The sequence below is a fragment of the Spermophilus citellus genome (assembly GCF_964194105.1).
Source record: "Spermophilus citellus genome assembly, chromosome: 4".
Taxonomy (NCBI): domain Eukaryota; kingdom Metazoa; phylum Chordata; class Mammalia; order Rodentia; family Sciuridae; genus Spermophilus; species Spermophilus citellus.
Genome location: NC_138185.1, coordinates 230,654,380 through 230,726,468, shown reverse-complemented (window position 1 = coordinate 230,726,468; position 72,089 = coordinate 230,654,380). Strand labels below are relative to the sequence as shown.

The 72,089-nt window shown below is 46.4% G+C and overlaps 1 pseudogene across 1 annotated transcript; it reads right to left on the bottom strand.

Moving 5' to 3' along the window:
- Positions 1-51,373: 51,373 nt before the first annotated feature.
- On the bottom strand, positions 51,374-67,242 carry LOC308647401 (annotated as a pseudogene). Its single transcript has 3 exons — positions 67,183-67,242; positions 65,641-65,749; positions 51,374-52,289 (listed from the first exon to the last, which is right to left on the bottom strand). The product of its transcript is annotated as an uncharacterized misc_RNA (transcript).
- Positions 67,243-72,089: the final 4,847 nt, after the last annotated feature.

The following is a 72,089-nucleotide window of genomic DNA, read 5'->3' as shown; positions in this document are numbered from 1 at the left end:
ACCCCTGTGGCAAATGCCTGAGGACATCAACACATGAAGAGTAGGTTTCCTTTGCTCCTGACTTCCAGTACTCTAGTCCATGAAGACAGGAGTCCACTGCATTCACACCTTTCCTGGGTGTGCAAATGCAGAGAGGCCACTGTGGGGCAGCCACTCACCTAGTTTGAAGGACTCCAAAGGGAGCAAGAGATGGAGTCTATCCACCCACTTGCAGCACATGTTCAATGTGATTGACTTAAATTTCACAAGGCCCCATATCCTAAGAGATCCTCCACTCCCCAACAGCACACAGGGCTGCAGAACAATCTTAGCACATATAATTTTGGGAGGGGAATTATGCACACTAGTCATTCTATCCCTGAACACAAAGCTTTCCCATCCATCTCATAAGGCAAAGCACATTCAAGACTCATCCTGGAGTCACAAATACTCCAGCAGAGCTCAGAAGTCCAGGTGGACCCATGGCCCTGTGCACAGTAGAGCGAACTCTATAGTAGCCATTACCCAGGCCTATGGTTTTAGTTTGTGAAAACCAGCTGCACAACTTGGGGAGGCAGGAGCAGAGGTCTGAGTGCCTGATCAGTAGAAGATTCTACAAGATTGAGGGAACTCTCTACCATGTGCCTTAAAATCAAAGAGGCGTCCCATACACCCAAGTCCTATGGAAGGGGTTAGTACCTCTATTGAAAAAGAAAAAAGACAGAGACATGTTGAAGGGGACTGAAGGCCAGCAGGCCTGACATTAAACCCAGTGCTCCAATTCTGTCCTCAGGGCCACTGTGGGGGACAGGGGTGAGGGCTCTGGGCAGCCCCAGTACATAGTCCAGCTGGACGCAGTCCCCTGGCCTCACACTTAGCCTCACTATGCTGTTCTTCCTCTGAGTAACTTGCTGGTGGCTTTCATCATGGAAAGTGCTGGATTTCGCCCAGTGGTATTCTCTAGGTTAGTTGAGATGCTCTTGTGACATTGGCCTCTGCTGTGCTGAGGAGGGAACCACAGTGGGCTGCTCCTTTAGCTGTCCCTGCACCCCAGGCAGGTGGCCCCTGTCAAGGTGTGGCTCTCTCACTGTGCCCTGCCCTTCAGCTCCAGCCTGCCAGGACTTCTCTGCAGAGTTCCAGCCCCTAGTTCATCATGGATGTTGGACTAGCGTTGGCCTCACTGTGGTCATCTGGGTTTTGGACCAGCCTGTGTCTGGCCTCCTAAGGTGGTTTCCCTTCTGTTCTCCTCTGCATGTGTTGCAGGACCATCCCGAGGTCCCCTGCCCTGGCTCTGCTCCTTCATTCATTGTTAGTCACCATCAGTCCATCCTGCCATGTCTCTGTGCCTGCTGTTTACTTCTCCCAGGTGCAGTCCTGGCAGACCTGGTGGGACCTGGGCCATCCCCCCTGTCCTTTAGTTGGCTGTGGCATCATGGCTGTGGACAGAGAGGCAGAAGGGAAGCCATAAACAGGGTTCGCTCTCTGTGGAAAGGCAGGTGAGGACGTGGACTGGACCTGAGTGGTGCTGGGCAGGCTGTCTGCATGGCCACCCTGACACACTCAGGCAAGGGTGGGGAGCTGGGCCTCAGGACTGTGTCCTCTGCAGTTCTCCGCTGACTGCAGCTGCCCAGCCAGGCCCTGTAGGGTGAGCTTCCTACATGGAAGACAGAACCACCCAGCTCATGCTCAGTCACATACCTGGGGATTGTGGTATGGCAGGTGAACATGCCACCCTAACTGGGATCAATATTATAAAAAAGAGGAGGAAGAAGAACAAATTGCCAGTACCAGCTTTGAGATTCTAGGAGGTGTTTGGTGTCATAGGGAATCACCTTCCCTGGGATTGAGGCATCAGAGAAATCTTGGAAAAATGAGATGTTTTTTTTTTTTTTAACTTGGGGAATTTCTGGGTTAAATCGTGGCTATGAAGCCAGGCCATCTTCACAGGAGAAAGCTCATTTGCAACACATAGTGGCCCTTTTAAGTCTTAAATTGTGATTTTGAGGAAAGGCAGTGAAGGCCTGCTCACAGGCAGCAGCTCTTACTCTCTTACTGCTCCCAGGACTCCCTGGGCCTCCCTGGCAGCAGCTCAGATGGGGAGGACATGGGAATGGAGTTTCCTAACAGCCTCCAGAACAGAGAAGGGAGGATGGGGTGGGAGGGGAGAAGTGCACACCTGGGGGCTATGGTCACAGAACAAGAGACACCACCCCACACTGGCTCCCCCTGAAGCTGGGCACCAGGCCTGGTCACTGCTCCACAGGCTCACACACTCTCACCAGGTCTGAAGTGGGCTCAGGACTTCAGGGGGTTGAGAACGACAGGGATGGTGAGCTTGTCCACCCCACAGGAAGTGACCCTCCGTGACTCCTAGAAGCTGCCCACCTACTCGTGTGTGTCCTTTGAACTTTCCTCTTTCTTTCTCATGACAAGTCCAGGAGGTTTGGACTGGGCAGCAGGTCCTCAAAATAGCTACATGCACTTATGAAATGATGACCTTGCCAGATGCTTCCTCCTCTGTGACACTTGATGAATCACCCTCATCCTGACCTGATTATAGGTAGCTCTGTAGCTCACTTATCATCTCAGAGTGGACGACACCTCCTGGTTCTTAAGAGCTGACCTGGACCTCAGGGAACACTGGAATCTGAGGCCCCCAGCTCCCAGCAGCTGACAGACCCTGTCTAGAGGTGGTCAGAGGTAACTGCCAGGGTCAGCTAGAATTCAGGTCAGCACACCCAGAGGAGGTGCCTTCCACTTCCTAGAACCACGACCCTTTCCTGTCCTCCCTTCTCCACACCAGGTGAGGGCACATGAGGAGAGGGCTTCTCAGCTGCTGTGTGACATTGTAGTGCCATCCCCTCTCCACAGAAAATCTTCATGAAGTTTCTCCAGAGACCTCCCCATGACTGTTCTTAGACCATCAGCAAGAACTCTGCACAGAGCTTTCAGGCTGAGGTGAGGAGCAGAAGCAGGGTGTGATCACAAAGTAACCCAGGGCCTTCACAGAGGCTTTGCATTTCCATGGACACTAGTCAGGTCCTGTGGAGCCAGCAGGCTGGAGGGAAGGGAAGGGGACCCTCCCTGTCCTGGGCACTGATATTGCAGAGTGTCCTTGATTTTGCATACAGGCCTGGGTTCTACTCTTCTGGAAAAATCTGCTTCTGCATGGACTTCTGCAGATGGTGAGCCCCTCAGCCCCTCCCCTACTCACTGGGTATAAAGTCCTGAAGCTTTCTGAACTCGGGGTTCAGAGGGATTGACGGACTGTGGTGAAAGTCCCCCTTCTGAACCTGGCCGCAGCCAATAAACCTGCTTCCTGCTAATGCCTGGGTGACCAGCTTCCTCTGTCCCACAGCAATATCATAGCTGACCACTCAGGAGCCCACCACCCCTGCTGAGGAGGAAAAAGGCTGCCATCTACATGGGGCAGCATCTGAGGACCCCAGACACTTAGGGAGGCTGGCCCTGGACTTACCAACACCTACTCATGGAGAGACTCTGCACTTGTCATGGACACTCATGGGGTGCCACCTTGTCACCTAAAGCCTCTACAATGCCCAACAGCAGCTGCCTTTCAGTCATTCACAAGAACTTTGGATTATGAGTAAAGAATACTCATACAAGTGGGCACCATTGCCAGCTGCTGTGCTGAGTAGGAATTAAAAGGAAATTCTAGTGAGTTCCAAGCATCATCTTGGAGACACAGATATGCACAGATTACCAGGGTTAACAGAGCCACTCTGTCCTCTGCCAGGACTGTTTCCACAGTTCCCAGGACATGACAGGTGAGAACATCACATCCTGGGCCATGTGTTCTGCTCTATTGAAGGGTCTCCCAGAGGATCTTCTATATAGTGAGATTGTGGCTCACAGATTTTACCATAAACCACTGAAGGCAAAGACAAATCCATAGGATGTTAGACTAATGAAGGGCCTTAGAAAATAAACTGCAGCCCCTTGTTGTACAGGTGAGGAAACCAACTTGTAAGGTATTTGCTCAGAGTTACTTGGTGGCCTGCAGGGCTGGGACAAGGGCCCCAGGATGCCAATTTTTAATTTTGGAGATTTTCTGTTGAGGGGTCTGGGTTTCTAGGTATGTGATCATGCCTTTAGCAAATGCACAGAAGATGACTTCTTCTGCTATCTATAATTCCTGGCTTATTTCTCTTGCTGTATTGCTCCTGTTAGAATCTTGAGAACTATACTGCCTGGGAATGGTGAGAGTGGCTATTCTGGCCTTTGTCTTGATTCTAGAGGAATTGCTTCTGTCTTTCTCCATTCCCTGTGGGGTTGGCATTGACATGTGAAGTATTCTGATATTGTGATACTGAAGCCAGAATTAGACAGGCAGACAGGCAAGGGTCACATCCAGAGAATGGAGGAATTGAAATGCTAATTCCTTCAGAGCCTTTCTTCCACCCTTATCAGGATAACCTGCCCTGCTTCACTGGGTTGCTAAGGCAACCTGCCCAGGAATTGTCCCTCCCTACAGGGAGTTGTGAAAGGTGTTAATTAATGCATCCTGGGCCCCCTTCATGCTGGACATCTCCACCATGGCCCCTCTGGCCCATCTGCTAATCACCTTTTGGTCATCCCCCTGAGCTTCTCCTGGGCCTAGTCATGTATGCAGGAAGGAGAGAAATAGGGGAAGAGAGCAGGGGAGCAAAGGAAGCCTAGGACACATAAACATGCAAGAACTCTCACTTCCTGACATAACAGGATACCAGCTGTGTCCCATTCTCTGTCCCTGAAGAAGTCTATGTCACCCTGTTTTAAATAAACCCTGCTTTATATGCTTCCTGGGTGTGCTTCTCTAATGGTTCACCATGTGGGGGTGGGGGGAGAAGTGGTCAATGGTAACTGACAGTTTCACTAATAAGAATTTTCAGGGCTGGGGATGTGGCTCAAGGGGTAGCGTGCTCGCCTGGCATGTGTGCGGCCCGGGTTCGATCCTCAGCACCACATACCAACAAAGATGTTGTGTCCGCCGAGAACTAAAAAATAAATATTAAAAATTCCCTCTCTCTCTCTCTCTCTCCTCTCTCACTCTCTCTTTTTAAAAAAAAAGAATTTTCATAAAAACAATTCATAGTGATAAATGCCTACATAACAAAAGAGAAAGATCCCAAAGAAACATTCTATTATTTTATCTCAGCATCATGCAAAGAAGGAAAAAACAAATTTCCAAACCAGTAGAATAAAAGAAACAGTTAACATCAGAGAAATATTGGATGGAATAAGAAATGAAAATTTCATTGATTCAATGTAACAAAGGATTGGTTCTTCAAAAATATAGACAAGGTTGATCACTCCTCAAACTAACCAAACTAGAAGAATGCAGACTGTAATAAATAAATGTATAGAAGAAAAAAGAGGTATCTTCACAAACATCTCTGAAATACGGACAAAAATCCAGTTGATACAATTCTTTTAGGTGAGGATTACAGACTGGGCTTTGGGGACATTAACATGGTAAGCCCACCCAGAGGCAGTTTCCCATCTCCCAGACTCAAATCATAATGTGTATTGTCCATCATCCCAATTTACCTAGATCCACTAATTATCTATCCTTAAATGTGGCTTCAGAATTAATATAGATATGTGCATCATGTGATTTTGTGCATGTATAAAATGAATAAAGTTAATGGATGATTAGATCAAAAGAGACGAAGTTCTATCTTCCTAAATGCTCCTCAGTCCACCATGCTACCTATGACACTACCCTGGGCTCTCAGAGCTGCTCTACCTGGGCCTCCACCCAGAGCTGCTATATAGCAGGAGGACATGCAAATAGGGCCTCCCTCTGCTCATGAAACCAGTCCACCTGACCCTGCAGCTCTGCACAGGAGCCCAGCCCTGGACTCCCAGCTCAGCCCACTCAGGGATCAGGACTGAACACAGCTGCTCACCATGGAGAGTGTGCTCAGCTGGGTTTTCCTGGTGGCTGTTTTCAAAGGTAATGAATGGAGAACCAGAGATCCTGAGTGTGTGAGTGGACAGGAGTGAGAGGGAGAGTGGATGAGTGACAGTGTCCTAACCAGGCTGCCTCTGTGTTTGCAGGTGTCCAGTGTGAGGTGCAGCTGGTGGAGTCTGGGGGAGGCCTGGTGCTGCCTGGGGGTTCCCTGCGACTCTCCTGTGCAGCCTCTGGATTCACCTTCAGTGACTACTGGATGGACTGGGTCCGCCAGGCTCCAGGGAAGGGGCTGGAGTGGGTTGCTCGTATAAGAAACAAAGCTAACAGTTACACCACGGAATATGCTGCATCTGTAAAAGACCGATTCACCATCTCCAGAGAGGATGCCAAGAACACCCTGTACCTGCAAATGAGCAGTCTGAGAACCGAGGACACAGCCACCTATTACTGTACCAGAGACACAGTGAGGGGACCTCAGTGTGAGCCCAGACACAAACCTCCTGCAGGGTGCCCAGGGCCAGCAGGGGGCGCTCAGCACACAGGAGCTCAGGGTCACCCAGGAGCAGGTGCAGAGGGGTGGGGCTGACTTCCTCCATCTGGGGGCCTCTCTTCTCTATCTACCTGCTTTCTAAGAGAGCTCTCTGGACATATTTTTCCTGCTAATCTCTTATATCTCTGAAAAGAACAATTTGGGTTTTTAATTTGTACTTTCTTTTTTCATTGTTGCACCGTAATTATAAATAATACTGCATTTCAATTGGACACAGCTACACAATCATGGGATATAATCTCTTTACTTCTGTCCCCTGCCATCTTCCTTTTCCTCCCTCCTCTCTACCCCTCCCCCTGACCCTTTTTCCCTTTCTTTTCTCGACAGGTCTTTTCTATAATTTGGTCTCATTAGTGCCTCTTAGAGCACATAAAGGGGACATCCACTGTGCCATCCTCACACAGGATACAGGAATGCTTCATCAGTGTCATTCCACTGCTTGTCCCATTTCTGTCCCCTACCTCACCCTTGATCCCCTTCCTCTCCTCCTGCTCCCTCTTCTGTTTCCAGGGGACTCCTCCCAGAACTTTTCCCCTTTAGTGATCTGCAATTCGCATTTGAGATTAAACACTTGACATTTCTCCCTCTGAATCTGGCTGAATAGACTTGATATTCTCCAGTTCCATCCATTGACCAGGAAATGCCATATTTTCCCTCTTCCCTGTGGCTGAGTGAAACACTGTCCTGTGTATACACCACCTTCCCTTTATCCACTAATATGTTGATGGACACCTGGGAAAGTTATGTAATATGGCTGTTTTCAGGCCCACTGGTGTAAACACTGATGTGGCTGGATAGCTGTGCTGTGCTGATTTGGGGTCTTTTGGATAAACACCGAGGAGGGTAGCTGGGTCACATCGTGGCTCCCTTCCTGGTTTTCATGAAATGTCCATTCTGCTTTCTAGAATGGCAGCAATAATTTGAAGTCCCAGCAATAACACATCCGTACACCTCTTTCCCACATTTTTGCTGACAATTTTTATTATTTGTGTTCTTGATGGTCGCCTTCTGATTGGTCTGAGATGAATTCTCAATGCAGTTTCAATTTGCATTTCCTGATTTCTAGGACTATTGAGAATGTTTTCCTATATTTGTTGGCCACTTAGATTTCCGCTCTTGAGGAATGTCCCTTTAGCTATTTCCCATGTATTTATTGGGTTGTTTGGTCTGGTCATTAAGTGTTTGGGGTTCTCTATATATTCTGGGTATTAGTGCCCTACCTGGGGGGCAGGTGACAATCATATCCCAAGCCTCTCTCCCACACTCTTGCTTGATCCCATTGCTGTGCTGAAGGTTTTAATTTGATACTGTCCCACTTACTAATTCCTGATATTGACCCTTGCACTTTGGTGACCTGGTTGAGGAAGTCAGTGTCTGTGTCAGTACAGAGGAGGGTTGGTGCAATATTTGATTCTAGCCCTTGCAGAGTGTCTACTCTAATTCTTCAATTTCTGATCAACTTTGAGTGGACTTTTGTAGGGTGAAAGATAGTGATCTATTGTATCCTTTTTCATATTGGGTTATTCAATTTTCTCAGCTCTGTTGGTTGAAAACACTGTCATGTCTCCAACAGGATTTTGGAAACTTTGTCAAGTGCCAAATAATTGCACTTATGTTGGCTTGTCTCTGTACCTTCTATTCCGTTGGTCTTCACGTCTGCTTTGGGGTCAGTGCCTGCTGGTTTGGTTGCTGCAGCTCTGTGAAATCATTTCAGGTCAGATATTTTCTTTTTTTGAAATTTGTTTTAATTAGTTACACATGACAGTACAATGATCTTGACATATCATACATTTGAATCAGATGGGATATAATTTCTCATTTTTCTCAGTGTACAGGTTGCAGAATCACCTTGGTCATGCAGTCACGTATACACACACAGCAGTAATAATGTCTATTTCATTCCGTTGTCCTTCCTTTCTCTCCTGTTCCTCCCCATCACTTCTGTCTACCTAATCTAAGGTGCCGAAATTCTTTTTTTTTCTCCTCACATCATTATACATGTATTCTGTAAAACAATGAGGATCTCCTTCCATCTTCCATGCAATTCCCCTTCTCCCTCCTTTTCAGTCCCAGCTCTCTTCCCTATTTAGTGATAATCTTCTTCTCATGCTCTTCTTCCCTACCCCATTTTTGAGTCACCCCTCTTATATTAGAGAAGACATTCGGCATTTGTTTTTTAGGGATTGGCTAACTTCACTTAGCATAATCTGCTCTAATGCCATCCATTTCCGTGAAATGCCAGGATCTTTTTATTTTTTAGTGCTGAGTAATATTCCATCATGTATACATGCCACATTTTTTAATCCATTCATCCATTGAAGGGCATGTAGGTTGGCTCCACAATTTAGCTATTGTGAATTGTGCTGCTATAAACATTGATGTGACTGTGTCCCTGTAGTATGCTGTTTTTAGGTCTTTGGGTATAGTCCAAGAAGAGAAATAACTGGGTCAAATGGTGGTTCCATCTTCAGCTTTCCAAGGAATCTCCATACTGCTTTCCAAATTGGCTGCACCTATTTGCACTCCCACCAGCAATGTATGCCTGTATCTTTTTTCCCGCATCCTCACCAGCACTTGTGTTGTTTGACTTCAAAATGGCTGAGATTCTTTCTGGAATGAGATGATATCTTAGAGTAGCTTTAATTTGCATTTTCTCTGACTGCTAGAGATGGTGAGCATCTTTTCGTGTATTTGATGATTAATTGTATATCCTCTTCTGAGAAGTGTCTATTCAGGTCCTTGGCCCATTTGATAATTGGGTTGCTTATTTTTTTTGTTGTTTAACTTTTTGAGTTCTTTGTATACCCTAGAGATTAGGGCTCTATCTGAAGTGGGAGGGGTAAAAATTTTTTCCCAGAATGCAGGCTCCCTATTCACCTCATATGTTATTTCACTTGCTGAGAAAAAAACTTTTTAGTTTGAATTAGTTCCATTTGTTGATTCTTGGTTTTAACTCTTGTGCTATAGGTGCCTTATTAAGGAATTTGGGGCCTGACCCCATGTGATGGAGATTAGGGCAAACTTTACTTCTATTAGATGCAGAGTCTCTGGTCTGATTCCTAGATCCTTGATCCATTTTGAGTTGACTTTTGTGCATGATGAGAGAAAGGGATTCAATTTCATTTTGTTGCATATGGATTTCCACTTCTCCCAGCACCATTTGTTGAAGATGCTATCCTTTCTTCATTGCATGCTTTTAGCACCTTTGTCTAATATAAGGTAGTTGTAATTTTGTGGATTGGTCTCTGTGTCCTCTGTTCTATACCATTGGTGTACCACTCTGTTTTGGTGCCAGTACCATGCTGTTTTTGTTACCATTGCTCTGTAGTATAGTTTAAGACCTGGTATCGCTATATCACCTGTTTCACTCTTCCGGCTTAGAATTGGTTTAGCTGTTCTGGGTCTCTTATTTTTTCCAGATAAATTTCATAATTGCTCTTTCTATTTTTGCAAGGAATTCCGTTGGGATTTTGATTGAAATCCATTGAATCTGTAAAGTGCTTTTAGTAAAATGGCCATTTTAATAATATTAATTCTGCCAATCCATGAGCAAGGTATATCTTTCCATCTTCTAAGGTCTTCTTCTACATCTCCCTTTAGGGTTCTGTAGTTTTAATTGTATAGATCTTTCACCTCTTTTGTTAAGTTGATTCCCAAGTATTTTTTTTTTGAGAATATTGTGAATGGGGTAGTTTTCCTCATTTCCATTTCAGAGGATTTATCACTGATATACAGGAATGCCTTTGATTTATGGGTGTTAATTTTATATTCTGACACTTTGCTGAATTCATTTACTAGTTCTAGAAGTTTCTTGGTAGAACCTTTTGGGCCTGTATGTATAGGATCATATCATCAGCAAATAGTGCTAGTTTAAGTTCTTCTTTTCCTATATTTATACCTTTAATTTCTTTCATCTGTCTAATTGCCCTGGCTAGTGCTTCCAGAACAATGTAGAACAGAAGTGGTGAGAGAGGGCATCGCTGTCTTGATCCATATTTTAGAGGAAATTCCTTCGATTTTTCTCCATTTAGAATGATGCTGGCCTGAGGCTTAGCATAGATAGCTTTTACAATGTTGAGGTAAGTTCCTGTTATCCTAAGTTTTTCTAGTGATTTGAACATAAAGGGATGATGTAGTTTGTGGAATGCTTTTTCAGCATCTATTGAGATGATCATATGGTTCTTATCTTTAAGTCTATTGATGTGGTGAATAGTATTTATTGATTTCCCTATATTGATCCAGCCTTGCATCCTAGGGATGAATCCCACTTGATCATGGTGCACGATCTTTTTGATATGTTTTTGTATCCAATTTGCCAGAATTTTATTGATAATTTTTACATCTATATTCATTGGGGATATTGGTCTGAAGTTTTTGTTCTTTGAAGTGTCTTTGTCTGGTTTTGGAATCAGGGTGATGTTGGCCTCATAGAATGAATTTGGAAGTACTCCCTCTCTTTATTTCCTGAAATAGATTGAAGAGTATTGGTAGTATTTCTTCTTTAAAGGTCTTGTAAAACTCTGCTGTATATCTGTCTAGTCCTGGGCTTTTCTTGGTTGGTAGAATTTTGATGGCTTCTTCCACTTTCTCACTTGATATTGGTCTGTTTAAGTTGTGTATATCCTCCTGACTCAACCTGGGAAGATCAAATGACTTAAGGAATTTATTGATGCCTTCACTATCTTCTATTATATTAGAATATAAGGTTTCAAAATAATTTCTAATTATCTTTTGTATTTCTGTAGTGTCTGTTGTGAAGTTGCCTTTTTCATCTCATATGCTATTAATTTGGGTTCTCTCTCTCCTTCTATTCATTAGCCTGGCTAAGAGTCTGTCAATCTTATTTATTTTTTCAAGGAAGGAACTTTTAGTTTTGTCAGTTTTTTTAAAGTATTTCTTTTGTTTTGATTTCTTTTATTTCAACTCTGATTTTAATTATTTCTTGACTTCTACTGCTTTTGCTGCTGATTTGTCCTTCTTTTCTAGGGCTTTGAGATGTAGTGTGAGAAGACTAATTTGTTGGCCTTTGCTTCTTTTAAGGAATGAACTCCATGAAATGAATTTTCCTCTTAGTACTGCTTTCAGAGTGTTCCAGAGATTTCGATATGTTATGTCTGAGTTTTCATTTACCTCTAAGAATTTCTTAATTTCCTCTTGGATGTCTTCTGTAACCCATTGTTCATTCAGTAGCATATTGTTCATTCTCCATGTGATGTAGGATGTTTAATTTCTTATTTTATCATTGATTACCAATTCACTCCATTATGATCAGATAAAATACATGGTAGTATCTCTACTCCTGGGCTGCGGATGTGGCTCAAGCATTAGTGTGCTCGCCTGGCATGCATGCGGCCCGGGTTCGATCCTCAGCACCACATACAAACAAAGATGTTGTGTCTGCCAAAAACTTAAAAAAATAATAAATATTTAAAAAATTCTCTCTCTCTCTCTCTCTCTCTCTCTCTCTCTCTCTCTCTCACTTTGTCTCTCTCTATTTAAAAAAAAATACATGGTACTATCTCTACTCCTTTGTATTTGCTAAGAGTTGCCCTGTGACATAATCTATGGTCTATTTTTGAGAAGAATCCATGTGCTTCTGAGAAAAAAAGTGTATCCGATTGATGTTGGTTGGTACATTCTATATATGTCAATTAAGTCTAAGTTATTAATTGTGTTATTGAGTTCTATAGTTTCTTTTTTCAACTTTTGTTTGGAAGATCTGTCCAGTGGTGAGAGAGGTGTGTTAAAATCACCCATGATTTATTGTGTAGTGGTCTATTTGACTCTTGAACTTGAGAAGAGTTTATTTGATGAACATAGCTGCACCATTGTTTGGGGCATATATATTAATGAATGTTATAACTTCTTGGTGTATGGTTCCCTTGAGCAGTATGTAGTGTCCTTCTTTATCCCTTTTGATTAACTTTGGCTTGAAGTCTACTTTATTGGATATGAGTATGCACACCCCCACATGCTTCCGAGGTCCATGTGAGTGGTATGATTTTTTCCCAACCTTTCACCTTCAGTCTGTGTATGTCTTTTTCTATCAGATGAGTCTCCTGTAGGCAGCATATTGTTGGATCTTTTTTTTTTAAAATCCAGTCCACTGGCCTATGCCTTTTGATTGGTAAGTTTAAGCCATTAACATTTAAGGTTACTATTGAGATATGGTTTGTACTTCCAGCATATTTATTTATTTTTGTTATTTAACATAATTTATTTTCCCTCTTTGATTAGTTTTCCTTTACCGTACTACCTCCCACTTTTGGTTTTCATTGTTATTTTTCATTTCCTCATCATGTAATGTTTTGCCAAGGATGTTTTGAAGTGCTTTTTTTCTAGCTTCTAGTTCTATTAAGTTTTCTTTATTGTGGAAGGTTTTTATTTCATCTTCAATCCTAAGGCTTAATTTTGCTGGATACAAGATTCTTGGTTTGAACCCATTACTTTTCAGCATTTGAAATACGTTGTTCCAGGACCTTCTAGCTTTCAGAGTCTGTGTTGAAAAATCAGCCATTAACCTGATTGGTTTAACCCTAAATGCAATTTACTTCCTTTCTCTTGTGGCTTTTCAAATTCTCTCCTTATTCTTTATGTTGGTCATTTTCATTATAATATGTCTTGGTGTACATCTCTTGTGATTTTGCACATTCAACATCCTGTAGGCTTCTAGGATTTGGATTTCTGTTTCATTCTTTAAGTCTGGGGAGTTTTCTAATATTATTTTATTGAACAGATTGCTCATTCCTTTGGTTTGGATCTCTATACCTTCTTGTATCCCAGTAACTCTTAAATTTGGTCTCTTTATGCTATCCCATATTTCTTGGATGTTCTGCTCATGGGTTCTTATCAGTTTTGCTGAGCAGTGTACGTTCTTTTTGATATGATATACTTTATCTTCATTGTCTAATGTTCTATATTCTAAGTGTTCTACTCTGCTGGTAATAATCTCATTTGAGTTTTTAATTTGGTCTATTATTTCCTTCATTTTTAGGATTTCTGTTTTTTTTTAATAACGTCTATATCCTTGTAGAGTTGATTTTTTGCATCTTGGATTTGTTTATGTAATTCATTGTCGAAGTGACCTTTTATTGTCTGAATTTGCTGTCTAATATCTGCCTTGAGACTCCAGATCATCTGAAGCATGTATATCCTGAAATCTTTATCTGACATTCCTTCTGCTGCAGATGTTACCTCTTCTAACGTTGAACTGACCTGCATGGTTTGTGGTCCTTCCTTTCCTTGTCTTTTGATACTGCTCACATTTCTTTATAGCTATGTGTAACTGTTCTGTTAATGCTTTTCCCCTATATTTTTATATTGCTCGTGTATAGTACCAAAATCTCTCTTTTGTGGAGAAAGACAATGTTAACAGTCCTCAATATCAATAATAAATCATCTATGAGCAAGTTTTTATTATTAATAAATTTATAGTTAGACAATTTGTCTACAGAGGTTGGCTTCAATTATTATTTAAAATATAGTCATTAGTTTCATTAAAGGCAAACCATTTCTGGTGGCATATATAGAACTGAAGGTCAGGCATAGAACATTATGTTAAAGGGGGAAAGAAGTGATGGTATGGGGTTAATCTAACCTAGCAACTTTGGAGGAGAACTCTAACCAACAGTCAGGAGTAAATTATGGAAGAATGTATAAATTCAAACTCCTATCTGTATTTAGAAAATTACCCTCTGTATAAATAATAAAGTTAGGGGGTTGAAAATGGGATAGAAAAAAGGAAAGAAGGAAAAGAGGGAAAAAACAAGGAAAGAAAGAAAAAAAGAGAGAAGTATAAAAAATATGAAGAAAAAAAGGAGGGGAGGTGGGGCATTTGCAATTCCTGTATATCATACTATTCTGATCATTCAGTTGTTAAAGTCCTATTTCATGCAAAGTTCTTGATTTCACATATGTTGAGGTTGTGAGGACCAGTGGGGGAAAGATAGAGGAGAATGGATGAGAATAGAACAAAGCAAAAAAAAAAAAAAAAAAAAAAAATCTGAACTCTGTTTTCTTTTCTTGCAGTAGGTGGCGCTGTCTATTCCTAGCTTGAGTCTCTGTGCTCAGGGTAGTGGAGGTAGCCAGTGTGAGAGGACTTGAGCTTCCACCTGGAGCCTCCTTACTCTTAGCCTCTGAGATGGAAACAAGGTGCCTGTACAGTTGCTGTTTCAAGTTGATAGCTACACCCCAAAAATCTTTTTTTTAATTTTTTTTATTGGTTGTTCAAAGCGTTACAAAGCTCATGATATATCATCTTTCATACATTTGACTCAATTGGGTAATGGACTCCCTGTTTTACCCCAAATACAAATTGCAGAATCACATCGGTTACACACTCACATTTTTACATAATGGCATATTAGTGACTGTTGTATTCTGCTACCTTTCCTATCCCATACTTTCCCCCTCCTCTCCCCTCCCATCATCCCTCTCTACCTCATCTGCTGTTGTTCAATTCTCTCCCTTGTTTCCCCTCCCCCCTTTCCCATCACATTCTCTTCTATGTAATTTTGTGTAACATTGAGGGTCTCCTACCATTTCCATATGCTTTCCCTTCTCTCTCCCTTTCTCTACCCCCACTCGTCTTTGTTTAATGTTAATCTTATCCTCATGCTCTTCCTCCCTGTTCAGTTCTTAGTTGCTCTCTTTATATCAAAGAAGACATTTGGCATTTGTTTTTTAAGGATTGACTAGCTTCACTTAGCATAATCTGCTCTATTGCCATCCATTTCCCTTCAAATTCTATGATTTTGTCATTTTTTATTGCTGCATAGTACTCCATCGTGTATAGATGCCACATTTTTTTTATCCATTCATCTATTGAAGGGCATCTAGGTTGGTTCCACAGTCTAGCTATTGTGAATTGTGCTGCTATGATCATTGATGTGGCAGTATCCCTATAGTACGCTCTTTTAAGATCCTCAGGGAATAGTCCGAGGAGGGCGATAGCTGGGTAAAAAGGTGGATCCATTCCCTGCTTTCCCAGGTATCTCTATACTGCTTTCCAAATCGGCCTTACCAATTTGCAGTCCCACCAGCAGTGTACAAGTGCACGCTTTTCCCCACATCATCGCCAACACTTATTGTTGTTTGACTTCATAATGGCTGCCAATCTTACTGGAGTGAGATGGTATCTTAGGGTGGTTTTGATTTGCATTTCTCTGACTGCTAGCGATGGTGAGCATTTTTTTCATGTATTTGTTGATTGATTGTATGTCCTCCTCTGTGAAGTGTCTGTTCAGGTCCTTGGCCCATTTGTTGATTGGGTTATTTGTTATCTTATTGTTTAATTTTTTGAGTTCTTTGTATATTCTGGATATTAGGGCTCAATCTGAAGTGTGAGGGGTAAAAATTTGTTCCCAGGATGTAGGCTCTCTATTTACCTTTCTTATTGTTTCTCTTGCTGAGAAAAAACTTTTTAGTTTAAGTAAGTCCCATTTATTTATTCTTGTTATTAACTCTTGGGCTATGGGTGTCCTATTAAGGAATTTGGAGCCCGACCCCACAGTATGTAGATCGTAGCCAACTTTTTCTTCTATCAGACGCAGTGTCTCTGATTTTATATCTAGCTCCTTGATCCATTTTGAGTTAACTTTTGTGCATGGTGAGAGAAAGGGATTCAGTTTCACTTTGTTGCATACGGATTTCCAATTTTCCCAGCACCATTTGTTGAAGACGCTATCCTTCCTCCATTGCATGCTCTTAGCCCCTTTATCAAATATAAGATAGATGTAACTTTGTGGATTAGTCTCTGTGTCCTCTATTCTGTACCATTGGGCCACCCACCTGTTTTGGTACCAGTACCATGCTGGTTTTGTTACTATTGCTTTGTAGTACAGTTTGAAATCTGGTATCGCTACACCTCCTGATTCACACTTCCTGCTTAGAATTGCTTTTGCTATTCTGGGTCTTTTGTTTTTCCATATAAATTTCATGATTGCTTTATCTATTTCAACAAGAAATGCTGTTGGGATTTTAATTGGCATCACATTATACCTGTAGAGAACTTTGAGTAATATCGCCATTTTGATGATGTTAGTTCTGCCTATCCATGAACAGGGTACATTTTTCCATCTTCTAAGATCTTCTTCTATCTCTCTCTTTAGGGTTCTGTAGTTTTCATTGTATAAATCTTTCACCTCTTTTGTTAGGTTGATTCCCAAGTATTTTATTTTCTTTGAGGATATTGTGAATGGAGTGGTTTTCCTCATTTCCATTTCAGAAGTTTTGTTGCTGATATACAGGAATGCCTTTGATTTATGCGTGTTGATTTTATATCCTGCCACTTTGCTGAATTCATTTATTAACTCTAACAGTTTCTTTGTAGACCCTTTTGGGTCTTTAAATATATTATCATGTCATCCACAAATATCAATAATTTAAGTTTTTCTTTTCCTATTTTTTTATTGTTTGTTCAAAACATTACAAAGCTCTTGACATATCATATTTCATATATTAGATTCAAGTGGGTTATGAACTCCCATTTTTACCCCAAATACAGATTGCAGAATCACATCGGCTACACATCCACATTTTTACATAATGCCATATTAGTAACTGTTGTATTCTGCTACCTTTCCTATCCTCTACTATCCCCCCTCCCCTCCCCTCCCATCTTCTCTCTCTACCCCATCTCTGTAATTCATTTCTCCCCTTGTTTATTTTCCCATTCCCCTCACAACATCTTATATGTAATTTTGTATAACAATGAGGGTCTCCCTCCATTTCCATGCAATTTCCCCTTTGTCTCCCTTTCCCTCCCACCTCATGTCTCTGTTTAATGTTAATCTTTTTCTTCTGCTCTTCCTCCCTTCTCTATTCTTAGTTGTTCTCATTATATCAAAGAAGACATTTGGCATTTGTTTTTTAGGGATTGGCTAGCTTCACTTAGCATAATCTGCTCTAGTGCCATCCATTTCCCTGCAAATTCCACGATTTTATCATTTTTTAGTACTGCATAATACTCCATGGTGTATAAATGCCACATTTTTTTATCCATTCATGTATTGAAAGGCATCTGGGTTGGTTCCACAGTCTAGCAATTGTGAATTGTGCTGCTATGAACCTCGATGTGGCAGTATCCCTGTAGTGTGCTCTTTTAAAGTCTTCAGGGATTTGACCCAGCTATTGCCCTTCTTTTCCTATTTTTATGCCTTTAATTTATTTTGTCTGTCTAATTGCTCTGGCTAGTATTTCAAGAACTAAATTGAATAGAAGTGGTGATAGAGGGCATCCCTGTCTTGTTCCAGATTTTAGAGGGAATGCCTTCAGTTTTTCTCCATTTAGGATGATGCTAGCCTGAGGTTTAGCATATACAGCTTTTACAATGTTGAGGTAAGTTCCTGTTATCCCTAGTTTTTCTAGTGTTTTGAACATAAAGGGATGCTGTACTTTGTCAAATGCTTTTTCTGCATCTATCGAGATGGTCATATGGTTCTTGTCTTTAAGTCTATTTATGTGGTGAATAGTATTTATTGATTTCCGTATATTGAACCAGCCTTGCATCCCAGGGATGAATCCTACTTGATCACGGTGCACAATTTTTTTGATATGGTTTTGTATTCGATTCACCAGGATTTTATTGAGAATTTTTCCATCCAATTCATTAGAGATATTGGTCTGTAGTTTTCTTTCTTTGAAGTGTCTTTGTCTGGTTTCGGGATCAGGGTGATGTTGGCCTCATAGAATGAATTTGGAAGAGCTCCTTCTTTTTCTATTTCTTGAAATAGCTTGAAAAGTATTGTTATTAATTCTTCTTTGAAGGTTTTGTAAAACTCTGCTGTATACCCATCCGGTCCAGGGCTTTTTGGTTGCTACTCTTTTGATGGCTTCTTCAATTTCTTCCTTTGTTATTGGTCTGTTTAAATTGTGAGTGTCTTCCTGACTCAATCTGGGCAGATCGTATGACTTAAGAAATTTATCGATATCTTCACTATCTTCTATTTTATTGGAATATAGGGTTTCAAAATACTTTCTAATTATCTTTTGTATTTCTGTAGTGTCTGTTGTGATATTGCCTTTTTCATCCCGTATGTCAGTAATTTGAGTTCTCTCTCTTCTCTTTGTTAGCATGGCTAAGGGCCTGTCAATCTTATTGATTTTTACAAAGAACCAACTTTTAGTTTTCTCAATTTTTTTCAATGTTTATTTTTTGTTTCAGTTTCATTGATTTCTGCTCTAATTTTAATTATTTCTTGTCTTCTACTACATTTGCTGTTGTTTTGCTCTTCCTTTTCTAGGTTTTTGAGGTGTAGTGTGAGTTCATTTATTTGTTGTTTTTTTCTTTTTTTGAGGAAAGAACACCAAGAAATGAATTTCCCTCTTAAAACTGCTTTCATTGTGTCCCATAGATTCTGGTATGTTGTGTCTGTATTGTCATTTGTCTCTATGAATTTTTTATCTCCTCCTTTATGTCTTCTGTAACCCATTGATCATTCAGTAACATATTGTTCATTTTCCATGTGATGTAGGATTTTTCCTTCCTTCTTTTATCATTGATTTCCAGTTTCATTCCATTATGATCAGATATGGTGCATGGTATATCTCCACGCCTTTATATTTACTAAGAGTTGCCCTATGGCATAATATATGGCCTATCTTTGAGTAGGATCCATGTGCTACTGAGAAGAACGTGTATCCACTTGATGATGGTTGATATACTCTATATATGTCAGTTAAGTCTAGGTTATTGATTGTGCTATTGAATTCAATAGTTTCTTTATTCAGCTTTTGTCTAGAGGATCTGTCTAATGGTGAGAGCGGTGTGTTGAAGTCACCCATAATTATTGTGTTGTAGTCTATTTGACTCTTGAACTTGAGGAGAGTTTGTTTTATGAATGTTGCAGCTCCATTGTTTGGTGCATACAAATTGATAATTGTTATGTCTTGTTGGTGGATGGTTCCTTTTAACAGTATATAGTGTCCTTCTTCATCCCTTTTGATTAACTTAGGTTTGAAGTTGATTTTATTCGATATGAGTATGACCACTCCTGCTTGCTTCCGAAGGCCATGTGAGTGATATGATTTTTTGCAACCTTTTACCTTCAGCCTGTGTATGTCTATTCCTAGAATATGAGTCTCCTGAAGGCAGCATATTGTTGGATTTCTTTTTTTGTTCCAGGTTACTTGCCTATGTCTCTTGATTGGTGAGTTTAGGCCATTAACATTTAAGGTTACAATTGAAATATGATTTGTACTTCCAGTCATGTTTATTTATTTATTTATTTTAGTTTGGTTAGTTTTTACTATTTGGTTATTTTCCTCCCCCTTTACTGAGATAACTCCTGCTGTTAGTTTTGGGCACTATTTTTCAATTCCTCTTCTTGTAGTATTTTGCTCAAAATGCTTTGCAGTGCTGGTTTTCTGGCTGCGAATTCTCTTAGCTTTTGTTTATTGTGAAAGATTTTAATTTAATTGTTAAATCTGAAGCTTAATTTTGCTGGATACAGTATTCTTGGTTGGAACCCATTATTTTACGGCGTTTGGAATACATTGTTCCAGGATCTTCTCACTTTCAAAGTCTGTGATGAAAAATCAGTCGTTAACCTAATTGGTTTACCCCTGAATGTAATCTGCCTCCTTTCTCTTGTAGCTTTTAATATTCTCTCCTTGTTCTGTATGTTTTCTATCTTCATTATTATATATCTTGGAGTTGGTCTATTACGGTTTTGAATGTTTGGGGTCCTGTAGGCTTCCAGGATTTGGCAATCCATTCCATCTTTCATCTCTGGGAAGTTTTCTAGAATTATTTAATTTAATAGGTTGTCCATTCCTTTGGTTTGATTCTCTATGCCTTCTTCTATCCCGATGACTCTCAAATTTGTTTTTTTTTATGACATCCCATATCTCTTGATTAGATTGCTCGTGGGATTTAAGCATCTTTTCTGTGCTGACTATATTCTTTTCAAGTTGATAAACTTTGTCTTCATTATCTGATGTTCTGACTTCTACTTGATCTAGTATATTTGTAATATTCTCATTTGAGTTTTTAATTTGGTTTATAGTTTCCTGCATTTCTAGGATTACTGTTTGATTTTTTTAAGATCTCTATCTCTTGGTAAAGCTCGTTCTTTGCCATTTGAATTTGTTTGTTTAATTCATTTTCAAAATATACTTTTATTGCTTGGACTTGCTGTCTCATGTCTTCTTTAATATTCCTTTCCATCTGAGTTAGGTATGCCTTGAGTTCTTTCCCTATCCCTGTTTCTGATGCTTCTAGGTCCTCCTGTATATTTAAGTTGTCCTGCATTGTTTGTACTCCTTTTTTCCCTTGTTTTTTCATGATGTTCACGCTACTTTCCAGCTCTATTTGATTGCTGTGTTTCTGCTCTCTTCTATAAATTTGTTTTGTTTTTTTATATCTCTATTGTCCCTCCTTTGTGTTGTTAGACTATGCTTGCTAAAGTGGATTCTGCTGGGAAGGAATTCCGACGGCCGAGCTCCAGTGACGTCACCTCTCTGCTATCGCGGGTCCCAGGCTCCTTACTGGGTGTCCGAATGGAGGGGTGGCACTGGACTGTCTCTGGTTTGTTTCCGCTCCCAGACACCGGCGGCCGGGCAGTCTCCAGCCGCCCAGTTACGCTGGCAGCCGGTGGGCGGTCCTTCATCAGCGGGTGGGCGGACTCCAGTTGCCCAGTCGCTCGGACTGCGGGTGGGCTGTCGCTGGTGTGCGGGTGATCTCTAGCCACCCAGTCACGGGGCGGTCGCCAGCGGGCGTGCGGTCTCCAGCCACCGCCCAGTCACAGTGGCAACAGGCCGGCTGGCGCTGGTGGGCAGGCGGTCTCTAGCTGCCCAGTCGAGTGGGCAGCCGGCGAGTGATCGGTTGCCTGTGGGCGTGCGGTGTTCAGCCGCCTAGTTGCACGGGCAGTGGGCTGGCTGTCGCCTGCGGGTGGGCGATCTCTAGCCACCCAGTTGCAGGGGCAATTGGCCGGCTGTCGCAGGCTGGCGGGTGGTCCCCAGCCGCCCAGTCAGGAGGGCAGCCGGCGGGTGATTGGTCACTGGCTGGCATGTGGTTTCCAGGTGCTCAGTCGCAGGGGCAATGGGCCGTCTGTTGCAGGCGGGCGTGCATTCTCCAGCCACCCAGTCACAAAGGCCTGTCCTCTAGTCCCCTGGTTTCTCCTGCCAGTCCTGTTTTCTCCTGCTATACCAGATTTCTCCTGAGTGATGCCTCTCGGCAGTTCAAACTGTACTCTGGGGCTGCCGTTTTTTGGGCGTGGAGGGTGGCTATTGAGAACCCCTGACACTATATTGTTTTGATTTTTTCCGCTTGCCCCTCCCCCCGTGCTGGCAATACAGGTTTAGTTTTCCCTGCTGATGGGAGGGGGAGTTGAAGGTCGGGATTCTCTAGTTTTCCCCGCATCTTTATGCAGGCTTGCTCTGATAATCCCTCCCCCAGAGAGCCTAGGAGAGATTTTATGGGAATTCCCCACTGTATGGGAGATGAGCTGAGTAACACGCACCTGTTTTATTTTTGCAATCTGTCAGAGAGTGGCAGTGATTACTTCAGCTCTCCAAGATGGTGGCCGCTGGTTTCCTAGGTGGAGTTTCCGTTGTGGGGGATAGAACTGTCCCACTTCCTTCCCCGTCTGAAATCCCGAACTCAGCCTGGGGCTCTGTGAGTGCTCAGGTGCCGCAGTCTCGGCTGGGCACAGAATCACGAGCCACTCAAGCAGGAACAAAACTTTATTTTTGAAAAAGCCGCCAATACTCCGTAGGCGCCGACAAGCCAAACCCGGTCCTCCCATGCGGGCATCTACCGGAACCGCGCCTCTCCCGGAACCGGGGGGCCCGGACCTCCCCCGGAATTTTTTCCTACTATCCTTCCCCAACCAATGGGAACTCTCCAGGAGTCCTGTAACATGAGTCCGGTAGCAGGCCAAGGTGAAGAGCAGGAGCCCAATTTCCATATGAATGTAAATCTTAACATAATCATATCATCTCAGTGGCTAGCTAGCGTCACTTTACAACCAAAGGTGCCATGCATCATATTATTTGCTTGTGGCTCCTAGCATCTGCCCCCTTCTGTTTAATTAAGCAACAAGCAATGTGGCTAGGGACCGTGCCTGGTAGGTTGTCCAATTCAACATATGGTTCTTACCCGTCATGGGAGAACTGACCTTTAGGCGTCAGCTTCCTGTCTTAGGTTGAATCCACTGCAATCAGATCAACCCGTCACTGACTACTGGTCCAGCATTCAACCATGCTTGTGGATAGGCCTACGCATCAGTGTGGGGGTGAGGTTCTTGCCTCACCTATGTTGGCCCCCAAATTTTGCCTTGGTGCCAGTGGGGGGGTGAGGTTCTTTGTCTCACCTCTGTTGGCCCCCAAATTTTAGACTATCACTAGTAGAAGGGGGGAGGATACAGAAATGCCACGACACCAAGCCAATTGATGGCTCCTTTGGAAAAATTGCGTCACTGGTGACACCATCAGCAAAGATATGCCAGCATTACCACAATTAACATGGGGTGAGCTGGCAAGGAAATTGCATCACTGGTGACACCATCAGCAAAGATATGCCAGCAGTACCACAATTCGGTGCACCAGATGATATTTCACAATGCATGCAACTGATATATAATCCAGGCAAGTTCTGCAAGCAGTTCAAATTGGAGGAGTCTATCAATATGTCCATTTCCTCCCAAAGTAAATCAAGTCCTTGATTGAGCATTACTTGATGAGTTATATTCATTGATGCATCAATTTATACAGTTTACTGTGATAGCTATCATAGAAGCTGTAGTTTGGTTTTATCTTAGTCTTCACCGGAATTGGGATGGAGATGGAAATTCTGGCAATGATGCTAAACAGACATTATCCTGAACAGAATTATTAAATATAATGAAAAGGAAATGTGAAAGTAAACAAACAGATCTGTTAAACTCCTTTAAAAACAATCCTTAACAGCTGTTTACCTAATTTAAATTAGTAAACAAACAGATCTGTTAACCATCTTTAAAAACAATCATTAACAGCTGTTCACCTAATATAAATTAAACCATATAAATCACGTGAATAAAGAAAAAATTCGGATCCATTTTTTCATGAGTGCTCCTCATATAAGAAATATGGACATACACACATACAGACATACAACACAAAACAGAAGTGTGCACACAACATACAACACATAAGACAATAGTAAATAAAGGCCTTGTAGCTATACATAGGTGAAATCTCCATTGCAATGTTTAAAAACTCCACAGTCAAAAAATAAAACACTGTCAAAAAATAAAACTGATCAGAAAAACATTAACCTAGGTTTGTATGAGCTCAAAAATAAAATAGAACTTTATGATGTGGGAAAAATGCAATAATAAAATAGATATTGAAAAAAACACCTTGGTTAATCACTGTCACAGATGTAAGAATAGCCAAGCTGGAGCTCTGGATATCAGCTGTTATGGATTTGAGTCAAATCATCTTCTTTTTCTGTAGAAATTGTTTTAGTTAATCTCTCTGGAATCCAAATCAGTTGCTGTTCCTCCTGTGGAAAAACACAGACACAGCCCCGATTCCAGACTATCACTGGATCCGGGCCTTTCCATTGTCCTGTTAGAATATCTTTCCAAAGTACCTTAGGCTTATGTACATTTTTTGGATACAAATGTATTTCCGCAGCACTAAGTCCCAATGAATCCAAATTTAAAAAGTTTAGAGTAAAAAGGGTTATTTTAAGTTTATCTTTGGGGGATATATACCCCTTTCCAATTCCCTCCTTTTGTTTTAATAAGTACATTTTAATAGTTTGATGAGCTCTTTCAACTATGCCTTGTCCTTGTGGATTGTATGGAATTCCTGTTATGTGAGTAATGCCAAATGATGAGCAAAATTGTTTAAAAGAGGTGGAAGTATAACCAGGACCATTGTCCGTTTTTAACTGTTTTGGAACACCCACAGTGGCAAAATTTTGTAAGCAATGAGCTATAACGTCTTTAGTTTTTTCTCCAGCATGAAGGGAGCCCATCAAAAATCCAGAAGAAGTATCAACTGTAACATGTAAATATTTTAATTTTCCAAATTCTGGCAAGTGTGTGATGTCCATCTGCCAAATATGGTTAGGTATCAGTCCTCTAGGATTGACTCCAAGATTAACTTGTGGTAAAAATGTCCCACAATTTTGACATTGTTTTATTATATGTCTGGCTTGTTCTTTAGTTATTTTAAAATGCTTTTGTAAAGTATTAGCATTGACATGGAACCTTTTATGAAAATTTATATATAGTTTTATTTATATATTTTTTTATGTATGTCATGTGTAGATTTATCTGCTAGTTCATTGCCCATACTAAGGGCTCCAGGCAATCCTGTATGTGCCCTGATATGACCTATAAAGAATGGATCTTTTCGGTCCCAGATTAGACTTTGTATAGCGGAAAACAAAGAGAAAACAGTAGAAGAAGGTGAAATCCTACCAGCATCTTCAAGGGATACCATAGCATTAACTACATACTGACTATCAGAAAATAAATTAAATACAGAATCTTTAAACATCATAAAAGCTTGTAATACTGCATTCAGCTCTACCTTTTGAGCGGATTGTTTGGGTACTAAAAATGTAAAAGTTTGATCAGGAGTAACTACTGCTGCTGTACCATTGTTTGACCCATCAGTGAATATATTTGGAGCATTTATGATAGGGGTTTTTCTTGTCATTTTTGGAAAAATTACAGGATGCTTAGACCAAAAAGACAACAAAGGATTATATGGTAAGTGATTATCAAATGAAACACTAGTTTTACACATGATTATTGCCCAAGTATTTAACTCATTAGCTAACTCATCAATTTGATCCATAGTATATGGAGTAATAATTTTATTGGGAGAAATCGCAAACACTCCCTTTGCTGCTTTTATTCCTTTGAGTATTAATTGTCCTACAGCCCCAGGATATCTAGTAAGAATAGTGTTAGGAGAATAAGATAAATGTATCCACAATAATGGACCTTCTTGCCAAAATACTCCTGTAGGAATATTTTTTGTTGGTAGTACAATAAATAATAAAGGCAAACTTATATCAATTCTATCCAAATGCATATTTTCCATATATGTTTCAATGATTTTTAATGTTTTTCTTGCTTCAGGCATTAACATGCGGGGTGAATTTGGATCTGATTGACCATTTAGAATATCAAATAAAGATCCTAACTCTCCTGATGGTATGCCTAGATAAGGCCTTATCCAATTTATGTCTCCCAATAAGTTTTGAAAGTCATTAAGTGATTTGAGTTGATCTACTCGGACCATGGTTGAGGATAATAGAACTCCTAAATAATTAATTGGAAGATTTAATTGTACTTTATCTATCGCTATCTCTAGATTATAATTTTTCAACAAGTTTGTAAGTGTGGCATAACATTCTAGTAATGTGTTTTTATCTTTGTGTGCCAATAACACATCATCCATATAGTGAAATATTTGTAGTTCAGGATTTTGATTTCTAAGTGGCTGGATTGCTTTATTAACATAAATTTGACACATAGTTGGGCTGTTAGCCATCCCTTGAGGGAATACTTTCCATTCATATCTCTGATCAGGACCTTCATGATTCAGTGCAGGGATAGTAAATGCAAAATGTGGACTATCCTCGGGATGAATTGGAATTGAAAAGAAACAATCTTTAATATCTATAGCTAAAACATGCCAGGATTTTGGTAAAGCAGACAATTCGGGAATCCCTGATTGAGCAGGTCCCATAATAACCATCTCATTATTAATGGCTCTTAAATCTTGTAATGATCTCCATTTACCAGATTTCTTTTTAATGACAAAAATGGGAGTATTATGGGGGGATACGGAAGGTTGTATATGTCCTTCCGCTAATTGTTGTCTGACCAAGGCATGGGCTACTTGTATCTTTTCTTTTGTCAGGGGCCACTGAGGAACCCACACTGGTCTTTCTGATTTCCAAGTAATTTTGATTGTCTCAGTGGCCCTTTCTGAAAACCCAATCCATGTCTAATTACTTCTTGATCTATTTGAATAGGTGCTGTCATACCTTGTTCTTGTTCTCTTAATCTTTTTTCTTTCCTAAAGCCTTGTTTAGCCCTAGTAGTGGGCGCGTTAGGATTGATGTTATTTGTCATTGTCAATCCTAATTGATCTAGGACATCTCGTCCCCATAAATTTACGGGAAGATGATCCAATACATAGGGCTGTATAGTTCCTTCACATCCTTCAGGATCCTTCTAATCTAATACCATAGCACTTCTATGGGGATATGTTGCCACTCCTAGGCCTCGAAGCGTTTGAGTGGCTTGTTGTAATGGCCAATGTTTTGGCCATTCTTGAGGAGATATGATGCTGAGGTCAGCTCCTGTGTCCAGCAGCCCATTAAAGTCATGTCCTTGAATATTTAATTTTAGCATTGGGCAAGAATCTAAATTTAAAGACAGCATAGCCCAATCTACACCTGTGGAGCCTAATCCCTTGGAACCTCTTTCTACATTACAACTGGAAAATTTATCATGCAGGCTGGGTATTATTAATAACTGTGCTATTCTATCTCCTGGTGAAATTACTGATATACCTGTGGGAGAACTAGCTATAATTTTTATTTCACCCTCATAATCGGGATCAATGACCCCAGGACTTATCATAAGTCCTTTTAGTGTAGAAGAACTGCGTCCCAATAATAAGCCTACTGTTCCCTGGGGAAGAGGTCCTTTTACTCCTGTGGGAATGATTTGAACTCCCATCTCTGGAGTTAGTACTGCTCTGGCAGAGGCGCAGATGTCCAACCCTGCGTTCCCTCTAGTTTGTCTGATGAGGGATTTAATGGATAATGTGTCCTGGGCACTACCTTGATGGTGTTGCTGGGTTCCTCCATTGCCCCATATATTTGTGGTTTTGGGCCCCGGGGCATTGGGCCCTTTAGTCCGTTTTTTGGCAATGGAGCTTGATACCTTTCTCCACGATATCGTGGGTAAACACTTGGTCCTTGTCCGTTTTTTGACAACAGAATACCCTCTATGGTGGTTTGAGAACGGCATTCATTAGCCCAATGTTTCCCTCTATGGCATCGTGGGCAAATACCCGGTATTCTATTCCTTTGATACCCAGCTTTGTTAAACCCTCCTCTTATGGGGCAACTCCTTTTAAAATGTCCTGTTTGTTTACAATTATAGCATGTTTTTGGCCTGGCATCTAAAGCCTGTTGTACTGCTGCTAAGACTTGCCCTTGTTCATTAATGTCTCTACATAATTTAATATATGTGTTTAAATCTTCATGTCTCCATGGTCTAATGACCTCTCTGCAGCAACGATTTGCTTGGTCATAAGCAAGTTGTTTTATAAATGGCATTACCTGTTCTGTATTTCCAAATATCCTAGAGGCTGTCTGGATAAGTCTATCTACAAATTCAGCATAAGGTTCATTAGTTCCTTGTATTACCTTAGATAATTGACCTTGTAAGTCTCCATGCCCCTGTAAAGTTTTCCATGCCCTAACTGCATCTACAGCAATTTGTGCGTATACACCAGGGTCATATTCAATTTGCTTTCTTTGACCCTCATAAGGTCCCTTTCCCAGTAGCATATCTATATTTCTTTGAGGGTAACCGGCTTCTGCATTTCGCCTAGCTGTCTCCATGCAAAATTCCTCATTGGCAACCTTCCATAACAAATATTGTCCTCCGTTTAGCACAGATCGACACATGTTAGCCCAATCTGCTGGTGTCATGTCCAAGTTGGTAACAGATTCGACCATGCTTATCGTGAAGGGAGCTTGCGGCCCATAGGTTGTTACAGCCTCCTTTAATTGCTTTACTGTTTTGAAATCTAAAGCACGGTGAATTCGTTGCCCTCCTGCCTGCTCAAGTACAGGGCATGCTAATCTTTGGGGTCCTGCCTCAGGATTCCATCCATCAACTACGGGAGTTGAGGGCCGCTCAGCGGTAGATGGAGCTGTTGGTTGAATTACGCCCTCTGGTGATAGAACGGAGTTAGTAGCAACCTCCTGTTGTAATTCTCCACCTGATGGCTGTTTTTCCTCTAAGCTTTCGTTCTTTAAATTTTCCTCTGTCTGACTAGCTTGAGAGACCTTCTCTTTTGCTTGACCTAGCATTTTTTCTACCATAGTTTGGACCTCTAACAATTTACTTAACAGTTTTTCAGTTTGTTTTTTACTAGATTCTAATCTACTATAAAGGTAATGTAACCCAATAAGATAGCATAAAACAAAGCCAAAACAGAATGAAACAAAAACGGAACAGAGAATGGTTATATCAATTTTCTCTTTCTCAGGGCCGAATAACTTCAAACCTTGAGCCAACCATTTTTCCCAGTTCGCCTGAGAAAATTCTAGGGCTAGGGAGCTTGAAATAAAAACAAAATAAATCAAAACAAGAACACATTGTTCTTTGAAATGGTCACCCATTCTGTCGCCTTCCCTCAGGGGCGAGCAATTTTACTCACCTCTAAGTTTCAGGCGTTCCCCATATGGGCCACCAAATGCCGCAGTCTTCGCTGGGCACAGAATCACGAGCCACTCAAGCAGGAACAAAACTTTATTTTTGAAAAAGCCGCCAATACTCCATAGGCGCCGGCAAGCCAAACCCGGTCCTCCCACGCGGGCGTCTACCGGAACCGCGCCTCTCCCGGAACCGGGGGGCCTGGACCTCCCCCGGAATTTCCTCCTACTATCCTTCCCCAACCAATGGGAACTCTCCAGGAGTCCCGTAACATGAGTCCGGTAGCAGGCCAAGGTGAAGAGCAGGAGCCCAATTTCCATATGAATGTAAATCTTAACATAATCATATCATCTCAGTGGCTAGCTGGTGTCACTTTACAACCAAAGGTGCCATGCATCATATTATTTGTTTGTGGCTCCTAGCACTCAGGTGGCAGGATTCCACAGAATCTGCAGCAATCTCCCTGCTTGCTGGTCGCTTCTCAGCGGCTCCCCGCCGTCTGTAGCTGCGGGGCAGGCTGTGTGGGTCAGTCAGCCGGGATCTCCGGTCACACAGTTGGCTCGTGTATGAGACTCAATTACCGGACCTTGGTGCTGGAAATCCTTCCTCTAGGTTTCGGTGCACCCCCATTTTGCTGTAAGTTCCTAACAAGATAGTTTTTTGTCGTTCTAACTCATTATTCACCCGCGCAGTGGCGTGGTACATGGGGTGTGATGCATTCTATTTGTGGCCATCTTGGACCCCAAAAATCTTTTGAGAAAAATTTTGAGTCATCACATCGGTGGAGGGGGAGTTGGAAACAGGTACCTGATCAGCCGCAGAACTGTGCTGGTAGCCACGCCCACCAATTGATGGCGAGTAACATTTTCCAAGATGGATTCCATCTGTTTCCCACATAGGGTGTTTGGTGAGGTGGGGGGTGCTGGGGAGAACTTGTGCTTTGTCCAGAGCTCAGTCTAATGACCCTCAAGCAAAGTCTCTTCATTCTATAACAAATTCCATCTGCCAAGATCAGATATTTTCATAACTTCTGGTTTAATCTTTCTGCTTAGAATTACATTGACTATTTTGTGTTTTTAATTTCTCCACACAAATATCAGGATTCTTTTTTTGGTTGTTTGAAGAATGTCTTTGGTATTTTTTGGAGATTTCATTGAATCTCTGTAACATTTTATTAGTTTGGTCATTTGATAATAATCATTCTGACAATAGCAGAAAACAGCATTTCTTTCTACCTCTAAGGTCTTCAGTTTTTCCTTTTGTTATTAATCACTGTTTCCATTGTAGAGATTTTTCAGCTCCTTGGTTGATTTCTTTCCAATACTTTTTAAGTTATTTAGAATGGGAACATTTTCTTGATTTCTTTCTCAGCAGACCTCTTTTGGAAGTATTTGAAAGTGGTTTATTTATGTATTCATGTTGTACTTACCTACATTGCTAAAGGTTTTTATCAGATCTAGAAGTGTTCTGATGGAGATATTGGTTCTTCTAGACATTGGGTCACACCACCTAAAAGCAGCATAATCAGACTTTGGTGTTTCCTCTGTAACCCTTTAATTTCCTTCTCTGGCCTGATTGCTCTGACTAGAGATTGTAGGGACTGTGTACACAATGCACACTATCAAAGACACAAGGACATGGTTCCTATAAAACATATAAAAATATAGAAGCCCTTGGCACACTATAAAAATAAAAAAAGAAGCCAAAAATGAACAAAGTTAGATGCAAAAGAAGATATGCCTACAGGCTCTTCTGAAATCCAGAAAATTATTGCAAACTGCTTTTTAAAAAATATCCTTCAGGGGCTGGGATTGTGGCTCAGAGGTAGAGCACTCCCCTGTAACACATGAGGCACTGGGTTCGATACTCAGCACCACATAAAAATAAAATAAAATAAAGATATGTGTCCACCTATATCTAAAAAGAATATTTAAAAAATCCTCCAGTAAATGAGAAAAACTTGAAGAGATTTAAAAATTTCTAAACACAATGAAACTGGCTGAAATTGAAGCAAAAGAATGTAAAAATTTAAATAGAAAAATGTCAAGCAATGAATTTGAAAAGCCATTAAAGACTTTCCAAGACAGAAAATCCCAGAAGCAGATTAATTCTCAGTTGAATCTAAGAGAACTTTAAAGAAGGAATAAGAAGAGACAAGTCACCTCCTTATATTATTTCTTTTTTTAAGAGAGAGAGAGAGAGAGAGAGAGAGAGAGAATTTTTAATATTTATTTTTTAGTTCTTGGCGGACACAACATCTTTGTTGGTATGTGGTGCTGAAGATCGAACCCGGGCCGCATGCATGCCAGGCGAGCGCGCTACCACTTGAGCCACATCCCCAGCCCCTTATATTATTTCTTTAAATGTAAAAAGAGAAAACACTGAATCAATCATTCTGTGAAGTCAGTTACTCCCTGACCCAAAGCTAAATAAAACACATTCAGGAAAGGAGATTCCAGACCAATAACACTGATGAACACAGATGTGAGGTTCCTGGACACAGGAATATGGACACAGAGCTTGAAGGACACATGAGAAGGTGGTACCATGATCAGGTGGGTTTCTCCACAGGGTGGGAGGTTGGCTCAACATATGCAGATTAATAATATCAACATGGGATTCACCACCTAAACAGAGGTGAGGACAAGGGTCACACCATCACATCAACAGGTTCAGGAAAAGCATTTGAGGAGCCCAGCACCCCTCATGTTTAAAGGACTGGAGAAGCTAGACATCCAAGGGCCTGACCTCAACCTCGAAAAGGCTGCATGTGACAAACCCAAGGCCACCACCATACTGAAGTGAGACATCCTGGAATCAGTTCCTCTCAGCTCAGGACAGGACAAGGGTGTCCTCTCTCCCACTCTGATGCCCCGGGGTCCCTGCACTGCACACTTGGAGGCAGGAGCATTTTCACATGAACCAAATGCAGAGCAGCATCATTGAGGCTGAAGTGACTGCTCTGGGTCACCAGGGCCAGAGGCTGAGGAAGCTCAGAGGACACAGGTGAGTCTTTTCCCATCAACTCAGAGAAGGGACATCACTGGGCTCTCCTGATTAGGGTTGTCCTTGGGATTCTCTGTACAGCAAACAGGAAGGCAGTCCAGGTTGGGTGACAAGGGCACGTGATGAACCCCAGGCTCATGGTCCTCCTGGCTCCCAAGTCCCTGAGACTCAGCACTGGTCCTCTGGCACTTTTGCTGCTTGTAAATGGAAGGTGAGAGGCTGAGGATCAGGTGAGGTTCCTGCAGGGGGACAGGCAGCCAGGCTGGGTCACCACAGCAGCCGAGTAATAGTGAGTGGCAGGGGGACATCTGACCAGACACGCTGCAAGTCCTGTCCTCACCAAGGTCTGCCCACCCCAGACTTGGCACCTGAGTATAGGAGCCTGACTGCCCATGTCCTGCCTGAGATTCCAGGTGGCCCTACCCTGAAGTATTCACAGTCTTGGGAGGGGCAGATGGGAATCCTGAGGGACATCCAGGGAGGAAGTGCAATGAGACTGTGCCAGGAGCTGCTGAGAGGGTGACTCAGATGTCCTCCATCACTGCCCTGCTGGAATGTGGCCCAGAAAACAGCCACCACCATGACCAGCACAGCCAAGAGCTCTCTGCTGTGGAAGCCCTCACCAGGGCAATCAGGACAAGTCTAGGGGACTCCAGACCCCAGGGGCCGTTAGAGTCAGTCAAGTCGTCTCCTTGGTCCTGTGGCCATAGACTGCCTCCTAATCAATCCTCCTGAACCAATTTGTTGTTGCTATTTGTACAACTTCCAGGGAAGTGAACAGGACCCACCTGCTTCCATGCTCAAGTGGAGGCCAGACGTAGGGCACACATGGCCCCATCCATGTCAATACATCAGAAAGACAGAGGGTAACAGGTCCTCCAAGCTGAGCCAGCTGGGACCCCACCACTTGTCCATGTTGACAAGGGTCATCCTCCTTCCTGGTCACCCACCTTCCTGGTCATCCTCCTTCCGGTCATCCTCCTTCCTGGTCATCCTCCTTCCTGGTCACCCCCCTTCCTGGTCATCCTCCTTCCTGCTCATCCTCCCTCCTGGTCATCCTCAGCACTTGGAAGAGGCCCAGGCCCTCACCATGACCTCTGGCCCATGAAGCAGGAGCAGGGCTGCTGGCCCACAGCTGTGGCTGTGTCCTCTGACTCTCTCCTGTGGTATTGATAACTGTGGGTGCATTGGAGGGAAACAGAGCACTGGAGTTGGTTTCCATAGTGATTCAGACCTGGATCAGGACCCCCATTTCTGTGGGCAGCCCTTCCCCTTCCTGTCCTCTCCCTCCCTGCTCCCCTCCTGGGCTCTGCTGGTCTTTCTTCTATGTGTTACACATGTCTGAGTTGGAGGTTCATGGATGTTCATGAAGGTGGAGTTCACTGTGCTCCTTCACATCAGCTCACAGCATAGATGGTGAGTTCCCTTCTGCTCTCCTCCCTTCACACCTCTGCCCACCCGCAGGCCCTTCCTGGATCCACTGACCTCCTTCTCTGTCCACATCACCCTCCTCTCCTCTCCCTCTTCTCCACCTTCCTCAATTGGGAGAGAAGATTGGCCCTTGGCTTCTGCATCTGGCCTCCTTCATCAGCTTGATGGTCCCAGTTCCACCTGTTTCCCAGCAAATGCTGTCATTCCATTGTCTTCCTGGCTGAAGACCCACTGTGCGCAGACTCCAAGCTTTCTTCATCTACACCAGCCCCTGTAGGGTGCAGCCCGTCAGAGCTTCTGCTGGAAAGTTGACCATTTCGTCTTCTTCCTGAAGAGCCAGTGTTGCTTCTCTCCTGGAAAATCCTTCAGGACCTTGTTTTCCCATGAGATCTTGGGCCCAGGAGATACCAGCCCTGGCAGATGTCCACAGACCTTCCCTGGACAAGGGCATAACCACCTGGGCACTGCTAGGATGGTTCAGGGGATTCCTAGACAACTGCCCAATCCTTGCAAGTTACTCCATCCCCATGTTGAACCTGTCCCCAGGGGATAATACCTGACCAGTCACTCCATCCCCATGGTGGCCAAGACCCAGGGAAGAACACCTGATCTGTTATTTCACCCCATGCCCTGTCCCCTGTGGACAATATCTGACATGATACTATATCCCCCTGTTGGCCATGTCCCCAGTGGAGAACATTCGACCTGTTACCCCACCCCCATAGTTACTCCATCCTCAGTGAATAATATCTAACATGTTGTCACATCCACATGCTAATCCTGCCCACAGGGGATGATATCTGATCTCTTACCCCATCCCAACACTGGCCTGTCCACAGGGGATAATATCAGACATGTCACCACATCCCCATGCTCACTGTCCCAGTGGACAACATGTGACCTGTTATTCCATCCTAATACTGTCCCTGTCCCTGTGGATAATATCTGACCTGTTACTCCATTCTGATGGTTGACTGTCCCCAGTGGATAATATCAGAACAGTTACTCCAACCCCATGGTGGTCAGTCCACAGTAGGTAATATCTGACCTGTGCCCAGTGGATATTTTCAGAGATATTACTCCATCTCCAGTCTTACTACATTACCTAGGGTGTGTCTCCTTGGTCCTGGCTACAGACAAGGCTTTTCCTGGAGTCCTGAGCTTCAGGACTTGGTGACATTCTTCATCAGACTCAGATGTTCACCTCACAGGTCAGTATGGATGGGCACAGTGTGCATGGCACTGACCACTGTTCGTGGGAGACCATCACCTACCACAGGACCTTGACATTGCATTTTTCTTGCAACAGATAAAAAGTTTTATTATGCAGTAACAGAAGACGTGGCTGAGTGTGTCCAGGGGCAGTGTGGTCCTCAGTGGCTGTCCCTCCAGAGGGGCAGTGCATGCATACTGATGGTGTCCTTGTGCTGCTCACAGTGACAGGCACAGAGACCAAGACCCATGGGGCATGGCAGCATGACAGAGTCCTCAAAGGAAACCCAGAAATCTCCAAGCACAGGTCAAGCAGTCCTGCAGAGGGGAGTCCCTGCAGGAGCCCTGCACGAGGTCATGCTCAATAGGACTTAGGCCTAGGGACAGTGCAGTGTCCCCAGGAGGAGGGCAGAGGGGAGCTATGAGGAGGCCCTTCCCCCACTACAGCCTGCAGAGCCACCAACACAGAGAGCCAGGCTGCAGGAGCTGAAGGGAGGACATCACAGCCAGGAGGGATCCCCCTTGGCTGCCCCAGAAAGGCACAGGGTGGGGCTAGTGGAGTCTGCACCCTGCACCTGCCCAGTGAGGGAGGGTGGCCAGCGTCACATCAGCAGGGCCTTCTGGGGCCCTGAGGTTGATGGTGGTCCAGCTGCCATTGGACGGCCTGATCCAGTCTCCACGGAGGTAATGGAGTGTGACCTGTGCCAGGTCCAGCACTGTGTCCGCAGCACATGACGTGTTTGATTCCCAGCTCCAACCTGAGGAGCATGACCCCAGGGGCACCCACACCTGACCACATGGGGTATAGGTGACACTGTGGACCATACTCCAAAATTGGAGCTGGAGTGAGTGAAGACCATGTGGCCCTGGGGAGGAATTGGAGCATTTAGCACATTGGGATGGGTGTTCCTGGAATCCACAGGGCTTGACGGCAGGGACCTTTCTCCTTCATGTGCTGGCACTTGAACCCCCTGGTACCACTAAGTGGTGCTCACCTGGGTCAGACTGTACCTGGGATGGCTGTCACCCGTGTATAGGATGAGGTCCACAGCGAGGGCCTTGAGGGAAGGACATTGACATTGCCTTTGCCATCTCAGGAATCCATGGCCATCTTCTGTCCTGGGAGCTTGCAGCCACCGAGCACTGTGGGCAGCGGGAGCTGGCCCTTGGCACACAGATCACCTGCCCAGGAACTCAGCCTGCTCACCTCAGAGACTGAGAACAACAGGGGACATGAGCATCTGCCCACTCTGGGGGTTTGTGCTACATGCAAGACAGGACTGAGACTCTGACCTCTGACCACTCATCCAGATCCTGCTGCTTCAGGACTCTGGGTGTCTGCTCATACCCTGAGTCAGCTTTAGGTCACTGTCATGAACAGACCTGACAGAAAAACTTGAGCACAAAACCTTCTGTGCTTCTCCTTCCTTTTGCTGGAGGCTCCCAGATGTGAGGTCTCAGGGACTCAGGGAGGAAGACCTGGGGCAGCTGCATCTGAGCTCAAGACTAACTCTGCTTCTCTGTCCCCAGGGTCCTCTCCCAGGTGCAGCTGAAAGAGTCAGGGCCTGGGTGATGAAGCACCTGCCCCCAGTCTCCCTGGAGGAATCTGGCTCTGGGCTGGAGGACCCGCCATGATCACAGGCTGACCTGCTCCTTCTCTGGGTCCTCACTGGGCTCTACTAACAGGGGACTGGGCTGTGTATGTCACCCAGATAAGTCCCTGCAGTGGCTGGCCAGTGTTCGGTCCACCTAGCCCTGAGGAGCTGGCTCACAAACTCCTAGGATCCCTGCAACAACCAGGAGGTCTTCACCATGACCAGCCTGGACCCTGAAGACGCAGCCCCCATGACTGTGTCCAGCCTGGACCCTGCAGACGCAGCCCCCATGAACGTGACCAGCCTGGACCCTGCAGACGCAGCCCCCATGACCGTGACCAGCCTGGACCCTGACGACGCAGCCCCCATGACCGTGACCAGCCTGGACCCTGCAGACGCAGCCCCCATGACTGTGACCACCCTGGACCCTGCAGATGCAGCCCCCATGACTGTGACCACCCTGGACCCTGCAGACGCAGCCCCCATGACTGTGTCCAGCCTGGACCCTGCAGACGCAGCCCCCATGACTGTGACCAGCCTGGACCCTGCAGACGCAGCCCCCATGACTGTGACCAGCCTGGACCCTGCAGACGCAGCACCCATGACTGTGACCAGCCTGGACCCTGCAGACGCAGCCCCCATGACTGTGACCACCCTGGACCCTACAGACGCAGCCCCTATGACTGTGACCACCCTGGACCCTGCAGACGCAGCCCCCATGACTGTGACCAGCCTGGACCCTGCAGACGCAGCACCCATGACTGTGCTCAGGTGCTAAAGGCACAGCCTGGGGCTTCCTGCACAAGGGCTCAGGTGGCCTCAGCTCTGACCTGCCCCTCTGCCTATGGGGACAATGTGGAGAAAGGGCCTTCCTGCCAGCCTCTGTGGCTCCCTCTCCACCCAGAGCCTCAGAGCCCTGGAATCCTGTTCCTCCTCTAATTCTCTGGCCACGTCCCTTGGACTGCACAAGCAGGTGCCCTGTTGTGCTCTGCTTCATGATGGCAGCATGCAGGGTGCCTGGCCTCTGGCCACACGGATGCACAGGCCACCTGCTCCAGGGGCTCCAATCCCACCCAGTGGCAGAACACCACTGAGCACAGCTGTGCCTTCATTAACTGCTGTGTAGGAGCTGCACTGGCATTGGGGGTCAGAGCCCATGCAATAAGGCAGGACAGACCCCACTTCCTGCAGTGAAGAAGAGTCATGTGTCCCTAGGGTCACTGAGGACATAACCCATGAGGTGGTGGCAGGTCCAAGGTCTCCCCACTGTGCACACCTGGTGCAGGCTCTGTGCAAACCTGACTCCAGGGATCCCTGGGATCTGCTCCTGATGGGGCTCATGGCCAGGGGAAAAGTGGGTGTGCAGAGAAGGGGAGACCTGAGAGCTGAAGCAGAATGTGTGTGCTCCATGTCAGACGCACATCTAACCAGCCACATTAGCAAGTTATAAAGAACTTAATAAAAGAGAAACTGGAAATCTAGAAAATTGTCAAAAAGTTACTAAAGCAGGAATGTGGAAACTCATTATGAGAATCACTAGGTTGAAATTTAGGCATGAAAACAGAATTGCGCACAACGTTAGGAGAACCTTCCTGCCATTCCACGGTGGGCTGGGTTCAGAGAGTGACCAGGTCAGCATGAGGAAGGACCAGGTAAATCAAGGTGTGTATGTGGATTGTGGCACCAGGAAATTATTATCAGGAGGCAGAGGTCATCAAAAGGGAATTTCTGGTAAAGAGGAAAGAGGACCCATCCGGTCCACCAAGTTGAAAACCACCTCACCCCACGTGGCTGTGAAGAAGTCAGACTCTGGAAACATCTGCATCACACACCAACAGCCCATGCAGGGCAGGGGTAGGGCCTCACCACTGAGCAGCAGAAGAGGTTCACACCTGCACATGCTGGGGGAGAGTGCCCGAGAGGACACTGCAGCTCCTGAGCAGAAGCTCTCCTTCATCTGCCCCCAGGACAGTCCAAATCCACACCCATGAGATTCCTCCCAGGGTGGAATTGCTCAGAGCACCAGGAAAACCTGACAGAGAGGTGCTGGTGGAGGCAGGGCCTGGAGCTGGGGGGAGCTGTGGGAGGGCAGAGTGGACTGCACCTCTCCTACAAGGGGGAACTTCACTCAGGCCTGGGAGCTGCCCTCCTGGGCACTTGATATGGAGGAGGGACACCCCAGGCTCACAGGACATCCTGCAGATGGCAGCCACCTGTGTATCCTAAGAAGAAGCAGCCCACAGCCCTCCACTGTGGAAAGGACAGGTGGACTTGGAAATCCCATGGAGGAGCACATGTCAGCAAGAAAACCAACCAGGGACACCTGACTGTAGGGACCCCAGGGCCCTGGGAGTTCCCAGCTCCATGCCACAGGCCCTCACCTGGGCCTCACACTCACTCTGGTGATAGGACCTGAACTGGCACTGGCTCTCCAGACAGGCCCAGGTGAGAAGCTGCACCACATAAAGACAGAAGGTCCTCTGCTCAGCAGTGCTCTCCTGAGGGACCTGGGCCCAGCTGGACCCCAGGGGAAGCTCACTGAGGGGGTCTGACACCTGCCACCACCTGCAGTTTGTCCTTCAGGCCCAGCCTCTTCTCCTAACATAGTACCTAAAACTCTGCTCCTCAGCTTTGCATCCCTGAAGCAGGTACCTGAGACCATCAGCACATAAACAGGATCTTCATTATGGATGAAGACATTAAAGCTCCAGTCCATGCTCAGCTGAGTCCTTTGCATTTACACCTTTCCTGGATGTGCCAGGGGCAATGCAGAGAGACCCCTGTGGGGAAATCACTCTCCATGAGGGATCTGCCAATGAGGGGGTCTGCCAATCCCCTTGTGTGGCATGTCCTCAGTGATTGACATAAATTCCCCTAGTCCACATGTCTCAAGGGATCCTTCATTCCTAACAATGGGGGCTACAGAACAACCTTATCACATGTTATTTGGGGACGACAATGATGCACACTAGTCCTTCTCTCCCTAAACAAAAAGCTTTCGCATTCACCTCATAATACAGAACACATTCAGTCCGCATCCTTGAGACCCTAAAGGCATAAATATTTCAGCTGAATTCAGAAGTCCAGTGCAAAGATCCAGAAGGTTCAGGAAAACTTGACTGTGTGCCTTAAAATCAAAGAGGGGTCACACACTCCTAAGCTCTATGGCAGGAGTGAATATTCCCATTTCAAAAGGAAAAGACAGAGACATTGAAGGGGACTGAAGCCCAGCAACACTAACATTAAACCCACCGCTCCAATTCTGTCCTCAGAGTCACCGTAGGGGGAGAAGGGTGAGGGCTCTGGGCAGCCCCAGCACACAGTCCAGCTGGACATAGTCCTCAGGTCTCCCTCTCAGTGAGCTTGGCCTACAGCCTGCCACCTCCTGGGCAAGTGCTGCTCACTGCTGGCTCCTCAGCTCCTAGGGTCTCCTCAGCAGCCCTGGCCTCATCTCACAGCCCCATGCATCACCTGCCAGGGCTGCCAGCAGGGGCTCTGACCCCTGACCCCCATCTGACCTCCCAGCCCTTCCTTTCAGTATTCATGTAAGCCTCCCTGACCCTGGAGCTCTCACAGTCTGCCCCCTGCAAAGCCAGCATGGTGTGGCTGAGGACAAGGTCACCCTCAGCAGGGAGCAGGTCCTGGCCTCCCTTGAACCAGGGCTGGGAACCTCTGAGCCCCTTGATGGCTGAACAGGGGAAACCATGCCCTGGGCAGTCCTGGGTCAGGAGCCCAGAGCTCTCTCCCACAGGCCCTGCCCTGGAGGGTCTTTCAGATCTTCATCTCTGCCTCTGAGCTGGGGAAGCTGGGCCTTGTTGATCCCTGGGATCCTGAAACACCCTCCATCCTCTGGGTGCAAAGCCCTGGGCTGCTCCCAGTGGAGCTGCTGGCCTCACCCTCCCAGCTCAGCCCACTCAGTGACCAAGACTGAACACAGCTGCTCACCATGGAGAGTGTGCTCAGCTGGGTTTTCCTGGTGGCTGTTTTCAAAGGTAATGAATGGAGAACAGAGATCCTGAGTGTGTGAGTGGACAGGAGTGAGAGGGAGAGTGGATGAGTGACAGTGTCCTGACCAGGCTGCCTCTGTGTTTGCAGGTGTCCAGTGTGAGGTGCAGCTGGTGGAGTCTGGGGGAGGCCTGGTGCAGCCTGGGGGTTCCCTGCGACTCTCCTATGCAGCCTCTGGATTCACCTTCAGTAGCTATAGGATGAGCTGGGTCCGCCAGGCTCCAGGGAAGGGGCTGGAGGGATCTCATTTGTTAGTACTGATGGCAGTAACACTTACTATTCCAACTCTGTCAAGGGCTGATTCACAATCTCCAGTGACAACTCCAAGAACACACTGTACCTGCAACTGAGAAGTCTCAGAGTCTAGGACACAGCCACCTATTACTGTGCCAAACACATGGTGAAAAGACCTCAGTGTGAGGCCAGACACAAACCTCTCTGCAGGGTGCCCAGGGTCAGAAGGGGGAGCTCAGCACACAGGGAGCCCAGAATCAGCCCAGGTGCAGGTGCAGAGGGAGGTTGAGAGCTGGTTTCCTGCATCTGGGTTCCTCTCTATGAACCAGCTTCCCAGGGAGCCACCTGGACTTCTTGTCTGTGCTAACATTTGGTTAGTCTGAAATTATGAATCCTGGTTTTTTTATGTAGATTTTCTTTGTAATATGAGTGTATCATAGTTATCCTTATTATTGCTTTTCCATTAACGTATTGATAGACATCCATTCAGTATCAAAGCAATTCCTCCCTGTGGTCACTGTGCCGTGTGCAAGACTGAGGTCCAGTCCTGACTCCACCATGAAGGCGACTCTCAGAACTTGACAGTTGAGTCAGGTCCCACCTCGGGCCTCTCTGCAGCATGGACGTCCTGGTGTGGAACAGGGGGCCCCACTGGCTGAGGCCTCTGTCCACTCACTGCCCTCCCAGGGCCTGTTCATGCTGTGACATTTGTGCAGCTGAGTCAGAGCAGAGCAGTGGTTAGAGTCTTCTCCACACTCACTGCTCTCTCAATGCCTGTGAGCTCCCGTCCTCTCCAGGTTGTGAAAAGGTGGTGGGTGTGGTGAAGGACTTCCCAGATATGAAGCATCTGGACCTTTCTCTCCAGTGGACTCTGCTGCTGGATGAAGGTCAGTGCTGGCTGAGGGGTCTCCCACATCACTGCACTCACAGGCCTCTCTCCACCATGGATCCTGTGGTGCTGAGCAGGTGTGGGATTTGCTAAAACCCTCCCCACATTCACTGCATGGGAAAGGCTGGTCTCCAGTGTGAACACTTAGGTGTGCAATGTGATTGGCATTTCTTCTGCAGACTTTCCACATTCACTACACCTGGGTGTCCTGTCCAGTGGGATCTATCTGGGGTGTGAAAGGCTGGACTGATGGTGAGCAGCTGCCCACATGCTCCATTCCTGGGGCCTTTCCCCTGTGAGAGGCCCCTGCACTCTCAGTGCTCCCTGGAGGCTGCCCTCTGGTGAGTCCCCTGGTCCCTGAACACACTTGAGCTGGCTGAACATCCTTCCCACCTCCCTGCTCTCCAGGCCTCTCCCACAGGTGGTTCTGCAGCTGCTCAAGGCTGGGGCCCCGTCCTCCTCTTTTAAGTGTTGCTCCCCTGGGCACAGCATGGGGTGCTGAGGGTTCCCACTTAGCTCTCCTCCTGGGGTGCCTCTGCCCAGATGGAGCCTCCACAGCCTCTGCTCTGTGCCAACAGCCCTTCACCATCCACAGGGTGTTCTGCAGCCTCAGAGCCCAGGCCAGGTCCTTCCCACAGCTGATGACCTCAGACTCTCTCCCTGCTGGTGCTGTCACAGCAGCCACCACAGGCATCTGGTCTCTGTGAGGGCACAAAGTCCTGCTCAGTGCTGCCCTCCTGCCCTGGCCACCTCAGCAGAGCCAGCTCTCCCCTGGCCACTCTTAGAAGAGTCTAAAATCCCTGATTTCCACCTTACCCCTGACTGACCAGATGAGGACATTAAGTAACTCCTGTTTAGTTATGTGCTCTGGGAGAGAGGGAGAGAGACTGGGGGAGAGAAAGTAGGAGGTGACCCCAGGCCCAGAGTCCCTGTGGTGCAGCTGTGCAGGCACAGACACAGGCAGACCTCAGACGTCCTCTGAGAACTTGAGAAACTCAGGGATCCCAGGGTGTGAGCAGCTTCATCATGAGGGGTTTATTTTTTTAATTGCTTTTATTTTTTAAATACATGACAACAGAATGCATCACAATTATTATTACACACATAGAACACAATTTTTCCTATCTCTGGTTGTGTATAATGTATGGTCACAACAATTCCTGTCTTCATACATGTACTTTGTATAGTGATGCACATCACATTCCACAATTATTTCTAACCCCCTGCCCCCTTCCTTCCCCTCCCACCCCTCTGCCCTATCTAGAGTTCATCTATTCCTCCCATGCTCCTTCTCCCAATCCCACTATGAGTCAGTCAACTTATATCAGAGAAAACCTTCACCATTTATTTTTGGGGGATTGGCTAACTTCACTTAGCATTATCTTCTTCAGCTGCATCCATTTATCTGAAAATGCCATGATTTTATTCTCTTTTATTGCCGAGTAATATTCCATTGTGTATATATGCCACATTTTTAATCCATTCATCAACTGAAAGGCACTTAGTTTGGCTCCACTGTTTAGCTATTATGAATTGTGCAGCTACAAACATTCATGTGGCTGTGTCCCTGTAGTATGCTGATTTTAGGTCCTTTGGGGATAGACCAAAGAGGGATAGTGAGGTCAAAGGGTGGTCCCATTCCCAGCTTTCCAAGGAATCTCCATACTGCTTTCCATATTGGCTGCACCAATTTGCAGTCCCACCAGCAAGGTATGAGTGTGCCTTTTCCCCACATCCTATCACGAGGGGGTTTAAGCAGGAGTGCTGCATAACACAGTGACCCCACTGACCCTGGGGAACAAGGATGTGAGCTGTCCATTGAACATGCTGTCCCCAGCACCTACAAGAGCCCCACAACCAACCATCCAGAACCTTCCTGTGTGGCTGACAGAGCAGAGTAAAGGCCCTCAGGAGGCCACCCCCTGTGTCCCCCCTCTGCATTGCCTTGCACTTCTGCAGGGAACACCCTCTCTGTGTGGTGCTGCCACCCCTGACCACTGGGCCTCCCCATTGCTGGATGGCTGGCAGGAGGAGGACCAGGAGGAAGGAGCCCCCAGTTTCCCCCACCCCAGCCTACAGTGCCTCTGAGCAGCAGGAGACAAACACCTCTCTAGGAAGGGTGGGGTCCTGCTCTGGGCTCCCCACTATATCCTCGTCTTCAGTCTCAGTCTGAAAGCCCAGCCCTGACTGAGCAGCCCTGTCTCCTCCTCATGGGGCCTTCATTGTAGCCGTGACACTGCTCCTTGGCCTGGTGACAGCACCCTGTGTGAATGCCCAGGGATTTCAGGAGCAGGGTGTGGGCATGCAGTTCTGGTGTGATTGACTGAAAGTGAGGCTGCTCTTCCCTCATGTCCCCACCCAGGTGTAGATCCAGAAGGTGGGGCCAGGCCTGGTGAAGCCCCTGCCCACCCTGTCCCTCACCTGTGCTGACTCTGATTCTCTCTACCCAGCCATGGTGTGAGCTGGACCCACCAGGCTTCAGGGAGGGGCCTGGAGTGGGTTAGAGGGATGGATGGTTGTGGGACAGATCCCATTCCACACGTGGTCCTGAGTACCTGCTGGTCCTCAGTGCTCCTTGATGGAGTTGGGCACATGCTGGTCCCTTCCCCCAGGTGTCCTTGGCCTACTGCAGCTGCAGGGGTTGGGACCTGCCTGGTAGATGGTCAGATTCACCAGGGACACTTCCAAGACCCAGGTTTCATTAGCACTCAACAGGGTGAAACCTGAGGATATGGCTGTGTGTTCCAGTGGGAGACTCCAATAAGGCTGAGGAATTTAAATTCTGTGTGACCCCTTCTCCTTATTTGCTGTACACACAGAGGAGGAGCCACACCTGAGTGTTTGAAGCAGCATCACAGGAACATGGAACAGAACCTGAAGCTTGTCCTGCTGCAGACATGTACAACAAGAGTGCCCCAGCTCTGGAGGCCACATCAGACCCCCTCAGCCCTGGGAGCCAGGTCAAACTCCAGTTCAAAGCTGTTGTATTTTTGCAGTTGACTATGGGCATGATATTCCTGTGAAGGCAATTCCCACCCAGGGCCTCATTCCCAGGAGGTTCCCTGTGACCAGTCCTCTTGTTCCTGTCTCATGCTGTGAACAAATGTTCTTCTGACCAGCAATGGAGGACCATGGTCCCTGTAATGTCTGTGCATTGTGGTTTTATTGTTTCCAGTGGTCCCCAAGAATTCTGCTCTGGAATCCTGGGCTTCAGATGGGAAAGAACACTGGAATGTGCCTTACCCAGAAAACGTGGGGAACAGGAACTTTTATCAAGTGTGACTCAGAAACCTTGGCCATGGTGCCAGGGTCAACAGGTCTGCAAGGTCAGTCATCCAGGAGTGGGAGGAAGAATCACCTGAATTGAGCATGAGGCCACTCAGGAAATTTCCTAAGCAATTCAAGTGACAGGAGAGGAAGTCATGGAGGAGCATGGAGGGACCCAGATGTTGGATCCATGAAATCTTCAACATACAGTAATGCAGGGCATAGACTAGAGTGAGGCTGTTGTCAATGCAGTGACTGGCCAAGTGACCTCAGGTAGGGCCTTGGAAAGCAGTGGTTGCTGGAGCCCACTGACTCACACCTGGATGAGGGGTACATAAAACAATGTCATGACAGGGGTCCAGGTTCACAAATCCGATGGAAGAACAGCAATATAAATCAGATGATTTGCTGGGACTTGGAAACTTCACTCAGGGGCTCACCTGGATTTGCAGGTGGCGAAAACATGGAGACCAGCAGGTCTCACCTGAGCCATCCCAGGACCAGGAGGTGGGTGCTGCAGGCTCAGTGTTTGCAGGGAGTTCATGGTCAACACCACAGGGAACACAGAGAGGAGCCCACATGTCTTATTAGTGTGCTGTGCTCACTCAGTTAGGCAGGAGGTCAATTCCTGAACCTCATCAGGAGGTCAGCAACTACACCTGCCCTCTCAGTGACCCCACCTCACTAAAGACAGTGTCCACTGTTCTCTCCAAATGCTGGGCTGTGGGCAAGGCAGGTCTCACTGCAGTGATGCTGCACAGGGAAGGGACCTGGGCCTCCTCCCTCCCCCAGCCTGCCCTGCATGCCGTCCTGTCTGCTGTCAGCCTGGCTCTGCTGCTCTGGGGGACTCAGGCGGTCCAAGCCTCAGGCTGCAGCTGAGAGCTGCCTCTGCTCCCAGGACTCTCACTGCCCCAGCACCTCCCTCCTGTCCTCTCCTCCTGTGGAGACCAGAGGGCAGGACAGGTGAGGGGAAGAGCTCAGGGCAGATTCCTGCCCACTGCTGTCCACAGGCATTGGCTGGCCAGTCAGTAGGACAAGCAGGACAGAGGGTGGGGGAGAGCAGTGGGCACACAGCAGGAAGCGCCTGCCCTCCTGAGACCCTGCTCCCTCCTCTCCTGCTCAGTCTGTAGCCCCCAAATCTCACAGAGATGAAAGAGAAGAACTCGTCCTGAGAACAAAGGGGGGCTCTTCTCCTGGATGTGGGGAACCCCATCCTCAGCCCTGGGCTCTGTTCAGTCATCACTGAGGGCTTCTCCTTCAGGGCTGGGAGGTGAACCTGGGCCTCTTGCATGCTGGGCACGTTCGTGCCACTCTGAGACCCTCCCAGGTGCAGGGAGGAAGGGCTTGGAGGAGGCAGGGCTGGGCTCAGGAGGGTGGGCTCCCCCTCTGACAGCCTTCCAGCACCCCTGAAACCACCTGCTCTCCTCTCACAGGTAAAGCTCCACTTGGGTTCAAGACAGGGACACATCTCAGGAGCACAGAGGACCTGGGCAGCCTGACCTCAGCCTCTCCAGATATCAGAAGAGCCTCACCCACATGCAAATTCCTCCTCCTGCTCTGGGTTCAAATGCCCTCTGGGCTGTGGGAGCTCCCAGCTCTCTGCTCAGACAGGGCTGAGGTCTCTGGGAAGGCAGGTGTGGTCTAGAAGATGAGGCTGCTGGGTCTTGTCCTGTGCCTGGTCACAGCTCCCCAAGGTGAGTGTCCCCAGTGTCAGACCTGGGTCCATGGGGAGGTTGTGGCTGCAGGTGACTGACAGGGTGTGACTGTCTTTGTCCCCAGGTGTCCTGTGCCAGGTGCAGCTGCAGGAGTCAGGACCTGGCCTGGTGAAGCCCTCTCAGACCCTGTCCCTCACCTGTGCTGTCTCTGGTTACTCCATCACCAGTGGTTACTGGCACTGGATCCGTCAGCCCCCAGGGAAGGGTCTGGAGTACATAGGGTACATATGGAGTGATGGTAGCACTAACTAAAGCCCATCCCTCAAGAGCCGAGTGTCCATCTCCAGAGACACGTCCAAGAACCAGTTCTCCCTGCAGCTGAGCTCCCTGACCACTGAGGACATGGCCACCTATTACTGTGCCAGAGACACAGTGAGGGGACCTCAGTGTGAGCCCAGACACAAACCTCCTGCAGGGTGCCCAGGGCCAGCAGGGGGCGCTCTGCACACAGGAGTCAGGTCAGCCCAGGAGCAGGTGCAGAAGAGGTTTGGGGTGGTTTTCTGTGTCTGGGTCCTCTCACGTGCTCACTTCCCAGGGGAGCCTCTGTGTTAGGGTCTGTAAACAAGTCAGGATGGTGCCTGGCATTTTGCCAGAGGGAGTGGTTTATGAAGTAACACAAGGGAGCCATTAAGTGTGGAGATTACTTATTGGTTGACTGCTGTATCTAGTTTATGCTAATTAAGATAAGCTGTGTGGAATGTATAAATACCCCTCCTGTCCTACAGTAAACGGCTCCCACTCCTGCTGTATCAATGTACACAAGTTGTTCGTCACCCCCAGTTATTGTGCTATAGCCGGACTGCGGCACCTCTGTATTTGTGGCCTACACTTAACTTTGATGGCTTTGAAAATGATTATTTTTAACTCTATTTTTCCTTTAAAAACAGGTCGTCATAGATATCCTTGTTATTCACTGACACCTGGTCATGCACAGTCATTGACTTTAAAGTCTCTTTCTCTCACTGTGCCTCCTCATTCTTTTCCTCTGTTCCCCAATTTCTTTGCCCTACTTATCTTTCCTCCATTTCTTTAGACTTTTCATGAAATCAACACTGTATGCACTGTGTGTCTGTATGTACACTGTATTTTATATTATATAGTGAAACTCTATGCTGCACTGTACATGTGCAGGATCCATGGGACTGGCCCTCCACATCTGCACAGTTCACACCTGGCTCCCCCTTTCTCTGTCCCTCCTCCCTCACCTTGGTCACCTTCCTCTTTCACTGATCTGTTCTATTATCTTGGGATTCCTGCTGCCTTTATTTTTCTTATTTTCTCTATCTTCCACATGTGAGAGGAAACTCTCAATCCCGATGCTCTGAGCTTTCCTATGCCCCTTGTGCTAATGTTCTCCAGCCGCATCCATTTACCACACCTGCACTCTTCCTAATGGCTGAAGAGAGCAGCATTATTGGTATATAATCCACATTGTCTTCATTCATTCATTATCGATGGAGCAGGTGCAGAGGGGGTGGGGCTGCAAGCCTGCATCTGGGGCCTCTCATGAACCAGCTTCCCAAGGGAGCGCTACGTACATATTTTATGTACTGATCTGTGACTTATATAAAAGAAACAATTTGGATTTTTAAAATTTTACTCGAGCTTTATTACCACATCAAAATTATAAATAGTATCACATTTCAGTTTGCCATAATAAAAAATCATGGGACATAATTTCCTTTTTTCAGCAACCTAACATTTCCCTTTCCCTCCCCTCCTCTCTACCCCTCCCTCCTGACCCTCTTCCTCTTCCTTTTCTAAACACATCTTTTTAGTGATCTGTTTACATTAGAGCTTCTTAGAGCACATAAGGGGAAATCCACTGTGGTGTCCTCATGCAGCTGTACAGGTGGTTGGTCAATTTCCTTCCACCTCCCCTCCCATCTCTGTCCCTCTTTCCTCTCCCTTGATCCCCTTCCTCTCCTCCCTCCTCCCTCTTCTATCTCCTTGGGATTCCTCCCAGCCCTTTTTTTGTCTGTTTTGTCTGGAATTTGTATTTCAGAGTAAACAATTGACATTTCACACTGTGAATCTGGTTAATTGAGATTAACATGATATTCTCCAGTTCCTTCCATTGACCAGAAAATGCCCTATTTTCCCTCTTCCCTGTGGCTAGGTGAAACCCTGTTCTGCACAGACACCAGCTCCCTTTATCCAGTCATCTGTGATGGGCGTCTGGGAATGCTCTGTATTAGAGCTGTTGTGAGAAGCCCTGGTACAGACATTGAGGTGCTGTATAGCTGTGGTCTGCTGAATTTACTTCTTAGGGATAAATACCAAGGAGTAGGAGAGCTGGGTCACATTGTGGCTGTATTCCTGGTCTTTCAAGAAATGTGCATTCTGACTTTCTAGAATGGCTGCACTAAGTAGAAGTCTCACCAACAACACTTCCCTGGATCTCTTCCCACATCTTTGCCAACACGTTATTATTTGTGTTCTTGATGATGGCCCTCTAATTGGTGTGAGATGAATTCTTATTGTAGTCTCAATTTGCATTTTCTGATTGCTAAGATTTTTTAGCATGATTTTCTATATTTTTTGGCTACTATTAGTTTCTATTTTGGGAAGTCTGATCCGTTCTTTGCCATTTACTTATTGGGTTATATTTATCTCCTCATAAAGTGCTTTGGGTTGTTCACATGGACTGGATATTAGTTCCCTGTCTGGGGAGCAGGTGACAATGATCTCCCATTATGAAGCATCTCTCCCACACTCTTGCTTGTTTCCATTGCTGTGCTGAAGGTTTTAATCTGATACTGTCCTATTTACTGATTCTAGGTTTTGATCCTTGCACTTTAGTAACCTGGTTGAGGAAGTCGGTGCCTGTGTCAGTACAGAGGAGCGTCGGTGCAATATTTGAATCTAGCCTTTGCAGAGTGTCCAGTTTAATTGTGGCCAACTTTGAGTTGGGTTTTGTAGGGTGGGAGACAGTGACCTATCATAATCTTTCACATCTTGATATTCAGTTTTCCCATCTCTATCTATTGATTAGGCTGTCATTTCTCCAACATGATTTTGGAAACATTTTCAAGTGCCATGTAACAGCACTTATGTTGGTTTGTCTCTGTGTCTTCTACTCTGTCCCATTGTTCTCATGTCTGCTTTGATGCCAGCTTCATGCTGGATTTGATGCAGTACCTCTGTCAAATAACTTTTTATTTTATATTTTTTAGCTGTATTTGTACAAAATACCCTTTCTTATTTATTTTTATGTGGTGCTGAAGGTCAAACCAAGGGCCTTGCACGTGCTACACAAGTGCTCTACCACCAAGCCACAACCCCAGCTGCTCTCTCAAATAATTTGAGGTCTGATGTTGTCATATCTCCAGGTTTGCTTTTCCTACTTAGGATTGTTTTGGATGTTGTGTTTGTATTTCTCCACACAAATATTAGGATTCTTTTTTCTCTTAGGAATGTTTTTGGTGTTTGTTGGAGATTTTGTGGTATCTGTGTGACACTTGGGTCCATTTGGCCATGTGGTATTATTAATTCTGACTGTTCAAGAACATAGTAGGTCTTCCCATATCAAAGTTCCACAATGTCCCCCTGTGGTGTTCACTGTTTCCATTATACAGATTTTTCACTCCTTTGTTGTATTTTTCCAAGTATTTTTAAGGTTTATTTAATTGATTTTATTTTTTTTTAAATATATGACAGTGGAATGCATTCCAATTCTTTTTTTTAAGAGAGAGAGAGAGAGAGAGAGAGAGAGAGAGAGAGAGAGAGAGAGAGAGAGAGAGAGAGAATTTTAATATTTATTTATTTTTTAGTTCTCGGTGGACACAACATCTTTGTATGTGGTGCTGAGGATCAAACCCGGCCCGCATGCATGCCAGGCGAGCGTGCTACCACTTGAGCCACATCCCCAGCCTCTCCAATTCTTATTACACATATAGAGCACAATTTTTCACATCTTTGTATATAAATTATGTTTACGCCAATTCATGTCTTTATACATGTACTTTTTGCATTACAATTCTTATTACACATGTATACCACAATTTTTCATATTTCTCTTTGTATATAAAGTATGTTGACAACCAATTCATATCTTCATATGTGTACTTTGGATAATGATGTCCATCACATTGCACCATCCTGTCTAATCCCCTGTCCCCTCTCTTTTCCTCCCACCCTTCTTCCCTATCTAGTACTCATCTATTCCTTTGATGCTCCCCCTCGCTACCCCACTATGAATCATCCTCCTTGTATCAGAGAAAATATCCGGCATTTATTTTGGGGGGATTGGCTAACTTCACTTAGCATTATCTTCTTCAATGCCATCCATTCACCTGCAAATGCCTTGATTTTATTCTCTTTTAATGTTGAGTTATATTCCATTGTGTATATATGCCACATTTCTTAATTCATTTGTCTGCTAAAGGGCATCCAGGTTGGCTCCACAATTTAGCTATTGTGAACTCTGCTGCTATAAACATTGATGTGGCTGTGTCCCTGTAGTATGCTGTTTTTAAGTCTTTTGGGTATTGTCTGAGAAGAGGGATAGCTGGGTCAAATGGCGGTTCCATTTCCAGATTTCCAAGGAATCTCATACTGCTTTCCATATTGGCTGCATCAATTTGCAGTTCCAACAGCAACATATGAGTGTAGTTTTTCCCCACATCATCACCATCATTTATTGTTGTTTTTATGCATAATAGCTGCCATTCTGACTGGAGTGAGATGATATCTTAGAGTAGTTTTGATTTGCATTTTTCTAATTGCTAGAGATGATAAACATTTTTTTTCATGTATTTGTTGATTGAGTGTATATCCTCTTATGAGAAGTGTCTGTTCAGGTCCTTGGCCCATTTGTTGATTGGGTTATTTAGGTTTTAGTTTGTTTGTTTGTTTGTTGTTTGTTTTTTGGTGCTAACTTTCTTGAGTTCTTTATATACTCTAGAGAGCAGTGCCCCATCTGATTGTGAGGGGTAAAAATTTTCTCCCAGGATGTAGGCTTTCTGTTCCCCTTAGAGATTGTTTCTTTTGCTGAGTAGAAACTTTTTAGTTTGATTCCACCCCATGTATTGGTTCTTGGTTTTAATTATTGCATTATAGGAGTCTTATTAAGGAAGTTGGTACCTAATCCCACTTGATAAAGATTAAGGCCTACTTTTTCTACTATTAGACACAGAGTCTCTGGTTTCATTCCTTGGTCCTAGATCCATTTTGAGTTTAGTTTTGTGCATGGTGAGAGATAGGTGTTCAATTTCTGTTTTTGCATATGAATTTCTAGTTTTCCTAGCACCATCTGGTTCAGGTCAAGCAGAGTCTGGTCCAGCATCCTTTGTGTACAAGGTGCTCCTCGTTGGTGCATTTCAGCTTGTCTTCCAAATCATCAGTTGTCTTTTCCAGTTTGGCAAACTCAGCACGGGTCTCTGCCTCCTTGAGTTTATCAGTGAGGATCTTTATTTTTTTCCTCATATTTGCCTTCTGTTTGAGAATACTCTTCTTCAGCAGCATTTGGACAGTCGGGTTCTGGTCCATCAGTCTGAACTGCTCATCCATCTCTTGGCAACAGGACTCTGCCAGCTCAGCTCATTACTCTGTGCATTCCAAGTCTCCTTCAATGATCACTAACTTATGAGCCACCTCTTCATAGGCCTGCCTACTTCTTGTGCAATGTGCTTAGCTTCTTTGAGTTGGATTTCCTGGAGATCCATCTTTTCTTCATATTTTAGGGCCCAGTTTTCAGTAAGCTTCAAACCTCTCTCACTCTCATCCGCAGCTTTTCTGCTTCCTCCAGCTTTTGCAGGGCAGTAGCGAGGCGCTCCTGAGCACAGCCCAGGGCAGTAGTTAGGCGCTCCTGAGCACGGTCCAGGGCAGTAGTGAGGTGCTCCTGAGCACCTTCCAGCTCCTCTTCAACCAGTTGTATCCTGCAGTTCAAGGAGGCTACCTCAGCCTGTTCCCAGGCTGCCCGTCTCCCTCAACTTCCCACTGGAGGCGCCCAGCCCTCTCCTGGGCATCATCCACTTGCTGCTGCAGAACCTGGATCTTACACTTCACCACCTCAACAGTGGTGATCCCGCCATGGTGCTCACCCACCTGCTTCTGATATCTGCCTTCTGCCTCCTCTGCTCAGCACTGCAGCGGCTTCTCACTTGTAGTGTCCATCTTTATCCCTTTTGATTAACCTTGGCTTGAAGTCTACTTTATTGGATATGAGAATGGAAACCTCTGCTTGCTTCCACAGTCCATGTGATTGGTATGATTTTTCCCAATCTTTCACCTTCAGTCTGTATATGGCCTTTCCTATCAGATGAGTCTCCTGGAGGCAGCATTTTGTTGGGTACTTTTCTTTTAATCCAATCTGCTAGCCTATGTCTTGTGGTTGGTGAGTTAAGCCATTAATATTTAGGGTTATTATTGAGACATGGTTTATATTTCCAGCAATATTTGTTTATTTTTGTTATTTAACTTGACTTGTTTTCCTCTTTGATTAGTTTTTCCTTTAGGGTACTACCTCCCTCTGCTGATTTTCATTGTCATTTTTCATTTCCTCTTCATGGAATATCTTTTGTAATGCCAGTTTTCTAGCTATAAATTCTTTTAACTTTTGTTTATCATGGAAGGTTTTCATTTCATCTTCAAACCTGAAGCTTAATTTTGCTGGATACATGATTCTTGGTTGGCACCATTTTCTTTCAGAGCCTGATATGTGTTATTCCAGGATCTTCTAGCTTTCAGGGTCTGTATTGAAAAGTCTGCCATTATCCTGATTGGTTTTCCACTATATGTAATTTGATTCCTTTCTCTTGTGGCTTTTAAAATATTCTCCTTATTCTGTATGTTGGGCATCTTCATTATGATATGCTTTGATGTGGATCTGTTGTAATTTTGTACATTTGGCATCCTGTAGGCTTCTTGAACTTGGATTTTCAATTCATTCTTCATGTTTGGAAAGTTTTCTGATATTATTTCATTGAATAAATTGCTCATTCCTTTGGTTTGAACCTCTATGCCTTCCTCTATCCCAATAACTCTTAAATTTGGTCTTTTTTATGCTATCCCGTTTTTCTTGAATGTTCTGCTCATGGTTTCTTACGATTTTCACTGTGTGGTCTATGGTCTATTCAAGATGATTTATTTTATATTCATGTCTGATGTCCTGTCTTCCAAGTGGTCTACTCTGTTGATGCTTCAATTTGAGTTTTTAATTTGTTTTATTATTTCTTTCATTTCAAGGATTTCTGATTTTTTAAGAACCTCTATCTCCCTGTTGAGATGATCTTTTCTTTCTTGGATTTCTTTATGTAGCTCATTGTTGAAGTGAACTTTCACTGCGTGTATTTGTTCTATTATGTCTTCTTTTGAGTTGCCAGAACATTTTAATCATGTATATCCTGAAATCTTTCTCTGTCATTTTTCTGCTCTAGCTGCCAATGATTCTAATGAAGTGTTGTCTTGACTTGTTTGTGGAACTTTCTTCCCTTGTCTTTTCATGTTGCTCATGTGTCTTCCTTTCAACCTCTGTGGGTCTGGGGTGTTTGTTTTTTACCCTATAGATTTGTAGTGTTCTTGTAGGTTCCAAGAGCCCCCCTTTTTGGGGAAGGACGATGGTAATAGGTCCCAATATCAACAATATTTCACCTGTGAACAATTTGTTGTTATTAAGACATTTACAACTTAGTTTCAATGTCCAGAAATGTTGGGTTCAATTATTATTTAAAATATAATCAGTAGTTTCATAAAAAGGTTTACGGTTTCTGGTTGTGGACAGTGAACTGGGGGTCAGGTTTAGGATGATATGCTGCTCGGATGGAGATTTGATCTGAGAACCACACCCACCAAAAATGGCGAGAAAGCTTTTCCAAGTTGGAGTTGTTCTGCTTCCAGTGCCGGGATGTCTGTTGAGATGGGGGAGCTGGGCAATGGCCTTGTGCTGTGGATACATAGCAGCCAGGTAACCAGTGTAGGAGTCAAGTGCAGTCTGGAGTTCTGCAAAGGTGCTGATAGGTGGTTCTGCTAAGCCACTTGAGTGCCGTGCATGAGTTAACACTGCAGGCTTTTGACCTGGAGTCTGGAGTCCTACTCAAACACAGAGGCTCTGATTTCTGCATGGGGATCTGTTTAGAGATCCTCTCACACACTCTAAGATGTTGTATTCTGACTAGGTGAGACCTGGGTCATGGAGTGTCACAGAATGGTGACTCTTTCTGGACCACCATCTTGAAGTCAGTCTTAAGGTTATTTTGAATGGGACCATTTTCCTGATTTTTTTCTCAGCAACCCTATTTTAGTAATATAAGAAAGTAGTTTACTTATGTATGTGTGATGTATTTAACTATATTGCTAAAGTTATTTACCAGATCTGAAAGCATCCGATGAAGACATTGGTTCTTCTATGTATTGGATACCCTGCAAGCAGCATAGTCAGACTTCTGTCTTTCCTCTGTAACCCTTTAATTTCCTTCTCTTGCTTAATTGCTATGTTTAAGAGTTTTTATAAACTATGTTAACAATGCAAACAATCAAAGAAACAAAGAAATGGTTCCTAGAAAACATAAAGAAGATTGAAAAATCATGAAGGAACTAAAGTTAATAAAAAACAGAAGACACAAACCAAAAAAAATAGACATAAAAGACAAGATATGGCTACTCTGATATCCATAAGATTATTAGAAACTATGTTGAAAAATATCCTCTAATACACTAGAAAAACTGAAGAGATTGAGAAAATTCTAAACACCTGTGACCCACACAAATTGTAGCACAAAAATATCAAAATCTAAAACAGAAAAAAATCAAGCAATGAAATTGAAAAGCCATTAAAGTTATTCCAAGAGCCAAAAGCTCAGAAGAAGATTCTTAGTTAATTCTAAGAGAACTTTAAAGAGAGATAAGGCCAACCTCCTCCTAATATTCTGTGAAATGGAAAAGGAGAAACACTGGAGAAATCATCCTAAAAAGCCAGTAATACCCTGATACCAAAACCAAATAAAGACACATCCAGAAAAGAAGACTTCAGACAAATAGCATTGATCAACATAGATGTGCAGTTCCTTAATAAAATAATGACAGAATACATTCAAAAACATATAAGAAGGTGATGACCATGAGTAGGTGGTCACCACCACAGGGTTGGGAGGTTGGCTCAACATAGACAGTCCATAATGTCATGTCCATCTGTGATTCACCACATAAATAGAGGTGAGGACAAGAGCACACCATCACATCAACAGGTACAGAAAAGGCATTGGACATACTTCAGCACCCCATCATGGTTAAAGCACTGGAGAAGCTAGAGGTATGAGGGCCTCATCTCAACATTCTAAAAACTACATATGACAAACCCAAGGCCACCACCATACTGAATGAAAAAAAAAAGAGTTCTTCTCAGCTCAGGACAGGGACAAGGATGTCCACTCTCCCACTCTGATTCTGCTGGGTCCCTGCACTGCACACTCTGACACAGCAGCAGTTTCACATGAACAACACACAGAACAGCATTATTGAAGTGGAAGTGACTGCACTGTGGTCACCAGGGACAGATGCTGAGGAAGCTCAGAGGACTCTGAGGACTCTCTTCCATCATCTCAGGGGAGAGTCTTCCATGGGATTCCCTGATCAGGGCTGTCCTTGGGATTGTCTGTACAGTAAACAGGGAGCTAAGCCAACCCCCGAAGAGGATGGGTGACCTGGACACTTGGTGCACCTCAGGCTCATGGTCCTCCTGGATCCCAAGGAGTCCCTGAGACTCAGCACAGGATTCAGACAATTTTGCTGCTTGTAGATGGAAGGGAAGAGGCTGAGGATAAGGTTAGATTCCTGCAGGGGGACAGGCAGCTAGGCTGGGTCATCACAGCAGCTGAGCCCTAGTGAGTGGCAGGGGGCGCTCTGACCAGCCAACTCAGTAAACCCTTTTCTTGACAAAGTCTGCCCACCCCAGACCTGGCACCTGAGAACAGGATCCTGACTGCCCAGGTCCTGCCTGAGACAGTAGGTGGCCCTGAACCTGAATTGTCCACACAGTACTGGAAAAGGCAGAGGGGAGGCCTGATGGACATTCAGGAAGGGAGTGTGATGACCCTGTGCCAGGAGCTGCTGAGACAGTAACTCAGATGTTCTCTATCGCTGCCCTGCTGGACTCTGACCCAGAAAACAGCCACCACCGTGACCAGTACAGCCAAGAGCTCTCTGCTGTAGAAGTCCTCACCAGGACAATCAGGACACATTCTAGGGGACTCCAGACCCCAGGGGCCATTAGGGTCAGTCAAGTTCTCTCCTTGGCCCTGTGGCCATAGACTCCCTCCTAATCAATCCTCTTGAGCCAACTTGCTGTTGCTATTTCTACAACTCCCAGGGAAGTGAACAGGACTTCCCTGCTTGCACACTCAAGTGGAGGGCCAGACGTAGGGCACACATGGCCCCATCCATATGAACACATAAGAAGGACTGGGGGGGGATAACAGGCCCCCCAAGGCAGAGCCAGCATGGACTCCCATCACTTGCCCATGTTGAGAAGGATCTGCCTCCTTCGTGGGTCATTCTGTGCACTTGGAAGTAACCCAAGGCCCTCACCATGACCTCTGGCTCATGAATGCAGGAGCAGGCTGCTGGCCCTGCAGCTGGGGCTGTGTCCTCCACACTTTCTTCTGGAATGGTCCTAAGTTTTATTTCCTTAGAGTTAAACATAACATTAGGTTTTCTTTACACATCATTATACATATTTGGAAGATAATTTGTTGCTTTTTAGTCCCGGTAATCCTTCCACAGACACACAGGATTTGGGGGACACTTTGAGGCCCCACAGGGACTCCCAGGGAGAGCTGGGCTGGTGCAGCAGTGAAGCCAGAATCAGGCAGATAGGCAAAGGTGGGATCCAGAGAATGGAAGGATTGGAATGCCAGTGCCTTCAGAGCCCTTTCCCACCCTAATCAAGATAACCTGGTCCTGCTCCAACCTGTTGCTAAGGTAACCTGCCCCAGGGATTTTCCTACAGGGAGTCGCCAGCCAATCTGCTTCTCACCTTTTGGTCATCCCACTGAGCATCTCCAGGGCCTAATCACTTATAGAGGAAGGAGAGAGAGGAGGGGAAGAGAGCAGGGGAACAAAGGAAGCCTAAGACCTGAGAAAAAGGAGGAGCAGGCTCACATCCAGGGAACCAGGTTACCAGTGATGGGGATACCTCCAGTTATGGTGACGATTCTGCTTCCTCACCTGTTGGAGTATGAACTAGAGAAGCACACCGACACAGGCCTTATTAAAGCAGGGCTTATTTAAAAGGGTGACATAGACTTCTCCTGGAGGGAGAAGGGGCCATAGCTGGTTTCCTGGTATCCCCAGAATAAAAGGGGTTCTGCCACTTTTATATGCCCTAGGCTGTCTTTGCTCCCCTTCCCTCTTCCCCTTGTCTATCACTGAGCCCAGAAGTGGGGCCAGAGGGGCAGGGGAGAGGCTAGGCAGGCTCTGTGGACCTGGTGACAATGGCCTCACCCAGTGCATCTGGAGGTCTACCATCCACAGTTTAGATATGAGGTTCCCAGGGGCTCATCTCTGAGACAAAGCAAGAACATTTGATGGGGAAAGGTTGGGTAGGAGAGCCTCAACCTAACCAGAGCCTTACCCCAGTCCCCCCATAAGGAATTAGCTGGGTGGTGACTCTGGGTGGGCGGGCTGTGGCTGGAGGAGGGGGTCATTGTGATGAGCCTGTGGGGGTTGTATTTCATCTGTGATAGGGGAGGGTCTCTGTCCTTCCATGTTGGTCTCCAGGGCTGCTTTCCTCCCCCAGTGCTCTGCCCTGATCCTGCCTCACCTTGGGCCTGGGGAATGGAATAGACTGTCCATGGACTGAGAACTTGGAATCTCCAGGTAGCAGCATCATCACAGAGAGAGATGCCCTGGGCTCTGGGCAGGCTCCTGCTGTGACATTCCCTGCCTGTGAGGGGTCTGCTGAGACTTGCCTCAAGGAAGAGAAGCTGCTGTCCTCACCCACAGCCTCTGGCTTTTCCTTCATGGGCACCTGTCCAAGGTCACCATGAGGGTGTCTGGCCCTGGGCTGGAGGACCCACCATGACCACAGGCTGACCTGCTCCTTCTCTAGGTCCTCACTTGTCTCAACTAACAGGGGACTGGACTGGTTGAGTCACCCAGGGAAGGCCCTGGAGAAACTGGCAAGTGTTTGGTCCATCCAGCCCTGAGGAGCAGGCTCGAAAACTCCTAGGACCTCTGCAACAACCAGGAGGCCTTCACCATGACCAGACTGGACCCTGCAGTCATAGCCCCCATGACTGTGACCACCCTGGACCCTGCAGACACAGCCCCCATGACTGTGCTCATGTGCTAAAGGCACAGCCTGGGGCTTCCTGAACAAGGGCTCAGGTGGCCTCACCTCTGATCTGCCCCTCTGCCTATGGGGACAGTGTGGAGAAAGGGCCTTCCTGCCAGCCTCTGTGGCTCCCTCTCCACCCAGAGCCTCAGAGCCCTGGAATCCTGTTAATCCTCTAATTCTCTGGCCACGTCCCTTGGACTGCACAAGCAGGTGTCCTGTTGTGCTCTGCTTCATGATGGCAGCATGCAGGGTGCCTGGCCTCTGGCCACACGGATGCACAGGCCACCTGCTCCAGGGGCTCCAATCCCACCCAGTGGCAGAACACCACTGAGCACAGCTGGGCCTTCATTAACTGCTGTGTAGGAGCTGCACTGGCATTGGGGGTCAGAGCCCATGCAAGAAGGCAGGACAGACCCCACTTCCTGCAGTGAAGAAGAGACATGTGTCCCTAGGGTCACTGAGGACATAACCCATGAGGTGGTGGCAGGTCCAAGGTCTCCCCACTGTGCAGGCCTGGTGCAGGCTCTGTGCAAACCTGACTCCAGGGATCACTGGGATCTGCTCCTGATGGGGCTCATGGCCAGGAGAGAAGTGGGTGCTCAGAGAAGGGGACAGCCTGAGAGCTGAAGCAGAATGTGTCTGCTCCATGTCAGATGCACATCTAACCAGCCACATTAGCAAGTTATAAAGAACTTAATAAAACAGAAACTGAAACACTATCTAATTATCAAAGAGTTACTAAAGCAGAAATGTGGAAACACATTATGAGAATCTCTATGTTGAGATTTACGCATGAAAATAGAATTGGCCACAACTTTAGGAGAACCTTCCTGCCATTCCACAGTGGGCTGTGTTCAGAGAGTGACCAGGTCAGCATGAGGAGGGACCAGGTAAATCAAGGTGTGTATGTGGATTGTGACACTAGGAAATTATTACCAGGAAGCAGAGGTCATCAAAAGGGACCTTCTGGTCAGGAGAAGAGAGGATCCCTGTGGTCCACCAAGTTGAAGACCACCTCACCCCACGTGGCTGTGAAGAAGTCAGACTCTGGAAACATCTGCATCACACACCAACAGCCCGTGCAGGGCAGGGGTAGGGCCTCACCACTGAGCAGCAGAAGAGGTTCACACCTGCACATGCTGGGGGAGAGTGCCCGAGAGGACACTGCAGCTCCTGAGCAGAAGCTCTCCTTCATCTGCCCCCAGGAAAGTCCAAATCCACACCCCATGAAATTCCTCCCAGGGTGGAATTGCTCAGAGCACCAGGAAAGCCTGACAGAGAGGTGCTGGTGGAGGCAGAGCCTGGAGCTGGGCAGAGCTGTGGGAGGGCAGAGTGGACTGCACCTCTCCTACAAGGGGGAACTTCACTCAGGCCTGGGAGCTGCCCTCCTGGGCACTTTCTGTGGAGAAGGGAGACCCCAGGCTCACAGGACATTCTGCGGATGGCAGCCACCTGTGTGTCCTAAGAAGCAGCAGCCCACAGCCCTCCCCTGTGGAAAGGACAGGTGGACTTGGAAATCCCATGGCAGGAGCACATGTCAGCAAGAAAACCAACCAGGGACACCTGACTGTAGGGACCCCAGGGCCCTGGGAGTTCCCAGCTCCATGCCACAGGCCCTCACCTGGGCCTCACACTCACTCTGGTGACAGGACCTGAACTGGCACTGGCTCTCCAGACAGGCCCAGGTGAGAAGCTGCACCACATAAAGACAGAAGGTCCTCTGCTCAGCAGTGCTCTCCTGAGGGACCTGGGCCCAGCTGGACCCCAGGGGAAGCTCACTGAGGGGGTCTGACATGGGCCACCACCTGCAGTTTGTCCTTCAGGCCCAGCCTCTTCTCCTAACATAGTACCTAAAACTCTGCTCCTCAGCTTTGCATCCCTGAAGCAGGTACCTGAGACCATCAGCACATAAACAGGATCTTTATTATGGATGAAGACATTAAAGCTCCAGTCCATCCTCAGCTGAGTCCTTTGCATTTACACCTTTCCTGGATGTGCCAGGGGCAATGCAGAGAGCCCCCTGTGGGGAAGTCACTCTCCATGTTGCTAGGAATCAAAGGGAGGGAGGAAGAGAGGGGGTCTGCCAATCCCCTTGTGTGGAATGTCCATGGTGATTGACATAAATTCCCCTAGTCCACATGTCCTAAGGGATCCATAATTCCTGACACCCCAAGGGCTGCAGAACAACCTTATCACATGGAATTTTGGGAGGATAATTATACACATCCAATTATCCTATCCCTGGACACAAAGATTTCACGTCCATCTCATAATACAGAACACATTCAGTCCTTAAGGTTGAGATCCTAAAGGCATAAATACTTCAGCTGAGCTCAGAAGTCCAGTGCAAACACTCCAAAAGATTCAGGGAAAACTTGACTGTGTGCCATAAAATCAAAGAGGGGTCACACACTCCTAAGCTCTATGGCAGGAGTGAATATTCCCATTTCAAAAGGAAAAGACAGAGACATTGAAGGCTACTGAAGCCCAGCAGGACTGACATTAAACCCACTGCTCCAATTCTGTCCTCAAGGTCACTGTAGGGGGAGAGGGGTGCTGGATTTTGGCAGACCCAGCCCAGAGCCCACCTGGACGCAGTCCCCTGGCCTCATTCTCAGTGAGCTTCACCTACAGCCTGCAGCCTCCTGGGCAAGTGCTACTGACTGTTGCCTTCTCTGCTCCTAAGGTCTCCACAGCAGCCCTGGCCTCATACTACAGCCCCATGCATAACCTTTCAGGGCTGCCAGCAGGGACTCTGACCCTGACCCCCCATCTGACCTCCCAGCCCTTCCTTTCAAGTATTCATGTAAGCCTCCCTGACCTGGTAGTTTTCACAGTCTGCCACCTGCAAAGCCAGCATGGTGTGGCTGAGGACAAGGTCACCCTCAGCAGGGAGCAGGTCCTGGCCTCCCTTGAACCAGGGCTGGGAACCTCTGAGCCCCTTGCTCACTGAACAGGGGAAACCATGCCCTGGGCAGTCCTGGGTCAGGAGCCCAGAGCTCTCTCCCACAGGCCCTGCCCTGGAGGGTCTTTCAGATCTTCATCTCTGCCTCTGAGCTGGGGAAGCTGGGCCTTGTTGATCCCTGGGGTCCTGAAACCACCCTCCATCCTCTGGGTGCAAAGCCCTGGGCTGCTCCCAGTGGAGCTGCTGGACACACACTCCCAGCTCAGCCCACTCAGTGACCAGGACTGAACACAGCTGCTCACCATGGAGAGTGTGTTCAGCTGGGTTTTCCTGGTGGCTGTTTTCAAAGGTAATGAATGGAGAACAGAGATCCTGAGTGTGTGAGTGGACAGGAGTGAGAGGGAGAGTGGATGGGTGACAGTGTCCTGACCAGGCTGCCTCTGTGTTTGCAGGTGTCCAGTGTGAGGTGCAGCTGGTGGAGTCTGGGGGAGGCCTGGTGCAGCCTGGGGGTTCCCTGCGACTCTCCTGTGCAGCCTCTGGATTCATCTTGAGTAGCTATGGGATGAGCTGGGTCTGCCAGGCTTCAGGGAAGGGGCTGGAGGGATCTTATTTGTTAGTACTGATGGCAGTAATACTTACTATTCCAAATCTCTGAAGGGCTGATTCACCATCTCCAGCGACAACTCCAAGAACACACTGTACCTGCAACTGAGAAGTCTCAGAGTCTAGGACACAGCCACCTATTACTGTGCCAAACACATGGTGAAAAGACCTCAGTGTGAGGCCAGACACAAACCTCTCTGCAGGGTGCCCAGGGTCAGAAGGGGGCGCTCAGCACACAGAGAGCCCAGCATCCGCCCAGGTGCAGGTGCAGAGGGAGGTTGAGAGCTAGTTTTCTATATCTGGGTTCCTCTCCATAAACCAGCTTCCCAGGGAGCCACCTGGACTTGTTGTCTGTGCTAAACTTTGGCTTCTCTGAAAATATGAAACCTGGCTTTTGTGATGTATTTTTCCTTGTTAATATTCATGCATGATAGTTATCCTTATTATTGCTTTTCCATTAACCTAGGGATAGACATCCATTGAGTATCAAAGCAGTTCCACCCTGTGGTCACTGTGCTGTGTGCAGGACTGAGGTCCAGTCCTGGCTCCAACATGAAGGTGACTCTCAGAACTTGACAGTTAGTCAGGTCCCACCTCAGGCCTCTCTGAAGCATGGACGTCCTGGTGTGGAACAGGTGGCTCCACTGGCTGAGGCCTCTGTCCACTCATTGCCCTCCCAGGGCCTGTTCAGGCTGTGACCTTTGTGCAGCTGAGTCAGAGAAGAGCAGTGGTTAGAGTCTTCTCCACACTCACTGCTCTCTCAATGCCTGTGAGCTCCGTCCTCTCCAGGTTGTGAAAAGGTGGTGGGTGTGGTGAAGGACTTCCCAGATATGAAGCATCTGGACCTTTCTCTCCAGTGGACTCTGCTGCTGGATGAAGGTCAGTGCTGGCTGAGGGGTCTCCCACATCACTGCACTCACAGGCCTCTCTCCACCATGGAGCCTGTGGTGCTGAGCAGGTGTGGGATTTGCTGAAACCCTCCCCACATTCACTGCATGGGAAAGGCTGGTCTCCAGTGTGAACGCTTAGGTGTGCAATGTGATTGGCATTTCTGCTGAAGACTTTCCACATTCACTACACCTGGGTGTCCTGTCCAGTGGGATCTATCTGGGGTGTGAAAGGCTGGACTGATGGTGAGCAGCTGCCCACATGCTCTCCATTCCTGGGGCCTTTCCCCTGTGAGAGGCCCCTGCACTCTGTGCTCCCTGGAGGCTGCCCTCTGGTGAGTCCCCTGGTCCCTGAACACACTTGAGCTGGCTGAACGTCCTTCCCACCTCCCTGCTCTCCAGGCCTCTCCCACAGGTGGTTCTGCAGCTGCTCAAGGCTGGGACCCCGTCCTCCTCTTTTAAGTGTTGCTCCCCAGGGCACAGCATGGGGTGCTGAGGGTTCCCACTTAGCTCTCCTCCTGGGGTGCCTCTGCCCAGATGGAGCCTCCACAGCCTCTGCTCTGTGCCAACAGCCCTTCACCATCCACAGGGGGTTCTGCAGCCTCAGAGCCCAGGCCAGGTCCTGCCCCACAGCTGATGACCTCAGACTCTCTCCCTGCTGGTGCTGTCATGGCAGCCACCACAGGCATCTGGTCTCTGCATGGGCACAAAGTCCTGCTCAGTGCTGCCCTCCTGCCCTGGCCACCTCAGCAGAGCCAGCTCTCCCCTGGCCACTCTTAGAAGAGTCTAAAATCCCTGATTTCCACCTTACCCCTGACTGACCAGATGAGGACATTAAGTAACTCCTGTTTAGTTATGTGCTCTGGGAGAGAGGGAGAGAGACTGGGGGAGAGAAAGTAGGAGGTGACCCAGGCCCAGAGTCCCTGTGGTGCAGCTGTGCAGGCACAGACACAGGCAGGTCTCAGACGTCCTTAGAGAACTTGAGAATCTCAGGGATCCCAGGGGTGTCAGCAGCTTCATCACGAGGGGTTTATTTTTTTAATTGTTTTTATTTTTTAAATACATGACAGCAGAATGCATCACAATTATTATTACACACATAGAACACAATTTTTCCTATCTCTGGTTGTGTATAATGTATGCTCACCAATTTGTGTCTTCATACATGAACTTTGGATAATGATGCCCATCACATTCCACCATCATTGCAAACCCCCTACCCCCTCCCTCCTTCCCCTCCCACCCCTCCCACCCTGCTGCCCTATCTGGAGTTTGTCTATTCCTCCCATACTCCCTGTCCCTACCCCACTATGGGTCAGTCACCTTACATCAGATAAAACATTTGGCATTTTTTTGGGGGGGATTGGCTATTGCCATGATTTCATTCTCTTGAATTGCTAAGTAATAATCCATTGGGTATATATGTTACATTTTCTAATCCATTCAAATACTGAAGGGGTATCTAGGTTTGTTCCACTGTTTAGCTATTGTGAATTGTACTGCTATAAACATTGATGTGGCTGTGTCCCTGTAGTATGCTCTTTTTAAGTCCTTTGGGTATAGCCTGAGGAGAAAGATAGCTGGTCAAAGGGTGGTTCCATTCCCAGCTTTCCAAGGAATCTCCATACTGCTTTCCATATTGGCTGCACCAATTTGCAGTCCCACCAGCAAGGTATGAGTGTGCCTTTTCCCCACATCCTATCATGAGGGGGTTTAAGCAGGAGTGCTGCATAACACAGTGACCCCACTGACCCTGGGGAACAAGGATATGAGCTGTTCCTTGTACATGCTGTCCCCAGCACCAACAAGAGCCCCACAACCACCCATCCAGAACCTTCCTGTGGATGAAAGAGCAGAGCAAAGGCCCTCAGGAGGCCACCTCCTGTGTCCTCCCTCTGCATGGTTATGAACCCCTGCAGGAAACACCCCTGTGTGTGGTGCTGCCACCCCTGACCACTGGGCCTCCCATTCCTGGATGGCTGGCAGGAGGACGACCAGCAGGAAGGAGCCCCGTGTTCCCCCCACCCCAGCCCCCAGTGCCTCTGAGCAGCAGGAGACAAACACCTCTCTAGGAAGGGTGGGGTCCTGCCCTGGGCTCCCCACTTTATCCTCATCTTCAGTCTCAGGCTGAAAGCCCAGCCCTGACTGAGCAGCCCTGTCTCCTCCTCATGGGGCCTTCATTGTAGCATTGAGGTCCTGACACTGCTCCTTGGCCTGGTGACAGCACCCTGTGTGAATGCCCAGGGATTTCAGGAGCAGGGTGTGGGCATGCAGTTCTGGTGTGATTGACTGAAAGTGAGGCTGCTCTTCCCTCATGTCCCCACCCAGGTGTAGATCCAGAAGGTGGGGCCAGGCCTGGTGAAGTCCCTGCCCACCCTGTCCCTCACCTGTGCTGACTCTGATTCTCTCTACCCAGCCATGGTGTGAGCTGGACCCACCAGGCTTCAGGGAGGGGCCTGGAGTGGGTTAGAGGGATGGATGGTGGTGGGACAGATACCATTCCACACGTGGTCCTGAGTCCCTGCTGGTCCTCAGTGCTCCTTGATGGAGTTGAGCACATGCTGTCCTTTCCCCCCAGGTGTCCTTGGCCTACTGCAGCTGCAGGGGTTGGGACCTGCCTGGTAGATGATCAGATTCACCAGGGACACTTCCAAGAGCCAGGTTTCATTAGCACTCAACAGGGTGAAACCTGAGGATATGGCTGTGTGTTCCAGTGGGGTCACCCAATGAGGGAACTCAGTGTGAGCCCAGTCACTCACCTGCCTGCAGGGGGCGCTGAGGACCAGTAGGGGGCGCTGAGGACCAGCAGGGAGTGAGGACTAGCTGGGAGCTGAGGTCCAGCAGAGGGAGCTGAGGACCAGCAGGGAGCTGAGGACCAGCAGGGAGCTGAGGACCAGCAGGGGGAGCTGAGGACCAGCAGAGGGAGCTGAGGTCCAGCAGGGAGAGCTCAAGACCAGTAGCGGAAACAGGACCACCAGTGCCTCTTAGGGTCTGAAAGGAGGACAGGCTCAGCACATAGAGTGAGGACCAGCAGAGACATTTACGATCAGCAGGGGAAGCTCAGGACCACCAGCTTCACATCTCAGCCCCAGGAGAAGATAGAGCAGTGTCCTGGGTGGGATTGTTTTATGTATTGTAGTTTCCCTATAAAACTCAGCAATTCTTCCAGCATTCAAATTCCACTTCTTAATTTTTATTTCAATTATATTTTCAGTAAATAATATTCTGTTTTTCTACTCTATATTCAAATTCTTGTGATGCTTAACGTATTCCAGAATACTGACCTTAAGTCCTGGGCCTTGATGACTATTCCAATAAGGCTGAAGAATTTAAATTCTGTGTGACTCCTTCTCCTTATTTGCTGTGCACACAGAGGAGGAGCCACACCTGAGTGTTTGAAGCAGCATCACAGGAACATGGAACAGAACCTGAAGCTTGTCCTGCTGCAGACATGTACAGCAAGAGTGCCCCAGCTCTGGAGGCCACATCAGACCCCCTCAGCCCTGGGAGCCAGGTAAAACTCCAGTTCAAAGCTGTTGTATTTTTGCAGTTGACTATGGGCATGATATTCCTGTGAAGGCAATTCCTACCCGGGGCCTCATTCCCAGGAGGTTCCCTGTGACCAATCCTCTTGTTTCTGTCTCATGCTGTGAACAAATGTTCTTCTGACCAGCAATGGAGGGCCATGTTCCCTGTAATATCTGTGCATTGTGGTTTTATTGTTTCCAATGGTCTCAAGAATTCTGCTCTAGAATCCTGGGCTTCAGATGAGAAAGAACACTGGAATGTTCCTTACCCAGAAAACATGTGAGGAACAGGAACTTTTATCAAGTGTGACTCATAAACCTTGGCCATGGTGCCAGTGTCAACAGGTCTGCAAGGTCAGTCATCTATGAGTGGGAGGAAGAATCACCTAATTGAGCATGAGGCCCTTCAAGAATTTAAAACCACACAAGTCACAGGAGAGGAAGTCATGGAGGAGCATGGAGGGACCCAGATATTGGATCCATAAAATCATCAACATATAGAAATGCAGGGCACAGCCTCAAGTGAGGCTACAGTAAAAGTAGAGAATGTCCAAATGACCTCAGGTAGGTCCATGAAAACAGTGGGTGCTGGAGCCCACTGACTCACACCTGGAGAGAGGTAGAGAAAACACTGTCATGACAGGGGTCCAGGGTCAACTGAAGTGATGCAAGAACAGTAATATAAATCAGATGATTTGTTGGGACTTGGAAACTTCACCCAGGGGCACACATGGATTTGCAGGTGGTGAAAACATGGAGACCAGCAGGTCTTACCTGAGCCACCCCAGGACCAGGAGGTGGGTGCTGCAGGCTCAGTGTTTGCAGGGAGTTCATGGTCAACAACACAGGGAACAAGGAGAGGAGCCCACATGTCTTATTAGTGTGCTGTGCTCACTCAGTTAGGCAGGAGGTCAATTCCTGAACCTCATCAGGAGGTCAGCAACTACACCTGCCCTCTCAGTGACCCCACCTCACTAAAGACAGTGCCCACTGTTCTCTCCAAATGCTGGGCTGTGGGCAAGGCAGGTCTCACTGCAGTGATGCTGCACAGGGAAGGGACCTGGGCCTCCTCCCTCCCCCAGCCTGCCCTGCATGCCGTCCTGTCTGCTGTCAGCCTGGCTCTGCTGCTCTGGGGGACTCAGGGGCTCTCAGCCTCAGGCTGCAGCTGAGAGCTGCCTCTGCTCCCAGGACTCTCACCTGGCCCAGCACCTCCCTCCTGTCCTCTCCTGGTGGAGACCAGAGGGCAGGAGAGGTGAGGGGAAGAGCTCAGGGCAGATTCCCACCCACTGCTGTCCACAGGTATTGGCTGCACAGTCAGGAGGACAAGCAGGACAGAGGGTGCTGGAGGGCAGTGGGCACACAGCAGGAAGCCCCTGCCCCCCTGAGACCCTGCTCCCTCCTTTCCTGCTCAGTCTGTAGCCCCCAAATCTCACAGAGATGAAAGAGAGGAACTAGTCCTGAGAACAAAGGGGGGCTCTTCTCCTGGATGTGGGGAACCCCATCCTCAGCCCTGGGCTCTGTTCAGTCATCACTGAGGGCTTCTCCTTCAGGGCTGGGAGGTGAACCTGGGACTCTTGCATGCTGGGCACATTCCTGCCACTCTGAGACCCTCCCAGGTGCAGGGAGGAAGGGCTTGGAGGAGGCAGGGCTGGGCTCAGGAGGGTGGGCTCCCCCTCTGACAGCCTTCCAGCCCCCTGAAACCACCTGCTCTCCTCTCACAGGTAAAGCTCCACTTGGGTTCAAGACAGGGACACATCTCAGGAGCACAGAGGACCTGGGCAGCCTGACCTCAGCCTCTCCAGATATCAGAAGAGCCTCACCCACATGCAAATTCCTCCTCCTGCTCTGGGTTCAAAGGCCCTCTGGGCTGTGGGAACTCCCAGCTCTCTGCTCAGACAGGGCTGAGGTCTCTGGGAAGGCAGGTGTGGTCTAGAAGATGAGGCTGCTGGGTCTTGTCCTGTGCCTGGTCACAGCTCCCCAAGGTGAGTGTCCCCAGCATCAGACCTGGGTCCATGGGGAGGTTGTGACTGCAGGTGACTGACAGGGTGTGATTGTCTTTGTCCCCAGGTGTCCTGTGCCAGGTGCAGCTACAGGAGTCTGGACCTGGGTTGGTGAAGCCCTCGCAGACCCTGTCCCTCACCTGTGCTGTCTCTGGATTCTCCATCACCAGTAATTACTGCTGGAGCTGGATCCGTCAGCCCTCAGGAAAGGGGCTGGAGTGGATAGGGAGCATATGTTATAGTGGTAATACTTACTACAGCTCTACCCTCAAGAGCCGAGTGTCCATCTCCAGAGACACGTCCAAGAACCAGTTCTCCCTGCAGCTGAGCTCCTTGAACACCCAGGACACAGCCACCTATTACTGTGCTAGAAACACAGTGAGGGGACCTCAGTGTGAGCCCAGACACAAACCTCCTGCAGGTTGCCCAGGGCCAGCAGGGGGCGCTCAGTACACAGGAGCTCAGGTCAACCCAGGAGCAGGTGCAGAGGGATGTGGGGTCCCTTCCCCTCAGTCACTTACTCTGTCTCCAGGCAGCTCCTTCTGGGGCACGACCATCCATAGTCTTCTGGAGATGCCCGTGTCTTAGGACACCACAAACCTTTAAGTTCTTCCATCAAGTTTCTCTGAGTTTCCTATGATTAAATAGGGTAACACAATAAGTTTTCTAAAGAGGACTTTGGTTACCTTAGTGTCTGCAACCTGGTGCCATTTATGCAAATCTGTGACATTTCATTTCTCCTTCTACATCATATGGATCTCCAGGATCTCCCTTCCAGCGGCTGACTATTCTATTATTATATTATATTGTCCCCATTATTTTATCATTTTTCATTTGATTTCTATTTGTCCTTTTTTATTTGTAACTTTTGCATTATTTTTGACAAAATGGTAGAAGCATGTAATATAATTTGTCTCATTTGGGCCCCAATAAGTCCATTTTCCCTCCACTCTCCCATCCTCCTGTCACCTCCCCTCAACTCTACTGATCTTTCTGCAATTTAAGGATAGATTTTTAATTAGCGTTTCCTGGATATACTGATGGTGGTCATCACTTACCTGTACTAATATGTAAATAAGAAAGACTGCTAAGATTCATTCCAGTGCTCTTCCGTTATGCTCTCCCTCCTCCCTTTCCCAAAATGAAAATCAAAAAGTGCTATAGTCGTGGTTCTGGACTCATGAGCAGTCCCCAGTAAAAGTCAAACAAGAGCAGGACTCACGCTCTTTGGTTTTATGTCAATAAACTAGGTTCTCAGAGTCGAGCAAGTGCTTCCTACAGAGGTACATTTGGGACCTCACTGGAGGTTCTTATCTTGCTGTTCAGTCTACTACCCATTTTCCTTCCTGTGACATAAATATGACTCTCCTCCATCATCTCAGCTCTTCATCACACCCACAATTATCATCTGTTATTCCCTGATTATTTCTGCTACTTGGGATTCAATTCAGGAGCATTTTACAATGAGCTGCATCCCCAGGTCTCTCACAAGGGACTCTGCTTTTGAAACATGGTCTTGCTAAGAAGCCCAGCTGGTCTCAAACCTGCGATCCTCCTGCCTCAAAATCCTGAAGAGCTGTGATCAGAGGGGTGCCTGATCATGCCTGGAAAACAATTTTATTATTAATAACTACAAGGTTTTTAACCTATAATCAAAACAATGATATCCCATCTGAAAACTGAGGATTTCACCCAATGCTTTAAGTCTTGTCTCCTTTGCCTCATTGAAACCTCGTTACTTGCTCTGAGGGCCTTGCTCAGCTCCTGCCTCTACCTTGGTGGATGCTGGCATCACTTTCCATAAACAGGACACCTGCCATTTGCGCAGACTCTGTATTTGACTGCTTAAGCATGCTTTGCGGTTATTAAATTTACACTTAGTTCTACCACGCGGCCTGCGCAATGGTTTCATTAATGAGGTTCTAGGCATAAAGTTAGTTAGAAGAGATCAAAATAAAACACACAGACTCAGTTACCTTATTTCTATTGCTAGGTCCGAGATGGCTCACCTCTCTGGTTCCCACCTCTAGCCGCCCAGCAGGGCAGCGAGGATTACTCAGGGCTAGCAGGAGAGAGAGAGAGCAAACATGCCTGGAGTAGCCTTTTATTGGGGAACAAGAGATTCAGGGGACAATTCCATCCAATGAAGGCTGAGGGGGGGCTGAACTCCAAGGTCAGGGTCAGTGATTGGGTCCCCGGGGTCAGTGGTCAGGCACACCCCTACACGGATGGGCTCTCTCATCAGGAAAGGGTCTGGAAAGCTTCGACATAGCCAAAGCGCCTCAGGCCCTTAACGGGAGTCACCCAATCACGTGTCAGAATGGCTTCCCACATATCCCCCCTTTCTTTTCTTAACAATGAGGTGGTGGTTCACTCTCTGGGGTTTCTGGATTCTTGATTGGAAGACTCGCCACCCTATAGTTACAATACAAAAGAGAATTAACAGCAAAGAAAATAATCAAGTAATGTACCAAGCAGAGTGTTTAAGAATATTTCCAGGGTTGAATCCATTTAACTCCTTCAATATTTGGTTAGCCAAAGAAGAAGGATCTGAAAAATCAGCTCTATTATTTTGAATGTCTTGGACATGGTGATGAAGTTCCAGAATATCCAAGCTATTATTACTATTTTGTCAAATACCTAATAAATGGTTTTTAACTTTTTCCCAATCCCAGAGAGAAGCATTGTACTTGGCAGCTGTAACACATACATACTTATAATTAGCATGGCATTTAAGCCTTTCTTTAAATTTTAAGGCTGAAAGTTCATTACCTATGTCTATAACAGTCGCCTCTAAGGTGTTTAATTTAGTTTCAATCCTTTCATCAATATTTACTTGATTATGCAGAGCCTTGGAAGTATTTTGAGCTAAATTATTAAGAAATTTTGCATGCTGAATATTCTGAGACAATGTCAGAGACGCAGAGACAGTTGAGGCAATAAAAGAGACCAGCGCTAACACACCAACAATTATGACTCCAATAGCATGCGTAGGTCTTGTTAGCTGGGCATGAATTTGCTGCAAGACTTGTAAACCAGCATCAGCATACCATGGCTCTGAAATATTAGCAGGTAATGAAACAAAAGAGGGCTGATGAAGTATCAGCACTTCTTTTCCTCCATTATACCTAGTAATACAATTGGTTAGGTTGCACTTATTACAAGTAACAATATATCTGTCATCTATCCATTTAACTTTTACATTTCCAATAATTAAAACATAAGGAGATTGGACACAAGCTCTTAAGCCATAGCAAGATCCCTCTTTACAGTTCTTGTGGACAAATTTTGGTAAAGGTTTATCTGTAAAATGTAAATATTTTGAGGTAGCAACTAAATGCCAAATATCTTTTTGAACACCTCCTTCACTATAAGTCAAAATATTACCAACAAATCCTGCAGGTGTCATAGCAGAATTTCTTCGTAATTGTCTCTTATCAATTTTTGGAGACCAGTCTAAAATATACCCACTATCTTTAGACACCTTATGTTGTACAGGAAAGGTATTTACACAATCCATCCATTTAGGGAAGGTGCCGGTCTCAATTATACAACTATTTGGACAGTGGGGTATCTGTGGAGGTTTTGCAGAAATGACTGGCTTGTTATGGGAAAGTCCCATCTTAATTACTGATCTAGTATTAGGTTTTAAGTCCCTATAAATAGAATTAGTCAGTCTAG